Raw genomic sequence first — 72,089 nt, 5'->3', positions numbered from 1 at the left:
CATGCTAAGGATAATATGCATTTTACTTTAGAAACCAACGACTACGCTTCTCACTTTACTTATGTCTAAGCAAGTTCAAAGTCCTAAGACATTCCCTAATATGTCTATTATGAGATATATCTTAGTTTTAGGATGGAAATAGTCGCAACCTCGGGTTAAGGTCCTATGTCTAGGCTACTTGAGCGGAACCCTTATGTCTAAGGCGCTCCTCTCCTCGGTTTAACCACTCAACAATGCAAATAAGCAACCTTTTCAGTATTGACTTGTTAAGACTTACAGTGGCCTTCTCTAAATCCTAACTTTTTGGGAAAACATGTTGAGCAATGAATGGAAAGGAAAAACACTACTTCTTAGCAACCCTTTTTAGACATAAAAGGCTAACTATCCATAACCCGGCTAGAGACGGGAATTTAGAAAGACATATTGAAGAAAATACAGCAAGTAAAATGGTTGAATGTGGAATGCATGTGTGAAAAACAAAAGTTAACTAACGGAGAGTTTTTATCGGGATTGAGAGCTTCGCCCTTCTCTTTCAAGCAAGGGGGAGTGTCACGTGCTCTTTCCTCCAAAAACACAACTCTCTTAACTAAAAATAAAGTAAAGGCAAAGAGAATAAGCAAAGTGCTAGATTTTTATATATTTGAATAAGTAGAAAATAACTAAGTACAAATGGAAACAAAACAAAGCTCAATAAAAGAATGTAAAGTACTCGGGATTTAAAAACCAAAAGCAACTAATGAAAGCAACTCAAAAGTACTTAGAAAGCAACAAAGAAACACTAAAAATGATCAAGAGAAGGAAGCAAGGCTTGATGAATTTGGTGGAGAAGTTGCTGGAATTTATAGCTGTGCAGAATTGGTTAGGTAGGTCCTAAAACGATGGTGAATCACCCATTTCCAACTCTTTTGACTGACCAAATCGTGCTCAAACTGATAGTGGAACACTTCTTCTACACGTATGCATCGGTTGGAACCACCAAAATGCATTGGAAGACGCGTTTCATTAAGGGCAAAGTTGGAAGAAAACCAGTTTTTCTGCAGGCTTCCCAGGCGCCTGGCGCCTCCCATGATACTTTTTCGTCTTTTTGCTTCTTTTGATTAATTTGCACTCCCAAATGGTCCTAAAATGTCATAAATACAATATAAGCCATCCACAAACCATAGTATATGAATTTTGCATGAATTGGAACTCAAACGATCGAGAAAAATCCGAAACAAAGCTGAAACATAGTAAAAACAGCATCTAAAACCTTCTTTTTACGCATGTAAACAAGCGTAATCAGCTCACTCTGAGGTGGACATTTTGAAGGCCGAGCTGCTGAAGAAGGAAGAGGACAGACGCAAGGCCCAGTTTCGAGCTGCCCATGCTATCACCAAGGGCTTGGAGAAGGAGAAGTTCCAACTCCTCAAGGAGAAGGACGACATGCTCCAGAAGTTTGAAGCGAAGGATGAGGAGCTGAAGCATGCAATTGCCGAGCTGGAGACTGCGAAGGAGCGTCTCAGCAATGGAGCCCTATTGGAGGAATCGTTCAGGCAACATCCTGACTTCGATGGATTTGCCAAAGACTTCTCTGACGCGGGCTTCAAGTTTTTCATGAAGAGCATTGCTTCCGACATGCCTGACCTTCAGATCGATCTCGGTGGTCTGAAGAAGAGGTATGTCGAGCAGTGGGCGTCTGGGCCTAGCGGCACCCCTGGCCCCCAAGCGTTGGTGGATAAGTATGTCAGAGATCTGGACTCTAACTACTCTGATCTTGAAGAGGACCAGGTCGGCACCACTCAGGAGGGCGCTCCTCAAGCAGGCTCTTAGGCGATCATCCTTCATGAGGCCTTTCTCTGTCTTTCTTCTCTTCTCCTTTGTTTGTAAGTGTCAGGGCAGAGCTGCAAGGTCTATAAGCTTTGGCTCTGCTCTCCATTCAATAAAGAAGCTCTCATTTGTTTTTACTTTGTTGCCTTCCTTTCTTTGCTTTTTCGTTAAGCTAAAGCCAATGTCACCTCGCACCTCGTACTTTCGAGGTCGCGCCTTCAATTAAAATACTTGAAATTTTGAATTCGAATCTCTGTCTAGTATTCAATGCATTGCACCAACTCTGGATTTTTGACATCGCACCCTTCGTTTTTAAGGCTAAACTCCTAAGTCCGTAGCTGTTCTTCATATCGCAGTTCGTACCCTCAGGTTCAGAGCCTTGATCATTTTGAACTTTTCACATCGCCCCTTTACCTTGAAGGTTTTGAATTTTAAGTTCATCAGTGGTTTTGGCATCGCACCTCGTACCCTTAGGTTTTGCAGGATTGAATTTTAACTGACTACTGGAATGTGATCGTGTGGGAGTCTGTGCCCCCATTTAATTTCTGGTCGAACTCGGAATCATGAAATTAAATCATCACATTTATTCCGATAATAATCCTATTGAAACAGTTTTTACAGATCCATTGAAAACCATTTTGGCATTTCAAGGATAATAACGCTTCAGGTGCTCCGCGTTCAATGGGTGCGCGAGGACGTCTCCTTTTAGATCGGCCAATATGTACGTCCCAGGTCGGACTATTCCCTTGACTTCAAACGGCCCCTCCCAGGTCGGGTCAAGGGCACCCACATGGGTTTGGACCTTCCTGAAGACCAGATGTCCGACTTGGAAGGTTCGAGGTCGAACGCGGGCGGTTTAGTGTCTGGCCATTCTGCCTTGATATTCCGCCAGACGTAGCTGGGTCATTGCTCTTCTTTCCTCCAATAAGTCGAGGTTGAGGAGCAGCTCTTCCCCATTTGCTGTGGGCTCGTAATGCTCTACTCTGTCAGATGGCATGTCGATCTCAACCGGGACTACAGCTTCGGAGCCGAAGGCCAAGGAGAACGGGGTCTCACCCGTCGATTCTCTTTGGGTGGTCCGGTATGACCATAGAACCTCTGGTAGCGCTTCGGCCCACCTGCCTTTCTTGGAGTCCAGTCTAAGCTCGCTTGATGATCTTGTTGACCGCCTCCACTTGCCCATTTGCTTGCGGATGTGCGGGGGACGAGCTAAGGTGACTTATGCCAAGCTTGCTGCAAAAGTCTTTGAACTTTGCGTTGTCAAACTGCTTCCCATTGTCTGTCACAATGGCCTTCGGTATACCAAAGCGACATATGATACTTATCCATACGAAGGACGTGAGTCTGGATTCCATTATGTGGGAGAGCGCCTCGGCCTCGGCCCACTTTGTGAAGTAATCCACAGCAACTACAGCGAACTTTGTCTGGCCTTTGCCCAAAGGGAAATGACCAATAATATCTACCCCCCACTGTGCGAATGGCCACGGGGCCGAGATGTGGATTACGTTTCCGTAGCGTTGGCAATTGTCGCAAGTTCTAACAAACTTCTTGGCGTCCTGGCTGAGGGTCGGCCAATAGTATCCGTGTCGGATCACCTTGGCTGACAGCGACCGGGCGCCTGAGTGATTGCCGCATACTCCTTCGTGGATTTCTCTGAGGACGTATAGGCCCTCTTCAGGGGTTAAACATCTTAGTAGAGGCAGGGAAAAGCCGCGCCGGTACAACATTCCTCGTCGGACCACGAACTGAGCTGCCTGCCTTGCCAACTTTCTACACTCCTTGGGGTCTTGTGGTGAATTGCCCCTAATGAAGTCCACAATCGGGTCCACCTATGAGGGCTCTGGAGCGCCAATCACCATCAGATCTGGCTCCAAGAACGAGGGATTATCCAAGATCTCAACGGGGACCGACCTGGCCAAGTCGGTCTCGTATACTGATGCTAACTTGGCCAAGGCGTCAGCGTTAGAGTTTTCTGCTCGGGGAACCCGGCTTACTTCGTAAGTTCGAAACTGGGCGAGGTACGACCTGACCTTGCCCAAATACTTCTCCATTCGGGAGTCTCTGGCTTGGTACTCTTCCTTGATCTGGCTCACAACCAGCTGGGAGTCGCTGAAGACCTTAACATAAGAGGCCCCCAATGCTCTAGCGATTCGCAGACCGACAATAAATGCTTCATACTCAGCCTCGTTGTTAGAAGTTCAGAAGCCGAACCGCAAGGCATACTAAAATCGCTCACCTCCTGGTCCGAGCAAGAGGACCCCGACCCCGCACCCCTTTTCATTGGAGGATCCGTCGACATAGATTGTCCACGGTAGGTCGGACTCGCTCAGCTCGAAAGGTGATGTGAGCTCGGCTATGAAATCTGCCACTGCTTGTCCTTTCAACGCAATTCTGGGTTCGAACTGGATGTCGTACTCACTAAGCTCCATTGCCCACTTCATCAGGCGTCCAGAAGCTTCTGGCTTATGGAAGATGTTTTTTAGAGGCAAGTTAGTGAGCACTACCACAGTATGGGCTTGGAAGTATGGTCTAAGCCGTCGGGCCGAGGTGATTAAAGCGAGAGCCAACTTTTCCATTTGAGGGTATCTGGTATCGGCTTCAGTCATAGCCTTGCTTGTGTAGTAGACCGAATTTTGTCGTGCTTCCTCTTGCCTGATTAGAGCCGAGCTGACTGCACTGTCAGACACTGCAAAGTACAACTGGAGCTTGTCCCCTGGCAGGGGCTTGGCGAGCAAAGGTGCCGAGCAGAGGTAGCTCTTCAACTGCTGAAATGCTTGTTCGCTCTCCGCTGTCCATTCAAACGGCCCTTTCTTTCGAAGGACTTTGAAGAAAGGAAGGCACTTATCTGTCCATCGTGAAACAAACCGATTCAGGGCTGCAATCCTGCCATTGAGGCACTGAAGCTGTTTCAGCGTCTTGGGTGCCTCCATCTCGAGCACGGCTTTAATCTTTTCGGGGTTGGCCTCGATCCCCCGGTGGTTCACCATGAAGCCAAGGAATTTTCCCGAAGAGACTCCAAAGGCACATTTAGCTGGGTTGAGCTTCATTTGATATGTCCTTAGAACCACGAAGGCTTCGGTCAGATCGGACAGATGCGACTTAGACTGCTTGCTCTTGACAAGCATGTAGTCCACATACACTTCCATATTTCGGCCGATCTGCTTGGCGAACATTTTGTTCACCATTCTCTGGTATGTCGCTCCTACGTTCTTTAAACCGAAGGGCATGACGTTGTAACAAAACAGACCTTGGTCTGTTATGAATGCGGTAGGATCTTAATCTGAGACATGCATCTTGATTTGGTTGTACCCAGAGTAGGCATCCATGAAGGTGAGCAGTTTGTGCCCGGCTGTGGGGTCCACGAGCTGATCGATCCTCGGCAGTGGGAAGCAATCTTTCGGGCATGCCTTATTTAGGTTCGTAAAGTCTACGCACATTCTCCACTTTCTGTTAGATTTTTTAACTAATACAACATTGGAGAGCCACTCGGGATACGAAATTTCTTTTATGTATTCAGCTTTCAAAAGTTTGTTAACTTCCTCAATAATTACATCACTCATCTCCTTGTTTATAGGTCTTCTTTTTTGTTTTATAGGTGGGAATGACGGCTCTATGCTGAGGCGATGCGTCATAATCTTCGGGTTAATACCGGACATGTCCTCATGAGACCACGCAAAGACGTCCGAGTTGGATCTGAGGAAGTGGATTAGCTCCTCTCTGTCGGTGGCCCCCAGCTTAGTTCCTATGCTTACCTGCTTCTCAGGACTAAGCAGAGGAACAAGCTCGAGCTCCTCAGTGGGCGCGGAAAACTCCCTTCTCGGCAGGTCGGCCTCGGACTCGAGCGTCCCATCCCCACTGGCGTGAGTTTCGAGGGCGCATACCGATGACCCTTTGAGTGCGGAGGCATAGCACTCCCTCGAAGCAGTATGTTCTCCTCGGACTGTGCCCACGCCATTGGGGGTGGAATACTTCAAAATTTGATGAAGTGTTAAGGGAACGGCCCGGAATGAGTGGATGATGGGTCTCCCAAAGATGGCGTTATAGGCTGATCTACCGTCAATCACCACGAACTCGGCCATTTGGGTGACCTGAGTTTTGTCTTGCCCAAATGTGACCGGCAAGTCGATGCAACCTCTGGGATGACCGATTCTCCAGAGAACCCAACTAGCGGTGTTGGGCTTTTCTTCAACTGCGACCTGGTCCATCCCAGGGCGTGGTAGGTCGGTAGGGACAAGATATTAGCAGATGCGCCCCCGTCTACTAGCACCCTTCTGACCACCACATGATCAATCAAGGGAGCGATCACAAGTGCATCATTGTGGGGCAGGTGGACCTTCTCCAATTCTGCGCTGTCGAAGGTGATTGGGCAGGTCGGCCTCTGCTCCCTGATGATGCACACCTCGCGCCTGGCTGCACGAGCTAACTCCTTTCTTTTATGTCCGGACTGGCCCTCGCTTGGCCCTCCGAAAATGGTGTTGATGACCGCAGGTCGGTCAGTGCGCCGGGGCGGCGTCCGCGAACGCTTCCTCTCTTCCTTTTTTCTGCCGAGCTGGTCCCGGGCTTCCCCACAAATTTCTTGAAGTAGCCATCTTGAATTAGATCCTCAATTTGGCGCTTCAATTCCCAGCAATCCGACGTGTTATGGCCGTGCTCCCGATGGAAGCGGCAATACTTGTCCTTGCTGCGCCTCTCCGGGGCTCCCTGAAGCTTCTCAGGGCGTTTGAGGAGTTTTTCCATTCCGGACTCCTCGATGTTCGTTAGGATCTCGGAAATTGGAATCGTGGTCGGGGTGAAGCGTTCGTAAGGTCGGCTCCTGGTAGGTCCGTTCTCCGCCCTTCGATACTCAGCTCGGCCACTAGAGAAGGATCCCTTGTCCTTGGACTTGGGATCCGCCTTTTCTATATCTTTTCCACTTTTGCCCCGGCCGATCTTTCGTTCTGGTCGGCCGGTTTTGGTTTGGAGGAGCTTCTGTCCATCGATGACTTTCTTTGCCTTCTGTAGCACTTCGGCGAAGGTGGCCGGGGCCTCCTCTCCAAGCTTCACCGTGAGGGCTTCGTCGGCTAGACCGGTGAGAAAGTAGCACATGGCCGAGTCATCGGACCAGTGTGCGACCTTCAATTGTTCCTCCTGGAACTTGGTGACATATTCTCGCAGCGTCTCACCTTCCTTTTGCCTGATGGTGGCGAGATAAGTCGCTGTCTTTTTGTCATAGTGCTGAGAAGAGAACTGGGCAAGGAACTCCCTTCTCAACTGAGAGTAGGTCGAGATCGACCTGGCTGGCAGTCTCCGATACCACAAACGCGCGCTGCCAGTAAGCGCGATCTGAAAGGCGCGGCATTTGATTGCGTCTGATCTTGCTTGAAAATCCATGAGGCCCTCAAAGACCTCAACATAATCCTTAGGGTCCTTCGACCCATCATAAGGTTTCACGGTAGGAGCTTTGAACTTCGGAGGGATCGGTGCTTCCAAAACGTCTGAGGTGAATGACGATTCTCCCAGGTCGCCATCGTTCAGTGGACCTTCTTTTTGCTCACATTTGGCCTTTAAGGCCTCAACCTGAGCGTCGAGCTTGCCCTTCAGTTGGTCGAACTCCTCCCTTGTGATCATCCTTGCGGGAGTTGCTGGGTTGTGAGAGGATTCAACGTGCTGGTTGGAGCTCCTGTGTGAGCGGGATGGTGACTGTCCTTTTCGGAGGGATGAGCCTCTCTTTCTGTTGAGATGCTCACGGAGGTCTCCCCTCTGGCGAGTGTGTCCCTCACTCTCGTTGTCTTCGGGATGTTCCTCGTCGACTGGGCCAAGGTGGGAACCCCATTGCTCGCGTATGTCAACGCGCGTCACTTAGTTTTCAGATCAGGACCCTACACGTGCAGCTAGTATCATTTCGTTATACATTTCCTCCATGGACCGCATTTGCGTGCGCATTGCCTCCATTTCTCTCTGGAGTGCGTCAAAGTTCTCACTTGTTGGAGCTGGGACGGGACCCTGGGCGCCCTTCTTAGAGGTCCCACCTCGGCCACGGGTGGCCTTGGATGTCCTTGGGTGCGCAGGTCGTAGAACAGGCGCGGTGATTCGTGCCGACCTGCGGAGGGGTTCTGTTGCTAGGCCGTCGTGACCTTGCCTCTCTACCACTGCTGCTCCGACCTCCCTCTGGTGGGTATCGCTGGCAGCTAGAGTCCTTCGATTTGTCGTATTGGTCGAGTTTGCTGGTTGAACCATTTTCGCTCGCGTGTTGGTTTAAAAGAATTGGGATAACTTAGATTGTCGAAATAATCCCACAGACGGCGCCAAAAGTTTATGCAAGGATATGCACAACAGTGTATTTCTGATCGCAGCTCGAACTCGGTCTCCGGACCGATCTGAACACCTAGGCGGACCTGCACAAAAAGGTGAGCACTTCGACGATCAAGTCAGTATAGGTCGGATTCCCGGTTTAGTTCGAGGTCAAAAATCATCGTACCTGATCGTGGAGTGAGGTCCTCTACTTATGGGTGGTAGTCCCGTTAATCTCGCGACGGTTACACCCGGTGATCTCGGGACCGCCGGTTACACCCGATAATCTCGAGACCGACGGTTACACCTGATAATCACGTTGCTGACAGTTGCTCACATCGGCCCCCACCGAGCTTCCCGGTAGATCGGACCTTGGCCAGGTCGCACCTCAGCCCTCATACTTAGCACCTGTCAACGCTAGTGATGGTAATCTCGGCGGTTCGAGCTGGGCATGACTTTTGAGTCATCTTGGAACACCAATAGCTGTCCTCCACGTGTCCAGGGTATTCTCTCCCCCAAACGTACGATCAACTTTAACAAATGTATTCATAAATATCCTAAGTGGATTACAATCCCGTAGTTCAAGAGGATAACAAAATTAATGCTCTAAAAGAACAATGAATCGGCAACCTTACGACATCCTTTAGACAATAAAACTAAACAAAACCAACCACTACCAACTCAACTACAACATTAAATGGCCACAACTATCCTAACTAAAAGAAATTAATTGCACACAACATAGCTAATGGTCTTCCCGATCAAGCCTCATTCTCGCCATCACCATCCTAAAAGCTAGCTCGATACCTGCGAACTGGAGGGGAAAAAGAGGGATGAGTACAACCACAGTACTCAGTAAGCAGCCCTTATTTGAAGGGTCACGCACAAACAGCATACTTATCAAGGAACAACGTGTCATGCTTATTAAAGAATCAACAAACACACATCATGCTCAACCAAATCATGAAACATTCACAGTCATGCTTTTCATCACAATATGCATTCAAACATAGACACATTCTATAAACTTCGGTGACAACCACAACCAGTAACACATTAACTACCAACCTCTAGTCTCCCTAACATCTCAAGTACCTCTACGCTTATCACAGCTTCTCTAGCCTTCCACAGTTAACTCCTTCGAGTAGAGTCGGCCCCTAACAATTTATACCCAGAGCCCCGACCCTGTAGCATCGGCCCTCGACCATTTATACCCGAGGCCTCGATGTCTTACAATCTATTGGCCCTTGACCATTTATACCCAAGGCCCCAATAGTTCTCCTTTCGAAAGACTCCTCGCATCGACCCCCGACCATTTATACCCGAGGCCTCGACGCTCATCTTTATCCAATATTGGCGTATCGACCCCGACCATTTATACCCGAGGCCTCGATACCCAATTAGTGACGTATCAGCCCTCGACCATTTATACCCGAGGCCCTGACACTCACTCATTCACTTCGTAACTTTCATAACTCCACATATCATTTCTAGCCTCCAACCAGGATTTCAGTACTACTTCCCTAATAACACCAGCCACCACAACGCCAATCACGACACAACCACTAGTATGATTTCAATGCATCACAGATCTTAAAAACACAAAGTTTGACAACAACCAACCTGCTCACAGCATAGCGCACACAAAGCTTCAACAAACAACCCTATGACATTCTTCACATAACATGCTTTTCACAACATAACAAATCCCAATCACTTCCAACCATACAATATCAGTAAGTTCCTAAAGTTGCAGACAACAAACATGAACACCAGTCATATACATATCCAATATATAAAATAACTGCAAGTTACAATAACAACATCGACCTCACAAACCTGTCCAACAATTAAAATAATAATAGAAACATGTTTATAAAGTAAAATCAGCAAGAACAATTTCTATTAACACACATCAACGCACACACCCGCCCCCGTGCTACTTACTTTGTTATGTCCCAAAATTCTCACAAGAGTCCTACTTGCTACTACGCCATGCCTCATGCATCAACAATCTCATAACAGTCCAATATGCGATACACCAAAATGATCATATGTAAAAAGCCAATCAATCTAAAATAGTCCAACATGATCCAACAGCTCCAACAGGCATTGTTCACAGAAAAAGCACAATCAACCACTTAACCAAAATATAATTGATAAATACCCAGAATACATCAAACACAACCAATTTCCCATAAATATTTAATACGCTTTCGAAACAACAAATTACCGGTATACAAATTTCATCATGAAAACCAATTAGAATATAATAGCAATTCAATCATAGTCATCCAGAATTACCTGGCTACAATTTATTCACACAACCACATACTTTTCCCAAGATATATCAACAGTTTTATCAACAATGACGTTTACTAAATGATAACAACGACAAGCGACATGCAAGTATCACACATGGGCACACGAGCAAACAACCATATCATATCAGCACACAACAACCAATCCCTCCAGTAAGAAACTACTTACAACAAAGTTCTAATGCGTTACCAAGTTCACCGAAGGGTTCCTAAATCCAAAAGCAACCCAAACTCGATTAGAATTCATGTTAGAAACACTTAGTTTGCATCGAAAGTGAGTTTAGATGATCCGTTACCTACTATCTCACCATAAAACCTCTTGGGTAAGGAGTGGGTCGACGCCGAGGAGGCTTGAGCTTTCAAATTCGACTTCGAATGGCTTTAGGCTTGCTGTCCGATGTCAAAAACTGATGGGTAACATAGATTTGGGTCCGATTGAAGGTGGGTCAATGCCGAACCGATGCCGTAAGGAGTGGGTAACACTAACCAAGCTCCGTTTGGGTGTGGGTCAACGTCGAACGTCATTGAAGGGCCGGAAAACGTCACCAAATCTGCTGGTCCTTGCAAAAACGGGTGCGGGGTCACCGAATTCGGTTTGCTACGAGTCACAGTGGTTGTCGAAGTTCGTGGTTTACTGCAGCCACCGAAGGTAACGCGCCACTGCTCGTGGAACTCGTGCGCCTCTCATCGGACTTACCGTTCGCGGTGGACCGTCGCGGCTTCGCATGCAAAACGCCGGATTTACTCACTGTAGGAAGGATCGCCGGAGGTTCCGTGAGTCTACTGCAGACGAGTCGTCGGCCGGAGGATGAAGCTGCTGTCGTGGATGCCGTCGAAGAAGGAGAAGAACGAGAGTGGGTGGGGGTGGCTGGTTTACCGAAGAAGAAGAAGAAATTAGGGGGGGGCTGGTGGCTCAACAAGGAGAGGAAGAAGAAGAAGAAAGGAAAAATAAAAAGAAAAAAGAAGAAGAAAAAAAACAAAATAGATTTAGGGTTTTTTTTTCTTTATTTTGTTTTAAAACCTATAGCCCAATTCCCAAATCTTAAATGAGGCCCAAATAAGTAACACAAAGTCCCAAAACAACAAGCCCAAAATTTCACTTTAGAAATAAAATAAACCCACAACAATCCGAAATTAAACAGTTAACTTAAACTCTAAAAGCCAAGAATAATAATCCAAAGAAAAGTAGAATTTACGAAGGAAAATCCTAAAACCCCCCCTGAATTTAAGATTTAACAGAAAATCTCTTACACAGTTCGAGAACTTAAATTATCTTAATCCAATGAAATTAAGCTTAATTCTAATTTAGCCAAAAATTAAAATTTCAAAGTTAGAAGATCCAAGAATTAAAGTTGTCAACTTAGGGAAAAAATCCAAGGACACCATTTATCCAAAAATAAACGAGTCCGAGAACACGGGGCGTTACAACCTAGCTTGCCCTTTTAGAGTTACAGAGAAGGCCCTGGATTTTATTTCGTCCACGGCTGCACTGAGCTCCATCAAGCCCTCGTATAGTTCTATATGGTCGACCGAGTCGGTTGATCCGTCGTACGGTTTCTGACTGGGCGTTTATGCTGAACGCACGCACTAAGCGTGGTAACAATTATATAGATGCAAGCGCACACCTGTCAGAGTAATATAAAATGGATGGAGTATCCAAGTATCGATCCTCAAGGACTTCTAAACAATTTCCAAACTCTAAAGTTTTAAAGAATAGTGAATGTTGGAATGAGTGATTCTTGTAAAATGGGAAGTGGTCACAAATAATGGTTTGGATTTGAGATTTGGACTTATAATGATAAAACCTAGCCCGAACTACTTCAAGTTAGCCAACAAAGAATCAAGGACATGCTAAGGACAATATGTTTTTTACTTTAGAAACCAACGACTACGCTTCTCACTTGACTTATGTCTAAGCAAGTTCAAAGTCCTAAGACATTCCCTAATATGTCTATTATGAGATATATCTTAGTTTTAAGATGGAAATAGTCGCAACCTCGGGTTAAGGTCCTATGTCTAGGCTACTTAAGCGGAACCCTTATGTCTAAGGCGCTCCTCTCCTCGGTTTAACCACTCAACAATGCAAATAAGCAACCTTTTCAGTATTGACTTGTTAAGACTTACAGTGGCCTTCTCTAAATCCTAACTTTTTGGGAAAACATGTTGAGCAATGAATGGAAAGCAAAAACACTACTTCTTAACAACCTTTTTTAGACATAAAAGGCTAACTATCCATAACCGGGCTAGAGACGGGAATTTAGGAAGACATATTGAAGAAAATACAGCAAGTAAAACGGTTGAATGTGGAATGCATGTGTGAAAAACAAAAGTTAACTAACGGAGAGTTTTTATCGGGACTGAGAGCTTCGCCCTTCTCTTTCAAGCAAGGGAGAGTGTCACGTGCTCTTTTCTCCAAAAACACAACTCTCTTAACTAAAAATAAAGTAAAGGCAAAGGGAAGATAAGCAAAGTGCTAGATTTTTATATATTTGAATAAGTAGAAAATAACTAAGTACAAATGGAAACAAAACAAAGCTCAATAAAAGAATGTAAAGTGCTCGGGATTTAAAAACGAAAAGCAACTAATGAAAGCAACTCAAAAGTACTTAGAAAGCAACAAAGAAACACTAAAAATGATCAAGAGAAGGAAGCAAGGCTTGATGAATTTGGTGGAGAAGTTGCTGGAATTTATAGCTGTGCAGAATTGGTTAGGTAGGTCCTAAAACGATGGTGAATCACCCATTTCCAACTCTTTTGACTGACCAAATCGTGCTCAAACTGATAGTGGAACACTTTTTCTACACGTATGCATCGGTTGGAACCACCAAAACGCATTGGAAGACGCGTTTCATTAAGGGCAAAGTTGGAAGAAAAACAGTTTTTCTGCAGGCTTCCCAGGCGCCTGGCGCCTCCCATGATGGTTTTTCCGTCTTTTTGCTTCTTTTGATTAATTTGCACTCCCAAATGGTCCTAAAATGTCATAAATACAATATAAGCCAACCACAAACCATAATATATGAATTTTGCATGAATTGGAACTCAAACGATCGAGAAAAATCCGAAACAAAGCTGAAACATTGTAAAAACAGCATCTAAAACCTTCTTTTTACGCATGTAAACACGCGTAATCAGTTTCATATCTGGCTTTTTCATTTTAGGGGGTAGCAAGTACGTCATGATCGCTGTTGTGAAGGGCGGCGGCCTCTCATTCTCGCCAAGCCCAACCCACGTTGTTTCATTCAGATTGCAACTCTGTCTGAGGGGTTCAAAATCTCTCTGGAGTTTGCTTACCACCTCTCATCGGGTCCTCTCCCCCTAATGAGGGAGGGCTGCCACAGGTGGGGCGGATGTAGCCATATACACGACAGTTGCTGGCCCTAATACGCGGGCGTTGAGCTGCACTATCGCTGTGAGGGGCGACGGTCCTAAGACAGGGGTCTGCAGCCCTTGCTGAGTTGTCTGTTGCCCCTGGTTTTGCCCTGAAAGGGTGTGTCGTGAACTTGGAGCTTCTGAGGTGACATGGAGACGCATTCCCTCTCGTGCAGTTCACCGAGGTCCTAAATTGAGCCGTTCTCGTGCAGGTACCCGTGCCTGTGGTCCTCGGGTACTGTCTTCCTCCGGGTGCATTAGAGCTTTTCTACGGAGAAGGTCTGTCGGCACAGGTGAGTCGGCGGTGGCTTCTTCCCTGTTGTTTCTCTCTCGTACTCGAGCGGAGAGACCGGAAGCTTCCTCTAAAACTTGACTCTGGCGTAATGTCGCCGTCAACTCTGCTATTTCTGCCCGCAGTTGGGCGACTACTCTGAGTTCGAAGTGTACTTCGTTCAGCTCTGATCGCAGGCCGACTAACTCTTTCTCCATCCGCCTTACACTGGCGGACGTTCCAAACCACTGTGCATTCCTCCTGGAGCTACCGCCGCGCACCAAGGGAGGTCTTCCTCGCCTCCGTGGAGAGGCACGAATGGAATTCCTGGATCGGTCGCCCGTGACCGATCGTTGCGACGCGTTGTCATCAGCCATGATATAAGGTCAAAATAGGTTTTTGTTTGGAAAGTTGTCGGTCCCACAGACTGCGCCAATTTTTCTTACTGAAAAAGTCTGATAATCGCAATAATTCCCTGGGACGCACAACAACGCTGAAACTACAAGAAAGGAGTTAGCACTCCAAAGATTTTGTCAGTAATAGTCAGAAAAAGTGATTCCCTCTATCCCCTTTACCGTTTTCCTCCTAGGCTCTTATAGCGGTGGTCCTCACTAACTGTCCCTTGAAATTCTCGTAATCTCCGTATCCAGAATTTCTATCCCTAGATATCGGAAGTGGTGCACACGCTGGTTGACTCCTCGTCCATTTTGGACCGGTTCACCTTACCGAGCTCGCGCCTGTGCTGGCTTCTACTTACCCTAGCATATCTCCACCGTCGCCCGAGCTGGGTATCCAGTTCCTCAATTTGGGTCTCGTAGACCACATTGCTCCCAGCCACGTGGCTTTCTTGTTTAAAACGAAAATCCGTCGTTCAATACTATGTATTCAACTTTATGGTTTTAGAATTTTGTATATATTCAAGGTTTGAACGAATTGAATATGACATGCTATTACAAAGTGGGGTATGATTTGATTAGAAAATGCGGTGTTGATTCTAGTTTGATTGTGTAAAACTAAAATCAAGTTATAGTTATAAAGTTATATAATTTGATTCTAGTTTAGTTATAATTATTATTTAATTGTTTTGTTTGGTAAGTATTAATTATTTGGTTTGGAGTATGCTAGTTATTGTGAACTCTTTAATTTAGTTATGAGCATGTTGACATGTTGTTTTGTTTAATTTAATTTATTGGTTTTGTAAGTATGAACTATTTTGGTTATGAGCATGTTGGTTTAATAGTTACCTAAGCAAATTTAATTTTCAAAATTTAGTTTAGATTTTAAAAAAACTTTTAAAATGATATGCAAAACAAAAAAAAAATACGAGCCCTAAGTATATCTTAGTTTAGTAATTGCTATATCTGAGGGATATTATCCAAGCTCTCGAGAATACTCCAAACTCTACTAACTTTGACTACACCATTCATCCTCCACAATGCCACTCCTATCCTCATCTCAATTTGAATGCACATTTGAGATATTTACATTTTCAAAATATCCTTATGTTGATGACAAAACGAATCTAATTTTTTGTCGATTCTTTTAGGATTCAACATTGCCCATTTATATTGAATTGGGGGTTGTTTGAACATTATAATTGAAAATGAATAAGGATTGGATTAATGTTAGAGATATATTCTCACCAGAGTTTGTAGGAGTAAAACAATTCATAGAACTGGCAAAACTCCACGTCAACGATACGGGAAAAACAAGATGTCCATGTAGATATTGTATGAATGTAAGGTGACATTCAGTTGATGGAATAGAAAGACATTTGTTCATAAATGGAATATCACATTCATATACTCAATAGATATATGGAGAAGAACCAACCCTTTCAAGTTGTTATACAAGACATGAAACTTCTTTGCATAATTAAGTAGAGAATCCAATGTTACAAATAATGAGGATGGTTTGATGTTTTGTATTCCTAATGATGTACAATGCTTAGTTGTAGAAGAAAATGTAGATGGGGAACAATTTTTTTTAGACGCCCCCAAATGAACATGAAAGACATACGTCTAACACTTTCGAGCAATTTTGTTCAATAAAGCACGTAATCAAATGTACCCAGGTTGTACACAATTTTCATCATTGAATTTTGTAGTCAAGCTGATGCATATCAAGGTCACCAACAGTCAGAGTACTAAATCCTTGGATATGTTACTTGAGTTGTTAAAGGAAGCATTTCCAACTGGTGCATCTATACCTATTACATCCTACGAGGCTAAGAGGATGTTTATGCAAGGATATGCACAACAGTGTGTTTCAGATTGCAGCTCGAACTCGGCCTCCGGACCGATCTGAATACTTGGGCGGACCTGCACAGAAAGGTGAGCACTCCGACGATCAAGTCAGTACAGGCCGGATTTCCAGTTTTAGTTCGAGGTCAGAAAGCATCGTACCTGATCATGGAGTGAAGTCCTCTACTTATGGGTGGTAGTCCCGCTAATCTCGCGACAGTTACACCCGGTAATCTCAGGACCATCGGTTACACCCGTTAATCTCGGGACCGACGGTTATACCCGATAATCACGCCGCTGATAGTAGCTCACATTGGCCCCCACCGAGCTTCCCGGTAGGTCGGACCTCGGCGAGGTTCACCTCGGCCCTCGTACTTAGCATCTGTCAACGCTAGTGGTGGTGATCTCGACCGTCCGAGCTGGGCATGACTCATGAGTCATCTTGGAGCACCAATAGGGGTCCTCCACGTGTCCAGGGTATTCTCTTCCCCAAACATTGGCCCCGTCTCTGTCCGGTCCGATCTCGACCTGGCAGAGAAGTTCATTCGATTCGCTTTGGACGCGTGGCGACTTCCTATTCGTGGGAAAATATAACCGTTGCGGTAGATCTATCGTCGGAATATTCAAATATTCCGACGCTTCGGATCTTAGGGAGGATCCTAGCCGCTCGTTGATTACACGTGTACGGTGGGGAAATTTTTCCGACAGGCTATAAATGTCCCCAATCCTTCAGGTCATACCTTACGTTCCCTGAATTCTTGGAGTTCGATCTGAAGGCAGCTCGAACCCTTGGTAGGTCGGTCTCTTCCCTCACTTTCTCTTTCGAACGTAGTTGCCATGTCGTCCTCTTTTAGCAGCAACTTAGGATCCGATGAGGATTTAGCTCGTAGGTTAGAGTCCGAGCTCAATGAGATAGAAAACTTTAGATTCTCCGATGACGGGGAGGATAGTGACGCCTCCACCTCGGGTCAGGGTTTAGAATACCCTTCTAGGATACCTGAGCACTACCTCGGATCCCTTCGTAGGGGGTTCGTTATCCCTGAGAACATCCTCCTCAGGCTTCCGGAGGAGGGGGAGAGAGCTGACAATCCTCCAGAGGGATGGGTCACTCTCTACTTCAAAATGTTTGAGTACGACCTCAGACTTCCCCTTCACCCTTTTGTCCAAGAATTTCTCTTCCGGACTGGGTTGGCTACGGCTCAAGTGGCCCCCAATGGGTGGGGCGTCATTTTCGCCTTGGCCATCCTTTTTTGGCTACGAGCTCGGGATAGTGAGAAGGCCGAGCTGTTGGACGTAGACCAGCTCCTCACGTGCTTCGAAGCGAAAAGGATAGCTAAGAAGCCTGGTCGGTTCTATATGTGCGCAAGGAAAGGCGCAGGCGGTATAGTTAAAGGGCCGACCTCCATCAAGGGATGGGTGAGGAAGTGGTTCTACGCTTCTGGGGAATGGCTTGCAAAGGACGAGTCAGGTCGTTCCTTCTTTGACGTCCCCACTAGGTTTGGGAACCTAGGTACGGAGTAGTTCTTGCTTTTTGTGATTTTTCTTTTGTCATTCAGGTCTAACTCGAATTTTGTCTTGGTGCAGTTTCAATCCGACCAGTCCCTGAGCTTACGCAAGCCTCCTTCGACACGTTGAAATATTACAAGGAGCGTTTTCCTAGGGGTAGGAAGGTCGGAACCCTGGTGACCGACGAGCTGCTGCTTGAGTCCGGGCTGCTAGATTATAACCCCGCAGTTCGTCCCATTGAATCCTCAAGGCTGAACTCCGAACTTGGTATGCCGAGCTTGCTTCCCCCCCTTTTTCCTCTAACCTTGTGTTGACCCCTGTTTTTATTTTGCAGCTATGGTTTGCGGATTTGCAAGCAACGTGAAGCGCAAGTCCAAGGGCCGAGCCCATGCTCTTGAGGCCGCCCAGAGTTCGAAACTTGCCACCCCTGTCGTGGCAGGGCCTGCCTCGGAAGATCCAACCCCAGTGATCGAGCTGGAGTCTTCTGGGGGTCCTTCGAGGGAGAAGCGCCCCAGGGATCAGACCGAGGCGGTGGACGCCTTGCCCTTGGGCAAGGAGGTGAGGGAGGAAGTCCCTCTGAAGCGAAGGAGGAAGAAAAAGAAGACGACTCCCCCTTGGAGGTCGGAGCTTGTGGGGTCTTGCCTGCGAGCTTCCCAGATTGGGTGGACGATCCTGAGGCCAGGATGGGCGGGACGTCCGATGTGACAGCACGGTTCAGAGTTGAGCCGTCAAGTTCCGGGGTGAGGGACCAGGTGTCCCGCATCTCAGCTCCAAATTTGTGAGCGACCCAGGGTCCGTTCTGCAGAGGACCATCGACTACGCCGCTGAGGTAAGACTTGTGTCTCCATTTTTGCTTAATTTACCTAACAGGTAGCTCGGTCTAACTTTCTTCTTTGTACCTTTTCTCAGGCGTTTGTTGCTTCCATTCAATCGGCTCTGGCTGTAAAGGCCGAGCTGGATGGGAGGGAAGTTATAGCAGCGAGGGAGAAAGAGGAGTTGTTCTCTGCTGCCTTGGAGGCTGCTTCCTCCACCATGAAGGATGAGCTACTGAAGGCTCACTCTGAGGTGGAAATTTTGAAGGCCGAGGTGGAGACCAAGGCCGAGCTGCTGAAGAAGGAAGAGGACAGACGCAAGGTCTAGCTCCGAGTTGCCCATGCTATCACCAGGGGCTTGGAGAAGGAGAAGTTCCAACTACTGAAGGAGAAGGACGACATGCTCCTGGCGCTTCAAGCGAAGGATGAGGAGCTGAAGCACGCGACTGCCGAGTTGGAGACGGCGAAGGAGCGTTTCAGCAATGGAGTCCTATTGGAGGAATCGTTTAGGCAACATCCCGACTTCGATGGATTTGCCAAAGACTTCTCTGATGCGGGCTTCAAGTTCCTTATGAAGGGCATTGCTTCCGGCATGCCTAACCTTCAGATCGATCTCAGTGGTCTGAAAAAGACGTATGCCGAGTAGTGGGCGTCTGGGCCTGGCGGCACCCCTGGTCCCCAAGCGTTGGTGGATAAGTATGTCAGAGATCTGGACTCTGACTACTCCGATCTCGAAGAGGACCAGGTCGGCACCACTCAGGAGAGCGCTCCCCAGGCAGGCTCTTAGGCGATCATCCTTCATGAGGCCTGTCTCTGTCTTTCTTCTCTTCTCCTTTATTTGTAAATGTCAGGGCAGAGCTGCAAGGTCTATAAGCCTTGGCTCTGCTCTCCATTCAATAAAGAAGCTCCCATTTGTTTTTACTTTGTTGCCTTCCTTTCTTTGCTTTGTCTTAAAGCCAATGTCACCTCGCACCTCTTGCTTTTGAGGTCACGCCTTCAATTAAAATAATTGAAAGTTTGAATTTGAATCTCTGTCTAGTGTTCAATGCATTGCACCAACTCTGGATTTTTTAACATCGCACCCTTAACTTAACAACGTTAAAAGGCTAAAATCCCCAGTCCGTAGCTATTCTTCACATCGCTCCTCGTACCCTCAAGTTCGGAGGCTTGACCATTTTGAACCTTTCACATCGTCCCTTTACCTTGAAGGTTTGAATTTTAAGTTCATCAGTGGTTTTGGCATCGCACCTCGTACCCTTAGGTTTTAGAGGATTGAATTTTAACCGACTGCTAGAATGTGATCGCGTGGGAGTCCGTGGCCCCCATTTAATTTCTGGTCGAACTCGGAATCATGAAATTAAATCATCACATTTATTCCGATCATAATTCGTTTGAAACAGTGTTCACAGATCCATTGAAAACCCTTCTGGCATTTCAAGGATAATAACACTTCAGGTGCTCCGCGTTCCACGGGTGCGCGAGGACGTCTCCTTTCAGATCGGCCAATACGTACGTCCCAGGTCGGACTATGCCCTTGACCTCAAACGGGCCCTCCCAGGCCAGATCAAGGGCACCCACATGGGTTTGGACCCTCCTTAAGACCAGATGTCCGACCTGAAAGGTCCGAGGTCGAACGCGGGCGTTGTAATGTCTGGCCATTCTGCCCTGATATTCCGCCAGGCGTAGCTGGGCCATTGCTCTTCTTTCTTCCAACAAGTCAGGGTTGAGGAGCAGCTCTTCCTCATTTGCCGCAGGCTCGTAATGCTCTACTCTGTCAGATGGCATGCCGATCTCAACCGAGACTACAGCTTCAGAGCTGAAGGCCAGGGAGAACGGGGTCTCACTCGTCGATTCTCTTTAGGTGGTCCGGTACGACCATAGAACCTCTGGTAGCTCCTCGGCCCACCTGCCTTTCTTGGAGTCCAGTCTAAGCTTGATGCCTCGCTTGATGATCTTGTTGACTGCCTCCACCTGCCCATTCGCTTGCGGATGGGCGGGGGACGAGCTAAGGTGACTTATGCCAAGCTTGCTGCAAAAGTCTTTGAACTTGGCGTTGTCAAACTGCTTCCCATTGTCTGTCACAATGGCCTGCGGTATACCAAAGCGACATATGATATTTGTCCATACGAAGGACGTGACTCTGGATTCCGTTATGTGGGAGAGCGCCTCGGCCTCGGCCCACTTTGTGAAGTAATCCACAGCAACCACAGCAAACTTGGTCTGGCCCTTGCCCAAAGGGAAAGGACCAATGATATCTACCCCCCACTGCGCGAATGGCCACGAGGTCGAGATGGGGGTGAGCAGCTCGGGAGGTTGGTGGATTATGGTTCCGTAGCGTTGGCAATTGTCGCAAGTTCTAACGAACTTCTTGGCGTCCTGGCTGAGGGTCGGCCAATAGTATCCTTGTCGGATCACTTTGGCTGACAGCGACCGGGCGCCTGAGTGATTGCCGCACACTCCTTCGTGGATTTCTCTGAGGACGTACAGGCCCTCTTCAGGGGTTAGGCATCTCAATAGAGGCAGGGAAAAGCCGCGTCGGTACAATGCTCCACCTCGGACCACGAACCGAGCTGCTCGCCTTGCCAACTTTCTGCGCTCCTTGGGGTCTTGTGGTGAGTTGCCCCTAATGAAGTCCGCAATCGGGTCCATCCATGAGGATTCCGGAGCGCCGATCTCCATCAGATCTGGCTTTGAGATCGAGGGGTTATCTAAGACCTCGACGGGGACCGACTTGGCCAGGTCGGTCTCGTACGCCGATGCTAACTTGGCCAAGGCGTCAGCATTAGAATTTTCTGCTCGGGGAACCCGGCTTACTTCGTAAGTTCGAAACTGGGCGAGGTACGATCTGACCTTGCCCAAATACTTCTCCATTCGGGAGTCTTTGGCTTGGTATTCTTCTTTGATCTGGCTCACAACCAGCTGGGAGTCGCTGAAGACCTTAACAGAAGAGGCCCCCAATGCTCTAGCGATTCGCAGGCCGGCAATAAATGCTTCATACTCAGCCTCGTTGTTAGAAGTCCGGAAGCCGAACCGCAAGGCATACTCAAATCGCTCGCCTCCTGGTCCGAGCAAGAGGACCCCGGCCCCGCACCCCTTCTCATTGGAGGATCCGTCAACATAGATTGTCCACGGTAGGTCGGACTCGCTCAGCTTGGAAGTTGGTGTGAGCTCGGCTATGAAATCCGCCGCCGCTTGTCCTTTCAACGCAGTTCTGGGTTCGAACTGGATGTCGTACTCACTTAACTCCATTGCCCACTTCATCAGGCGTCCAGAAGTTTCTGGCTTATGGAAGATGCTTTTTAGGGGCAAGTTAGTGAGCACCACCACCGTATGGGCTTGGAAGTATGGTCTAAGCCGTCGGGCCGAGGTGACTAAAGCAAGAGCCAACTTCTCCATCTGAGGGTATCTAGCCTCGGCTTCGGTCATAGCCTTGCTTGTGTAGTAGACCGGGTTTTGCCGCGCTTCCTCTTGCCTGATTAGGGCCGAGCTGACGGCACTGTCAGACACTGCTAAGTACAATTGGAGCTTGTCCCCCGGCATGGGCTTGGCGAGCAAAGGTGCCGAACAGAGGTAGCTCTTCAATTGCTGAAATGCTTGTTCGCACTCCGCTGTCCATTCAAATGGCCCTTTCTTTCGTAGGACTTTGAAGAAAGGAAGGCACTTATCTGTCGATCTTGAAACAAACCGGTTCAGGGCCGCAATCCTGCCATTGAGGCACTGAAGCTGCTTCAGCGTCTTAGGTGCCTCCATCTCGATCACGGCTTTAATCTTTTCGGGATTAGCCTCGATTCCCCGGTTGTTCACCATGAAGCCAAGGAATTTTCCCGAAGAGACTCCGAAGGCACATTTAGCTGGGTTGAGCTTCATTTGATATGCCCTCAAAACCTCGAAGGCTTCGGTCAGATAGGAGAGATGCGACTTAGACTGCTTGCTCTTGACAAGCATGTCGTCCACATACACTTCCATATTCCAGCCGATCTGCTTGGCGAACATTTTGTTCACCATTCTCTGGTAGGTCGCTCCTGCGTTCTTTAACCCGAAGGGCATGACCTTGTAACAGTACAGACCTTGGTCTGTTATGAAAGCGGTATGACCTTGATCTGGGACATGCATTTTGATTTGGTTGTATCTAGAGTAGGCGTCCATGAAGGTGAGCAGTTCGTGCCCGGCTGTGGCGTCCACGAGCTGATCAATCCTCGACAGTGGGAATCAATCTTTCGGGCATGCCTTATTTAAGTTCGTAAAATCTACGCACATTCTCCACTTTCCGTTAGATTTTTTAACTAATACAACATTGGAGAGCCACTCGGGATACAAAATTTCTCTTATGTATTCAGCTTTCAAAAGTTTGCTAACTTCCTCAACAATTACATCACTCCTCTCCTTGTTTACAGGTCTTCGTTTTTGTTTCACAGGTCGGAATGATGGATCTATGCTGAGGCGATGCGTCATAATTCGCAGGTCAATGCCAGGCATGTCCCATGGGACCACACAAAGACGTCCGAGTTGGATCTGAGGAAGTAGATTAGCTCCTCTCTATCGGTGGCCCCCAGCTTGGTTCCTATGCTTACCTACTTCTCGGGACTAAGCAGAGGAACAAGCTCGAGCTCCTCAGTGGGTGCGGCAAACTCCTTCCTCGGCAGGTCGGCCTCGAACCCGAGCGTCCCATCCCTACCGGCGAGAGTTTCGAGGGCGCAGACCGATGAGCCTTTGAGTGTGGAGGCATAACACTCCCTCGAAGCGGTCTGTTCTCCTCGGACCGTGCCCACGCCATTGGGGGTAGGATACTTCAAAAACTGATGAAGTGTCGAGAGAATGGCCCGAAATGAGTGGATGATGGGCCTCCCAAAGATGGCGTTATAGGCCGATCTACCGTCAATTACCACGAACTCGGCCATTTGAGTGACCCGAGTTTGGTTCTGCCCCAGCGTGACCGGCAAGTCGATGCAACCTTCTGTGATGACCGATTCTCCAGAGAACCCAACTAGCGGTGTTGGGCTTTTCTTCAACTGCGACCTGGTCCATCCCAGGGCGTGGTAGGTCGGTAGGGACAGGATATTAGCAGATGCGCCCCCGTCTACTAGCACCCTTCTGACCACCACATGATCAATCAAGGGAGCGATCACAAGTGCATCATTGTGGGGCAGGTGGACCCCCTCCACGTCTGCACCGTCGAAGGTGATTGGGCAGGTCGACCCCTGCTCTCTGATGATGCACACCTCGCGCCTGGCTGCACGAGCTAACTCCTTTCTTTTATGTCCGGACTGACCCCCGCTTGGCCCTCCGAAAATGGTATTGATGACCGCAGGTCGGTCAGTGCGCCGGGGTGGCGTCCTTGAACGCTTTCGCTCTTCCTTTTTCTCTGTCGAGCTGGTCCTGGGCTTCCCCACAAATTTCTTGAAGTAGCCATCTTGAATTAGATCCTCAATTTGGCGCTTCAACTCCCAGCAGTCCGACGTGTTATGGTCGTGCTCCTGATGGAAGCGGCAATACTTGTCCTTGCTGCGCCTCTCTGGGGCTCCCCGAAGCTTCTCTGGACGCTTGAGTAGCTTTTCCATTCCAGACTCTTCGATGTTCGTCAGGATCTCGGAAATTGGAATCGTGGTGAAGCGTTCGTAAGGTCGGCTCCTGGTAGGTCCGTCTTCCGCCCTTCGATACTCAGCTCGGCCGCTGGAAAAGGATCCCTTGTCCTTGGACTTGGGATCTGCCCTTTCTATATCTTTTCCACTTCTGCCCCGGCCGATCTTTCGTTCCGGTCGGCCGGTTTTGGTTCGGAGGAGCTCCTGTCCATTGATGACTTTCTTCGCCTTCTGAAGCACCTCGGCGAAGGCGGTCGGGGCTTCCTCTCCAAGTTTCACCGTAAGGGCTTCGTCGGCTAGACCGGTGAGGAAATAGCACATGGCCGAGTCATCCGAGCAGTGTGCGACCTTCAACTGCTCCTCTTGGAATCTGGTGACATATTCCCGCAGCGTCTCACCCTCCTTCTGTCTGATGGTGGCGAGATGGGTCGCTGTCTTTTTGTCATAATGCCGAGAAGAGACTGGGCGAGGAACTGCCTTCACAGCTGAGAGTAGGTCGAGATCGACCTGGCTGGCAGTCTCCGATACCACAATCGCGCGCTGCCAGTAAGCGCGATCTGAAAGGCGCGGCATTTGATTGCGTCTGATGCCGCTTGGAAGTCCACGATTATACTAAAATGCAGCAATAAACCATTCCAATAACACACTGACTGGGATGTTATGCTGAACGCACGCACTAAGCGTGGTAACAATTATATAGATGCAAGCGCACACCTGTCAGAGTAATATAAAATGGATGGAGTATCCAAGTATCGATCCTTAAGGACTTCTAAACAATTTCCAAACTCTGAAGTTTTAAAGAATAGTGAATGTTGAAATGAGTGATTCTTGTAAATGGGAAGTGGTCACAAATAATGGTTTGGATTTGGGATTTGGACTTATAATAATAAAACCTAGCCCGAATTACTTCAAGTTAGCCAACAAAGAATCAAGGACATGCTAAGGATAATATGCATTTTACTTTAGAAACTAACGACTACGCTTCTCACTTTACTTATGTCTAAGCAAGTTCAAAGTCCTAAGACATTCCCTAATATGTCTATTATGAGATATATCTTAGTTTTAGGATGGAAATAGTCGCAACCTCGGGTTAAGGTCCTATGTCTAGGCTACTTAAGCGGAACCCTTATGTCTAAGGCGCTCCTCTCCTCGGTTTAACCACTCAACAATGCAAATAAGCAACCTTTTCAGTATTGACTTGTTAAGACTTACAGTGGCCTTCTCTAAATCCTAACTTTTTGGGAAAACATGTTGAGCAATGAATGGAAAGTAAAAACACTACTTCTTAGCAACCCTTTTTAGACATAAAAGGCTAACTATCCATAACCGGGCTAGAGACGGGAATTTAGAAAGACATATTGAAGAAAATACAGCAAGTAAAATGGTTGAATGTGGAATGCATGTGTGAAAAACAAAAGTTAACTAACGGAGAGTTTTTATCGGGATTGAGAGCTTCGCCCTTCTCTTTCAAGCAAGGGGGAGTGTCACGTGCTCTTTCCTCCAAAAACACAACTCTCTTAACTAAAAATAAAGTAAAGACAAAGAGAAGATAAGCAAAGTGCCAGATTTTTATATATTTGAATAAGTAGAAAATAACTAAGTACAAATGGAAACAAAACAAAGCTCAATAAAAGAATGTAAAGTGCTCGGAATTTAAAAACCAAAAGCAACTAATGAAAGCAACTCAAAAGTACTTAGAAAGCAACAAAGAAACACTAAAAATGATCAAGAGAAGGAAGCAAGGCTTGATGAATTTGGTGGAGAAGTTGCTGGAATTTATAGCTGTGCAGAATTGGTTAGGTAGGTCCTAAAACGATGGTGAATCACCCATTTCCAACTCCTTTGACTGACCAAATCGTGCTCAAACTGATAGTGGAACACTTCTTCTACACGTATGCATCGGTTGGAACCACCAAAACGGATTGGAAGACGCGTTTCATTAAGGGCAAAGTTGGAAGAAAACCTGTTTTTCTGCAGGCATCCCAGGCGCCTGGCGCCTCCCATGTAACTTTTTCGTCTTTTTGCTTCTTTTGATTAATTTGCACTCCCAAATGGTCCTAAAATGTCATAAATACAACATAAGCCATCCACAAACCATAGTATATGAATTTTGCATGAATTGGAACTCAAATGATCGAGAAAAATCCGAAACAAAGCCGAAACATAGTAAAAACAGCATCTAAAACCTTCTTTTTACGCATGTAAACAAGCGTAATCAGCCACGGGTGGCCTTGGATGTCCTCGGGTGCGCGGGCGGTAGAACAGGCGCGGTGATTCGTGCCGACCTGCGGAGGGGTTCTGTTGCTAGGCCGTCGCGACCTTGCCCCTCTACCACTGCTGCTCCGACCTCCCTCTGGTGGGCATCGCTGGCAGCTAGGTCCTTCGATCTGCCGTATTGGTCGAGCTTGCGGGTTGAACCATTTTCGCTTCGCGTATTAGTTTAAAAGGATTGGGATGACTTAGATTGTCGTTTCCCACAGACAGCGCCAAATGTTTATGCAAGGATATGCACAACAGTGTGTTTCAGATTGCAGCTCAAACTCGGCCTCCGGACCGATCTGAATACTTGGGCGGACCTGCACAGAAAGGTGAGCACTCCGACGATCAAGTCAGTACAGGCCGGATTCCCAGTTTTACTTCGAGGTCAGAAAGCATCGTACCTGATCGTGGAGTGAAGTCCTCTACTTATGGGTGGTAGTCCCGCTAATCTCGCGACAGTTACACCCGGTAATCTCGGGACCGTTGGTTACACCCGGTAATCTCGGGACCGACGGTTATACCCGATAATCACGCCGCTGACAGTAGCTCACATCGGCCCCCACCGAGCTTCCCGGTAGGTCGGACCTCGGCCAGGTTCACCTAGGCCCTCGTACTTAGCATCTGTCAACGCTAGTGGTGGTGATCTCGGCCGTCCGAGCTGGGCATGACTCATGAGTCATCTTAGAGCACCAATAGGGGTCCTCCACGTGTCCAGGGTATTCTCTTCCCCAAACAGAGGAGACTACGTAATTTAGAATTTTCATATGAGTCTATACATGCCTGTAAGTATGACTGCATATTATTCTAGAAAGAATTTCTGGAATGTCAAAGTTGTTTATTATGTGGTGACTCTTATTATGGAAGTACTTTCAACTACACGCAGCTCTTTGTGGACTATTAATGATTTTCCAGCATATGTCGACTTGTCTGGATGAAGTACCAAGGGATACCAAGCATGTCTCATATGTAAAGAGGATAATTTATCGTTTCGGATAAGGAACAAAACCCGTTTCATGGGACATCAACGTTATCTTCTAGAAAATCATGGTTGGTGTGGGAGTAGACTACATGATGGAAAATTATAACGATGACCTCCACCAATAGTAATGGATGGAAATGCAATTCTTCAACAAGTAAATACGTTGAAATTTTCAACTTTTGGTAAGAATCCATCCAACCAAACTAGGAAAAGAAAGTGAAATCTAAATTTGACAGAAAAAAAATATATTCTTTGAACTTCCCGATTGGTCAAAACTTATGTTAAGGCATAAGCTAGACATGATACACATCGAAAAGAACGTATGTGACATTCTAGTAGGAACTTTGTTAAATATTAAGGGGAAAACAAAAGACACAATCAATGCTCGTTCGGATTTTAAAGATTTAAAGATTCAAAAAAATTTACACTTACAAAGAGGAGGATAGAGTTGTAAAACTACATGCTACATATACATTGATTATTGTTGAGAGGGTGAAGTTTTGCAAATTTTTTAAATCAACTAAGCTTCCAGATGAATTTATGTCAAACATATTGAGATGTGTGAGCGTACACGATGGAAATCTATGGGGTTTGAAAATGTTGAATTGGTGTGAAAACCCTAGAGGGGGTCAATAGAGTTAAACAAAACTTTAATAAACTTTTAAACACAGTAGGCCTAATTTTAACAAATAAATAAACTTTTTACAAATAAATATTTTTATCACAAATTAGTCAATAAATTAAAAATACAAGCCCATAATTAGTTTTACTACCCAAATAATTATCAAGTAATTAAATTAAAAAGTTGCAATTAAAAGTCACAATAAATTTTAACAATTAATTTCGTGCAATTTATGATAATATAAAATTAAATGCAAAAATTAAACAATAGAGGGTTTGAGAAATTGACACCGAGAATTTATAGTGGCTCGGCAACACCGGCTTACTCCACTCCCAAGCTCCTCTTGAGTGTTCAACTAAGAAACCCGACTCTTTCCACCGTAGGAGTCAAACCTGTACAATATTATTTTTTCGGGAGCAAGAACAAACTAGATCCTTTCTACAGTTCATAATCAAACCATTACAAACGCTCTTTTCCAGACTAAGAAGCAACCCTTACAAAAAAAAAAAATAGAAATTTGAAGAAAAAACTTACAACTCACTCAAAGAGTGGATTTACAAATTTTACTCAAAAATTTGTAAGAAAAAATCTTACAAATGAAAGTCCTCAAATGACTGAGAGAAAATAAAAATTGCAAGCTCAAAACTCTCTCCAAATAAAATCTCTCTCAAAAGAAATAAGAATAACATTGGAATTTTGGAAAAAAGAAACATTGAGGAATTGGAAAGAAAATTGGGAGAGAAAATTGATGGGACGTAAATCCTGCAGCGGAAATGAGGATCGTGTTCTTGGATTTAAGGATAAAAATTATCAACACAGTACAAAGAAAAATAGAGAAGTTTTACTTACTTTTGAAGACGTTTTTCAAACCTTTTGCAGTAAATACGTCCACAGATCTTCCTGACTATATCTGGAAACGAGAAATTGCTTGTGGAAGCACCAATTTGGAATTAAAAAAACCTTTATGATTGAGAGAACACACAGAGAAAGGTTAAGAAACAGAGAAAAAAAATATAGAGGAATCTTCCCTCATACTTGATTAGTGACGTGAGAAGTTACCCACGTCATTGTAACCTCCCTACTTCCCTGCAATTTAGAAGGGGAGTGTTTAATTTAATATTAATAATAATATTAATTATATTAAAATTATTAATAATTAATAATAATAATTAACATATATTATTAATTAATCTTATTAGTTAATTAATTATTAATCTAATTAATAATTAATTAATTATATATTAGATAATAAATAATTAACAATTAATTACTTATTATCTAATTAATAATTAATTAATTATATATTAGATAATAAATAATTAACAATTAATTACTTATTACCAAAATAGAATCATATTCTAAAGCATTTCTCTCTTATAACCTATATATGAATCCTATTCATATTAATTTTTCTTTGAATCTCATTCAAATAGTTTGTGTCATAATATATGTTTTATTTTAGAATTAACCATATATTATAATGTATCAACATACATATATATAATCCCTTGAGCGATTTGAACATTTCAAATTCTTCCAAGAAACTTGATTCTCGTTTTACCCGTTGTGAACTAGCAAGGAGATCTAATGGACCTACAGATCAGAAGGTCCAACAATACGAGATTACTCAGTCAAACTCATTAACCGAGTTAATCAACATTCGTTAACTGCGGGTCACTCCACTAAAGACTCATAGCTGCACTCTTCTCACTGCAGAATATTTTTGTGTCCACGGATATACGGCCATCAACGGCAAGTCAATCCTTCACGAATGTTCGTAACTCTAGTTGGATCAAATTACCATTTTACCCGTGAGTTACATCTTGCTCCTTAAATACCACTACTTCTCTAATGAACAACCCGGTTATGGTCCGACCAATAATCGTAACTCTAGTAGAGCTTCTTGTTCAATTCCTGTAGTCAGCACTTAAGGGAACACTCGTTTACTCCCCTAAAGTGGGGAAAGAGTGAATTCTGTCTTATGTAGTTATGTGCCCAACTCCCCACTCGGTCTCATCTCCAAAATGGTAGGAATTTTGAGTCGGCGACTCGAGCCACTCTCACCCATATAGATCAAAGGACGAGTCTTCATGGGCAGGAGTCCATAACTCACTCAGGATTTAGAATGAGTTATCTAGTCATCCTATGAAATATCAAACTATTAGTCAACGACGTTACATCAAAATATTGACTATTCCGCAGTCCGGTCTTATACAAATTCATTGTATAGGATACCCTACTCGTATGTCTCCACACGAACGACCTGGATCGGGTCGGCTGTAACATTTACAAAGCGGGTCGTATTCATAGTGTTGCCAGGATAAGGTACCCAGCTTTATCCATATACCATAGACCCTTTAGGTTATTCCCGCGACATTATCCATCTGTATATTAAGGGTATCTCAAATATATACGCAGGATATATAGTGTTCCAGTTACATGATAATAATCTTGGATGTTTAGTTTATTGGATGTGGACAATGCAATGTTATAAATTCAACAAAATTTGATTGAATAAGAACACATAACTTTATTTAATGCAAATTTGTTTTTACATAATTACAAACTATGAGTTAGGGCAACACACCCAACAAACTTCCACTTCAACTAAACTCTAGTGAGATGTACAAAATCGTAAATCAAAGGAACAAAACAATAAACTAGGGCATACACTATACTATACGCACTACATTTCTCCCACTTACCCTAGACTAATTGTACAATGCTCGTAGACTTAGACTTTCTAGATAGCCCTCAAACTATTTCGCTGTGAGCGCCTTTGTAAAAGGATCAGCAATGTTGTGCTCTGAAGCGATCTTTGTGACAATCACATCCCCTCGTTGGTGCACTATCTCCCGTATGGGGGTACTTTCTTTCGATATGCTTGCGCCTCTTGTGGCTTCGAGGTTCTTTAGAATTTACCACAGCACCACTATTATCACAATAAATTGTGAAGGACAAGTTCATGTTTGGAACGACTTCCAAATCGGTTAAGAACTTCCTAAGCCAAACCGCTTCTTTTGCTGCTTCAAAAGTTGCAACGTATTCAACCTGCATGGTGGAGTCTGCGATGCATCCTTGTTTTGATGCTGACAAACTACTGCTCCTCCGTTAAGAGTGAATACTGACCCTAACGTGGATTTCCTATCATTCTTGTCTGTTTGGAAGTCAGAGTCAGTGTTATCCTATACGGATCAAATCCTTAGAGCCATACACGAGCTTGTAGTCCTTTGTTCTCCTAAGATACTTGAGGATTCCCTTAACAACAGTCCAGTGATCATATCCTAGGTTGGTTTGATACCTACTGACCATTCCTACTGCATAGCAAATGTCAGATCTAGTACACAACATAGCGTATATGAGGCTTCCTGCTGCTGAAGCATAAGGTATGCGTCTCATATCCTCAACTTGTTGAGGTTTCTTAGGACATTTTTCCTTAGACAGATGAATTCCATGCCTGAAAGGCAATAAACCCTTCTTGGAATTCTGTATCAAATATCGAACAAGCATATTGTCGATGTAAGTTGCTTGAGATAGGGCTAGCGTTTTGTTCTTGCGATTCTTTAGAATTTTGATACTAAGAATATATTGAGCTTCTCTCAAATCCTTCATTTGGAACTCAGTAGCTAGCCACTTCTTTGTGTGAGTGAGGTATCTTACATCATTCCCAATAAGTAGAATATCATCCACATACAATACTAAGAAGACTACAATATTATTGACGACCTTCTTGGAAACACAAGACTCATTAACGTTTTGGTCAAAACTATAAGATTTGATCACAGTATCAAACCTTATGTTCCAAGATCGATATGCTTGTTTCAATCCATATATAGACCATTTAAATTTGAAAACTTTTTACTCTTGACCTTGTGCTATGAACCCTTCGAGTTGAGACATATAAATACTTTCTTCAAGATTGTCATTCAAAAAGGTAGTCTTGACGTCCATTTGCCAAATCTCATAGTCATAATATGTGGCAATAGACAATAGTATTCTTATGGACTTGAGCATAGCTACAGGGGAGAACGTTCTTCAGAGTCCATCCCTTCTCTTTGTGTGTAGCCTTTGGCCACAAGCCTCGCCTTGTAGGTTTGTACCTTTCCTTCGGCATCTCATTTTCTCTTATAGATCCATTTGCACCCTATGGGTTTTACCCCCATCGTGTTAATCTACAAGTTCCCAAATGGAATTGAAGTACATAGACTCAATTTCCAAGTTCATGGCTTTGACCTATTTGTCCTTGTCAACATCTTTCATTGTCTGTTTTTTGGTCAATGGATCCTCAACGCCATCATCAGGTGTGACAACTTGGGTTTCAATTAAACCCACGTAATGGTCAGGTTGTCACGCAACCCTCCCACTACGTCGAGGCACCCTGAATTCTTAAGGTGGATGTGACCGACGTGATGTACTAGCTTCATCAACAACTCTTGTTGAAGTGCCAGCTTGATCAACAACTCTTGTTGACGTGTTTGTAGCCTCTTCGAAAATCTCGTTTATCACTACTTTGCTTCGTGGTTTATGATCTTTAACATGGTCTTTATCAAGAAAGTGACGTTTGTCGATACAAACACTCTGTTTTATTGAGGGTCGAAAAAGAGCCCACCTCTCGTCTGTTTAGGGTAACCTACAAATAGGCATACTTTTGAACGAGGCTCCAGTTTCTTTTGGTTGGTCATAAGTAAGTGTGTCGGACATTGACGTAAACTAGCTTTACGACCCTTTCATAGTTTAAAAGGCGTTTCAAAAACACTTTTTGATGGAACTACGTGAATGGATCGAATCCCGCAGCAGAAGCGAGTGAACTTGTGTGCTTCGATCTTGTTTTAGAATTACAACGAAGAAAAGACATAAGCATGAACAAAAGGAAGTTAGTGAAACATACCTTTGAAGACACCTCTTCAAATTAGACACCAACGCCACCAAAAAGTCTTCCTCGCTATCCTCTAGATATTAAGAACTCAATTTGTGGGAACCGTCTTATAATTGAAAGGGAAATCGAGAAATCGAGAGAGAGCTGTTCTCGTTGGAGTTTCAAAAACTCAATTAACCAAGGACCGAGGGAACCAGAGAAAATGGGAGAACCTCCATTTTATAAGGGAGGAAGAGTGGTGGGGAAGTAACTCACTACCTCCCCACTTCCCACCATTTTGCGTCCACAGATTTTGACCATTAATAGCAAGTCAATCCTTCACGAGTGTTCGTAACCACAGTTCGGTCAAATTACTGTTATACCCCTGTGTTACATCTTGGACCTTAAGTACCACTGATACTCTAATAAACAACCTGGTTATGGTCCGACCAATAACCAAAAGTCTCTCTCGGGCAAGTGAGAGGGTGAGGCCCCTTGTTCAAGTCCCAGACACTCATCTACTTACCCTAAAGTCGGGAAGAACTGAATTCCATCTTGTGTAGTTATGTTTCCAGCTCCTCACTCGGTCTTATCCCCAAAATGGTAGGTATATTGAGTCGGCGACTCGGGCCACTCTCACTCATACAAATCAAAGGACAAGCCCTAGTAGGCAGGAGTCCATAACTCACTCAAGATTGAGATCGAGTTACCTGGTCATTCTTTTAAAATATATCTATTAGCTAACGATGTTACAACTAAAGATTAATTATTTTGCGGTCCGGTCTTATACAAACCTATTGTATAGGATACCCCACTTGCATGTCTCCACACAAACGACATGGATCAACTCATTTGTAACTATTATAAAGTACCCAACCTTATCCAAATAGTATAGACCCTTTAGGTTACTACTGGAATACTATCCACATGTATATTGAATATACATGTTGTTTAGAAGGCTATTCTTAACCAATTTCCCAATCCTATTGAGATTAATGTGACTTAATTTTAAGTGCCAAAAATAGGTATTTTCTTTAGGATAAATTTTTTGCCTTTTAATTTGAGTTTTAGCACTTTTAAACAACCCAGTATTTAAAATTGCTTTAGTCATGGTTGGTCTTAGCACATACAAGTTGTTTTCAAGTTTAGCAGAACAAATATTAACACCGTTTCTAGAAATGAACACTTCATTTAATGATAAAGAAATAGAATACAATTGTTCTAATAGACAAGCAATTGAAATCACGTTCCTCTTAATTTTATGAACAACATATACATTATCTATTAAAATATATGATTTCTTATCTCAGAACAACTTAAGTTATCCTACTGCCATAGTTGAGAACACTTCTCCCATTCCGACCTTGAGATTCATCACTTCGGCTTCAAGCTGCCTCTAGGAGCTAATTCCCTGAAATGAATAACAAATTTGGTTAGTGGTTCATGAATCAAGTATCCAGGCAGAATAATCGTTATCCACTAAACATTTCAGGAAACTCTTCGGAAGAGATTCCAAAATGAAGCTGACCTGACTCCGCTCGTCTATTACGGCCTCGTTCGTCTATGCCACATTGAACTGGACCATCAGGTTAAGAACGTGTTCTCGCACTGACGAGCCCTCCTTCATGCGAGAGTTATAGATGAACTTAAGGGCTTCATGTCGGCCTGTGAGGACGGTTGTCCAAACATGCTCTATAGCGAGTCCAGGATATCTTTGGTGGTTACCATGTTCTCGTACTCCTTAGCAAGCACATCAGATATGCTCGCCAAGATGTATATCTTTGCCTTGTCCTTGGCCTGATCCACCGGTCTTAGACTTTACGCATCGCCATAGTGGCGTCAGCGCAGGAGCTTGAGGACATTCCTCTTGCAAGACGAACCTAAGATCATCTCTTACGAGTATAGTGTTTATGTTCGATTTCCATTGTTTTTAATTCTCGCGATTAAGTTTTTTAGCGGCTAAAAGAGCAATAATAAAAGTCGACATGATGAAAATAAAAACAACCCTATATCAGTTTCATACATTATCCTTTTAAACCCAATAATATTTTAGCAAAAGTAATGAAGCACCCTAACAATATTGTTTTGCAACGATGCTTCAGTGATTTTGAGCAACAGCCAACGTAGGGCAAACAACTACTCCTTCACTGAATTAAGACGTTCTCAACTAAATCTTACACCAGAATAACTCTTATTTCTATAATCGTTAGTCACCATTTATTTTATTAGAAAATTGCTAACTAGCTTAACAATTCCACCTAAGTGTGACCCACCATTTTCAAACCCTAGATGTCTACCCCAATAATTCTGTCGTAGGGAAGGAGAATATTGGAGCAAAACCTAAGACCCTTATCCATTTTTGAAGTTTTCCTTGGTTTTGGTTCCATACAATGAACCATCCGTAGGGATGATCGCACCAGAACGACATGCAAGTCATGTATGAATTCTCACGATGCAAACTAATAGTGGAGACCGTAGGATGTGTTATCACACGTCCTTCTCCCACTTACTATGAATACTATCTCCATTCACCTTGATATTGAACCATGCAAACACATTCTGTAGGGAGGTCGTGCCCAGGGTTACACAAGGCTGACCATGGAAGTCACAGTGTGAACTTTAAGGAGAAACGTGAGAAAAAAGATATGTCATATGTCGCAACGTCATCGCGACGCGGAGCGGCCGACGTCATCCTCTGAAGGGTCTCTTTCGAGATAAGGGTTTGGAGTCGCCACCAATCATCTACGAGGTGTGATTGATCACCTATTTAAAAACTTGGTCTGCGAAAACAGATTTTTTGTTCGGGAGTCGACTGAGCGTAGGGAAGGTGTTAGCACCCTACGACACCCATTCGAAAACGGTACCACATTTTATCATAAATTATCCTATTATTTTATTTGGTCCAAAGAAAAAAAAAAGAAATGTTTTTATTTTATTTTAAATGTTTCATATTATATTAATTCACATTTTTAATAAGATATTAATTAATAGGTATGAGTGGCACGAAGGCCATTAGGAAAATTAAGCACCTCGAAAATACTGAAAGGTTTCAATTCCCGTCATTGGAGTTTTTTAAATAATTATTTTAAAAAAATAACAAATAAAAAAAATAATTTTAATTTTAGGGAATTTTGAGACTTGTACTTGCAACATAAGTGTTGACACACAAATATCACACGAATGTGCCAACACTTTAAGATATAAGCTATGATCCCTTTTAAAATACAAATTTAAAATAATTATTTTAAAAAAAATAACAAATAAAAAAATAATTTTAATTTTAGGGAATTTTGAGACTTATACTTACAACATGAGTGTTGACACTCAAACATCACACCAATGTGCCAACACTTAAAGATGTAAATTACGATCCCTTTTAAAATACACATTTTGTATTCTTGAATTTTGTTTTAAAAAAAAAATGAGGCATGCAAAGACTCGAACTTGGGTCATGTACATTAAAAAATCAAACCTTTACCACTATTCTAACATACTAAGATGTAAACATTGTATTCTTTTACAAAAACAAAGGTTGTAATTTATTTTTTTAACTAAAAAAAAACCTACGAATTTTGTTCAATTAAAGCAAAAAATAAATAACTTTTTTTATTTATTTTGAAATTAACAAGATTATTTAAAAGAAAAAAAACTTTTATTTAAAAATAAAGTCAAATTTGCTTTAACGAAACTTATTTGCTAAAACTGATTTTTTGTTAAGATTCTTTTGAAAACAATAACCGCCAAACCATTAAAAGGAATTTTTTTAAAAAAAAAATTATTCTAAAATATTTTGTTTTTATCTCGTCCTTTTTTTCTTAAATCCTGCAACAGAATATTCGTTTTTAATTAAAAAATAAAACAAAGTTGACACAAAAATTAAACCTTGTAAAAAAAAATCATTTTAAATAAAAACTACATTTTAAATAAAAACTATCTCTTAAACTGTGAATCCAAATTTAAAAGAATCCAAAATTTTTTTAAACAAGATTTATTTTATAAAACTCCTATTTTTTCCAACGTATTTTAACCAAAATTTTAAAATAAAATAAAATTTATATTTATTTCATTTAAAAAACTCTACTTTATTAGAAAGATAAAACCTTTTATTTTAAAACAAATTTTAAAATATCAAAATCCTTATTTTATTTTCAAAAACTTATTTAAAATTAATTTAGAAGATTTGTTTTTTATCTTAAAAAAAAGTTTCCTACTAAAAGCATTTTCTTTTAAAAAAAGTAAAAAAAAAACTTTTTCTTAAAAAAAAAACATTTTTTTCTAAAAAAAAATCTTTTGATAGAAACAAAAGAATCTGTTTCAAATTAAAAGCATCATTTCCAAAGCCAATTTTTGGTTATTTAAAAAAAATAATTCTTTCTAACGTATTTGATACTTACGTAAAACGCACTACCGGGAAGGAGATCGTCGGAGTGCCAGCGGGCTTGGAAGAAGCTGTGAAGAAGGTTGTTGCTGCTGTCGTTCGCGTTGTTCCCTTCCGTCGTCGGAGGTCGTGGGTATGCAGGAGAAAAGTGGTGATGGTGGGATAAGAGAGATGGGGAGAAGAAGATACGGTGATGAGTTTCTAACTCTCTGCCCCCCTCCTCTGTGTTCCCCCTATTGCCCCCTTAAATACCAGAAAAACTAACGGTAATACTGTGAGTCAAGTAAAACCAGAGAAAAAGAGGGAAGGGAAAGCATTCGGTTTTGACGAACGAAAAACGGGAGGAGAAACCAAATTTTTATTTTTACCCAAAACAGAATCTAATTTTTTTAATTAAAAAAAATCTTTATTTAAAACAAAATTATTTAATTAAAATCAAATCTTTTATTTCTTTTATTTTAATATTAAATCAAATTCTTTAAAACAAAATCTACTTTTTTTATTTTAATTTAAACCTTAGCTTATAACCAATGATAAAGTAATCTTATAGTATTTTAAACTAAAATAATCAAAATAAAACTTAATAAAATAAGAATTAAATAATTAAAATTAAAACTAAAATGAAGCCGAACCAAATACAGTGTCTACAACTTGCCCTCCTTTCTGTATCATGCAGAACTAAAAGGGTAGAAAAAGTATTGGGAAGGCGAAAATTTTGTTCAAAGAGGTATGATATAGATGAACTCAGCTTGACACTAAGTGAGATCTCGATATGAAGGACCTATACTTGACACAGGCTTCGACCTCGATCTTGGATCGGGTTCGATTTTGAAGGGATGTGAATCCCGAAGCGGAAGCGGAGTTTCGTTGCTGATTTTCGGGATACAAAATCGAATTTTACAGAGGGAAAATACAGGGGAAATACGAACCTTGAAGAACGTTTCTTCAACAAGTTTCCCTCGAACACCACCACTATGTCCTCCTCGCTATCCTCTTGGGTCTCGGGATCGTGCTGGTGGGAGCCACTTGTTTGGAATGTCAGAGAAAGTTAAGGGAGAGCTTGATCGAGAGAAAACTGGGAGAGTTCTTGCTTTGTTCTGTATTCTTGCATTTTTGCAAAACTGCCAAGAAAACAAAACAGTGACGTGGGGTAACTCCCCACGTCACACTAACCTCCCACTCCCCTGCAATTTTGCAGGGGAGTTTAATATTATTAATATTAATAATATATATATATATTTATTTATATAAATAATTAATATATATATATATAATAATTAAAATATAAAATTAATTTATTAATTAATGATATTAATTAATAAATAATTCTTAATTATTAATCCAATTAATAATTAATATATATATATATATAAATCAAATAAATAATTAACACTTAAATATTTATCATAAACTTAGAATCATATTCTATAACATTTCTCTCGTATAACCTATAGTTCTAATGTACATCTTATGCACATTATTTTTAACCTATCGTTTTAACATGAATCTTATTCATATTAATTTTATTTGAATCTCATTCAAGTAATTTCTCTCATAATATATAGTTTTAATTTCTAATTAACTATATATTATAATGTATCAATATATATTAATCTCTTAAGTAATTTGAACATTTCAAATTCTTCCAAAATCTTGATCCTCGTTGTACCCGTTATGAGCTAGCAAGGGGACCTAATGGACCTACAGATCCGAAGCTCCAACGATGCAAGATTAATCGGTCAAACTCATTGATCGAGTTAATCTAGATTCGTTAACTACGGGTCATTCCACTAAAGACCCGCAGTTGCACTCTTCTCATTGCAGAATGTTTTCGTGTCCATAGATATATGACCATTAATGACAAGTCAATCCTTCACGAGTGTTCGTAACTCAAGTTGGGTCAAATTACCGTTTTACCCCTGAGTTACATCTTACTCCTTAAACACCACTGCTCCTCTAATGAACAACCCGGTTATGGTCCAACCAATAACCGGAAGTCCCTCTCGGCCAATGAGAGGGTAGGGCCCCTTGTTCAAGTCCTGGAGTCAGCATTTAAGGGAACACTCATCGACTCCCCTAAAGTCGAGGAGGAGTGAATTCCATCTTGTGAAGTTATGTTCGTAGCTCCCCACTCGGTCTCGTCCTCAAAATGGTAGGAATGTTGAGTCGGCGACTTGGGCCACTCTCACCCATACAGATCAAAGAACGAGCCCTCACGGGCAGGAGTCCATAACTCCCTCAGGATTGAGAATGAGTTGTCTGGTCATCCTAAGAAATGGCAATCTATTAGTTAACGGTGTTACATCTAAAGATTGCCTATTTCGAGGTCCGGTCTTATGCAAACTCATTGTATAGGATACCCCCACTCGCATGTCTCCACACGAACGACCTGGATTGAGTCGTCTATAACCTTTACAGAGCGGGCCGTATCCATAGTGTTGCCAGGATAAGGTACCCAGCCTTATCCATATACTATAGACCCTTTAAGTTATTCACGGGACATTATCCATTCATATATCAGGGGTATATCAAATATATACCCCGTATATCAACTATATACCCAGTATATATACTGTCCCGATTACATCAAAAATAACCTTGGATGTTTAGTTTATTGGATTTTGGACAATGCAAAGCTATGATTCAACAACAAATTTATTGAATAAAACTTTATTAAAAAGATATTTGTTTTTACAAAATACAAATTATGAGTTTAGAGCAACACACCCAACAGATTTAACAAAGATAAGATGCAACGGACCTGGCTATAACACAGGTTTCGACCTCGACTTGGATCGGGTTCGATTTAACCGAAGATAATGTAATGGACTTGGCTATAACACAAGTTTCGACCTCGACTTGGATTGGGTTCGATTTAACCAAAGATAATATAATGGACCTGGCTATAACACAGGCTTCGACCTCGACTTGGATCGGGTTCGATTTAACCGAATGATATAGCCAGGTCCATTGCATTATATTTTCGAAGGCGAGATTTTTATTCAAAGAAGTAAGATAAAGATGGACTTGGCGAGATCTCAACATGCAAAGGACTTGTACTTGATATAAGCCTTAACCTCGATCTTGGATCGGGTTTGATTTAAACAACATGATAAGTGCAATGGACCTGGCTATAACACAGGCTTCGACCTCGACTTGGATCGGGTTCGATTTAACCGAAATATAATGCAATGGACCTGGCTATAACACAGGCTTCGACCTTAACTTGGATCGGGTTCGATTTAACCGAAACAGTGCAATGGACCTGGCTATAACACAGGCTTCGACCTCGACTTTGATCGGGTTCGATTTAACCGAATGATAAAATGCAACGGACCTGGTTTTAACAACAGGCTTCGACCTCGACTTGGATCGGGTTCGATTTAACCATAGATATAATGCAACAGACCTAGCTTTAACAACAGGCTTCGACCTCGATTAGGATGAGGTTCGATTTAACAGAAATATAATGCAATGGACCTGGCTTTAACAACAGGCTTCGACCTCAACTTGGATCGGGTTTGATTTCACTGAATGAGAAAATGCAATGGACCTTGCTATAACACAGGCTTCGACTTTGACTTTAATTGGGTTCGATTTAACCAAATGATAAAATGCAACGGACCTGGCTTTAACAACAGGCTTCTACCTCGACTTGGATCAGGTTCGATTTAACCGAATGGTATAATGCAACGGACCTGGCTTTAACACAGGCTTTGACCTCGACTTGGATCGGGTTCGATTTAACCGAATGATAAAATGCAATGGACTTAGCTTTAACAACAGGCTTCGACCTCGACTTGGATCGGGTTCGATTTAACCATAGATATAATGCAACGGACCTGGCTTTAACAATAGGCTTCGACCTCAATTTGGATCAGGTTCGATTTAACCGAAATATAATGCAATGGACCTGGCTTTAACAACAGGCTTCGACCTCGACTTGGATCGGGTTCGATTTAATCGAATGAGAAAATACAATGGACCTGGCTATAACACAGGCTTCGACCTCGACTTTGATCGGGTTCGATTTAACCAAAGATAAAATGCAACAGACGTGGCTTTAACAACATGCTTTGACCTCAACTTTGATCGGGTTCGATTTAACCGAAATATAAAATGCAATGGACCTGACTTTAACAACAGGCTTCGACCTCGACTTGGATCGGGTTCGATTTAACCGAAGATATTGCAACGGACCTGACTTTAACAACAGGCTTCGACCTCGACTTGGATCGGGTTCGATTTAACTGAAGATAAAATGAAATGGACCGGGCTTTAACAACAGGTTTTGACCTCGACTTGAATCAGGTTCAATTTAACTAAAGATAAATGTTTGATCACAAAAATGACCAAGCTTGCGAGCTTGGCTCGGATGGAAGGATGACCTTGACGATGAGCTGAATTTTGCTGAGCATGAGACTTGCAAGAGAAAACACTCTAATGCCCAAGTTAGGAAGAATCCGAGTTGTATTCGAGGGAAAAAACAGTGTTCGCGTACCTTCGATAAAAGCAAATGATTTCTATATATAGGCACAGACAGGACTCCCGACCAGGCCTCAACGGCTCTTTAAGGTAAGTGTGAATTACGGCGTGTTGTCATGGAGTTTGTTGAAATATGTGGCTAAGCAAGCACAACTAGGTCGGTTCAAACAAAGAATGGGAACGAGACCAAAGGAGATCATTGTTGGCTCAATATAACTATATATATTGGAAGTTATACATTAATGCTTTTGTTTATTAAATGTGATAATAAACTAATGACATTATTGCATGCATATAAAATATTGACTAATTCAATCCTCAGGTCGGTTCTAAGGTTAAGGTGTTCCTTTTCGGTCAGCTTAAATACCTCAACCAAAACAGATCTTTCCTTATACAGGGTTCCCTCATAGGCAATATTTTATAATTAGTCTTTTAATATTTCATTTTAAACCTAGTTAAAACAAAATAAAAGACTATCCCCTAATCATATTAGAAGATAGACTCTTATAAAATTTAAGAAATTAAACCTATAATCATGCATTGACGACATACATTAATATAACAATTATATTAACTAAAGTAGTGTCATGCTCAATGCAATTCAATTTGCATTAAATTAATATAACTCTTATATTAAACATACATGAAAATTAAAACAAGCATCCATATATTATAATAATTATATTTATATGATGCATAAACATACATACATATAATATATCAAATATACATATGATGCATGTAGCCTATGGTGGGATTTTAAAACTATATGGCATACATTATGCAATATACATTTAATTAAAATATACATTCAAAATTCATAAAATAATTAAACAGCAAAGTTGGACCGAATGTTGGCATCCTAAACCTTATATTAAATTAATCTTGCCAAACATATATTAATTTAATATTGGAAAGAAATGTAAAAAATAAGAAAAAAAAACGCCCCTACAGAGGCTCGAACCCAAAACCTTCAGGGGTAGCATCAGGACAGCGTTGAGATGCCCGTGACAGGGTTGAGACGCTACCATGGACAACGTTCAAACGCTTGTGACAGCGTCTCAACGCTACGACGCCCCAATGCCTTTTTCCAGTAATTGAAGAACAGCGTTGAGACGCTATACGCTCAACCTCAGGTCTGGTTCATCTTCTTCGATTCTCTACTGATTTCTTCACCAAATCTGCTACCACAAACAAAATTCGAGCGACACGGACTTACAGACTCGATATTTAATAACAAATGCCCAAAACACGGGCCCTTACAAACACCAAATTAATGGGAAAAAAATCTAAAGTAAATTCAAAACCATCCAACCCACAAACCCACATTCAGAAAATGCAGAAATTACCCACCAAAGTGTGAATTTTAATCGAAAAATTCAAAACATAAACACCGCTCTGATACCAATTGATGAGACGTAAATCCCGCAACGGAAACGAGGATCGTGTTCTTTGATTTACAGAGAAAAATTATCAACAATGTAAATAGAAAAACAGAGAAGTTTTACTTACTTTTGAAGACGTTCTTCAAACCTTTTGTAGTGAATTCGTTCACACAGCCACAAATCTTCCCAACTATTCTTTGGAAATGAGAAATTGCTTGTGGGAGCACCAATTTGGAATTAAAAAAACCTTTAGGACTGAGAGAACACAAAGAGAAAGCTTAAGAAACAAAGAAAAGAATATGTAAGGACCTTCCCTGCATATTTGATCGATTAGTGACGTGGAAAGTTACCCACGTCACTATAACCTTCCCACTCCCCTGCAATTTAGCTCGAGAGTGTTTAATTTAATATTCATTATATTAATATTATTAATAATTAATAATAATAATTAACATATATTAATAATTAATCTTATTAATTAATTAATTATTAATCTAATTAATAATTAATTATATATATATTAAATAAATAAATAATTAACACTTAATTATTTATTACCAAAATAGAATCATATTCTAAAACATTTCTGTTGTATAACCTATAGTTGTAATGTACACCTTATGCACATTATTTTTAACCTATAGTTTTAATATGAATCCTATTCATATTAATTTTTATTTGAATCTCATTCAAATAATTTATCTCATAATATAGGGTTTTATTTTAGAATTAACCATATATTATAATGTATCAACATACATATATATAATCCCTTGAGCGATTTGAATATTTCAAATTCTTTCAAGAAACTTGATTCTAATTTTACCTATTGTGAGTTAGCAAGGTGACCTAATAGACCTACAGATCAGAAGCTCAAACGATACGAGATTAATCGGTCAAACTCATTAACCGAGTTAATCAACATTCGTTAACTACGGGTCACTCCACTAAAGACCAATAGTTGCACTCTTCTCACTGCAGAATATTTTTGTGTCCACGGATATACGACGATCAACGACAAGTCAATCCTTCACGAGTGTTCGTAACTCTAGTTGGGTCAAATTACCGTTTTACCCCTGATTTACATCTTGCTCCTTAAATATCACTGGTCCTTTAATGAACAACTCGATTATGGTCTAATCAATAATCGGAAGTCCTTCTCAGGCCAGTGAGAGGGTGGGACCCCTTGTTCAAGTCCCGGAGTCAACACTTAAGGGAACACTCATCTACTCCCCTAAAGTCGGAGAGTGAATTCCGTCTTGTGTAGTTATGTTCTCAGCTCCCCACTCAGTCTCGTCCCCAAAATTGTAGGAAACTTGAGTCGGCGACTCGGCCACTCTCACCCATACAGATCAAAGGACGATCTCTCATGGACAGGAGTTCATAACTCATTCAGGATTGAGAATAAGTTGTCTGGTCATCCTATGAAATAACAATCTATTAGTCAACGACGTTACGTCTAAAGATTGGCTATTTCACGCTCCGGTCTTATACAAACTCATTGTATAGGATACCTCTACTCGCATGTCTCCACACAAACGACATGAATCGACTCGGTTGTAACATTTACAAAACGGGTCGTATCCATAGTGTTGCCAGGATAAGTTACCAGCCTTACCCATACACCATAGACCCTTTAGATTATTGTCGGGACATTAATATGATGCTACTTTATGGATGCAATTTATCTCTTTTGTTGTTCTCCATAACTCAGATTCGGATGTCCTATTTATGGAGATGGGTGCGTAAATTTTTGGGAATAAATGAGGTTATGGCGTTGTAAAACGAGTATTGTGGTTCCAGTCAGTGGGGATGAGTGGTTTTGGTGAGATTTTTAAAGATGGAGAAAGCCATTAGAGAAGGATTTTGAGTTGAACTGGAAGATGGAGAGTGGAGGTTGTGGTGGTGAGTGTGTTGAGTCCCGCGGCGTTTGTGGGTATGATTTGAAGCTCCACCATGAGATTTGCTTCCACCATGAGATTTACTTCTGTGAGAGTGGGCCTTTCTTCTTCTACAGCGAAAGGTCGTTTTCGGAGTGACGATAGTGTCTACCACCACCAAACGTCTGCATCTAGTTCCACTGCCTCGCAAGGTGTGGCGCCCTTTTTAAAAGCCTTTCCATTTTCTGTGTTGGCTAATTTTGCATGATTTTTTTAGGTGCAACTTCTACCACCAGCACTGTCTATATTTCTTCTTATTATGCACCTCTTTCTGTTTGATCACAAAAATGATCAAGTCTTGCTCATGAAGTTTGGATTAGGCATACAATATACGAAGGACCTTCAAAACAAAGTTAGCACTCAAATACTCTAGTCAGTACTGATTTGATTTATATACTTAAGAGAGAATATAGTTTCACGTACCTTGTATGAGAGGCAGGGATCTCTATTTATAAAGGTGAGTTCTCAACAAGGCTTTCGACAGTGCTCCAGCGACTTTGCGACCATCCGAGAATCGTAGCGCCTTGTTGGAGGGTGTGTTTGGTTCCTTTACGCCTGGAAGTACTCTTCAAGGTCGGCTCATTCCTAATGAAGGTTGGTTGAAATGTGAGATATGACTCGACTCGACTTCTACAGTCGAGCTGCCTGGAGATGTCCAAATGAAAAGATTCAGTTAGTTTTTCTATTCATCATGGTGTTTGATGATCTCCGATGTCGACACGTGGTGTGTGATAATTAGCCTCCAACATCTACTGCTTTGCCGTCGTAAGTATTCTCTATCGTCGAGCTCATTTCTGCCATTGGAGTGACAGACGACTATGCCCCTTCTCTCGTCTTCTCCTTCTAAAACGATCGAAAAGCACCCCCATTTCTCTTCACCTCAAGGACGATTGTCCTCTCCAGCAGAACAGGGCCCTTCTAGCTGGAAGTCTAATTCGAGCACTCTGATTAACAATTTTCCATCGTTGTCGTTGTGTCTGACAGGTGATGCTAGTAAAATATTGAAAATAATCCATAGAATATTTTTGGTATATGTTGCATATACTTTGTAATGTCAAATAATATTTCTAGTCAGTATATTTTGGGTATATGCTACATATACTTTATGTAATGTTAAATAATACTTCAATAGTACTGTTTTGTGGATAACTTATGAATAGTATTGTTTTGTCAACTGCTTATGAATGATATGAAGTTACTTATATGGAGTATACTATTATTATACGTGGCTTTACTTTGTAATGTTAAAATATACTTTGAATGATATGAAGTTATTAATTTTGAATGATATGAAGTTATTAATGTGGAGTACCTTTTGAGTGTATATTGCATATAATTTGTTTTAATATACTAAGTACCACGTGCTGGAAGAAAAAATAAGAACCGCCATTAAGCAGAAGAGACGGAGTTGGAAGTTAGAGAAAATAAGTACACGTCGAAAGTTTGAAAAAAATAAACCCCGTCGGAAGGTGGAAAAAAATAAATCACTGCCGAAGGTACGAAACTACAGAAATTGGAAAAAAAAAAATATAGAAGATTTTGAAATATAATTTTGGTATCCAAAACGTATAAATATAATTAAATTTCAAACTTTTTTTTATTTGTTCAAAACATTATTAAACTATAATGATTCTTTAATAAATGTAAATATATGGCTTAGATGATCATTGATTTATTAGGAAAAAATCAATCGTTTTGTAGTACTGAAATCTGCCCGTGTAAATAATAATAAAGATGAACATTTGTGAAATATTAGTTTTGAAACCTCTAAAGACAATTTCGGTAAGAAGTAGAGAGAAAATCAAAGGAGAAATCAGGCAAATCTTTTCTCTGCATTCTCTCCCTTTCTTTAGTATCTTCTTGTGTTCGTGCACCTATTTTGTTCCTAATTTTACAACCCTCACATTTTATCCTTAATTTCCGCCCTCCCTCTCAATATTTTGTCATCTCTCTTTGATGGTGGGCCCTCCTATTATTGCTCCCTTGGTAGTTGGTAGTTGGCAGTTGGTACTCCCTCCCCCCTCCCCCCTCCCCCCTCCCGGCCTTAATTACTTCCATTTCACATGGATGGGCGAGCATTCTCCTTCCCTCAACAAAACTTGAAATCGTGCGGGCCATTTGGGGTAGGAAGGGACATTGTTGAGATGGTGCATATAGCATCTTAACCATGTTGCAAAATGGGGAGAGGACGCACCCGCTCGTAGCGTTGAGATGTTGAGGATAGCATCTAAACGCTACCGCTATAGCTACGAGAGGAAAAAAAAGGATGCCATGACGTCCTCTTTAAACACCTCTTTTATTGGTAACTTTTTTTGCAGCACAGAAGCTAAAATTTAGCCGACATCTTTGGGAGAGAAAGAGACACGCGGCTGTAGAACAGTTGCTTTCGTGATTATAATGAGGTTTTTTGTTGTATGTTCTTAGGTAGTCATTGTTGTGTTGCTTAGGAAGCTACACGGTTATGGTATCTAGAGAGCATTATGGAGCAAAATGAGATTCATTGCATTCTTCCAATCGTAGTAGAATATGCATTTTGTACAAGATTGGCGTAGTTCCAAGTTTGAGATGAACCAATACATATCACGTGTTAGTTTTTCTATTCCTATCTTGTATTTTATTTATTATTGATTAACGGTACTTTTTGTACTATGGAGAAGAAATTAGTTAGACCCTAATTGGAAGAGCTGCTATTAGAAGATTAGGTTATTTTATTTCTCAACCTCTTTCTCAACCACCATATTTCTCTCTCCCAACCATGTGATCATTTGATTAAAAATATAATATTTTTTGAATTAGCTTCTGAAAATAATTAAAAAGAAATAGTAATGAATGATATTGACATGAGACAAGATCTAATATTTGACCTCAAAGACAATACTTTATTAATGGAGAAAAAACGTGTGATTAATGAGATGCACGTTGTTATTTTAATTTTCTTTTTATTTATTTATTTTTAATTTTACGTAAGAGTTCGATTATACGCTAAAAGTAGTGATGCTTTTGTAAATTTTATAGAAAGGAAAAATTGAAAGAATAACGTGAATGCAAAGAATTAGTCGAATTTCATTGATATAATAAAATATATATTGTAGAGATAAATCTCACATCATAATTCAAATATGAAATGCAAACTATAGAATAATGTAAATATGAATATAACGGTCAAAATCTCAAACCCATCATACTATATTCTCTCAATAGAGCAATGGTTTTACCATATTTTATGATTTTTATGATATTATATATTTCATAATGTAAATAAAAAAACCTACATAGATTAAGATTTGTTGCAATACAAGTGACATAATCCCTCATGGTCTCTTTGTTACAACAAGATTTTTGAAAGATTTCCAAATGTTTATCTACGGAAGATAAATATCGTCATCATATGAAATAGAATGGTTCTTAATTATTCTTGGCAGAATTTCTTTGGATTTCAAAGATAAATGTTTGTGTATGTCAAATGAATGTTGTTGCGTAATTGTTATCATGGAATAGAATGATAAATTATTTTGTAAGATTTTATAGATTCTAAATTTAACTTTATCATACATATTTGAATTTTTAATTAATAATTCTAGATTAAAAGCCTATGTAATAATTTTATTCTCATTTCAATGAAAATTCAAATAATTGTTTTATTACATTCATTTAAGAAAACATGATGAATTTAAAAATGATTTGTTAAAAAACACTTTTTGTCCCAATATTTTCAATAAAGTATAATAATTTAGTCTCTTAATTCTAAATGGTAACAATTTAGTCTCTATACTATTCAAAATGTAAAAATTTAGTCCAGGTAACAATATAGTCAATCAAACTTTAAAATGTAACCATTTAATCCCAGAATTAAAAATTTATTACAATTTATCCATCCATATCTTGAAAAATCTAACGTCAATTTTTATTAAGTTTATAAACACATCAGTCTCTAATAAACCCATTAAATCTCAACAACATTTCCAGGCTAAATCATTACAAATTTAGAATTATATGGATTAATTTACATTATTTTCAACAATATTCAAATTAGGGAGAAAAAAAGTTTCTTTTCTATAACCTATATATATAGTATTGGTGGGGGAGCCGATCGTACAAGTGACCCTCCACATTCCTGGTATTGTTCGTTTTAAACATAATTCTCAACGACCTTCACACTAATGAGATATTCTTGATCCCTCACGTATATATCCATGATACTCTTTGAAATTATTTTTGCACTCCTTACAAATCGAACAAGTGTATAAATGAATGAATGAGATAAACAGACGAATGTTGAGAATATATCGAAGAATATTAAGATGGTAGATAAAGGAATTTGTTGTGGTGAATGCCATCGTCGCATTCTTTTAAACCTTTTTTTAACCATGCTTCCACGGTCTCAAATCCGTCTCATTCGGATGTAGTATCGATTCATTCATGTACCCCTCCCGAACGTCACACATACAAACTAAAAGTATATAAATTAATGAATGAGATAAATAGATGAATGTTGAGAATGGTAGATAAACGGCGGATTCATAGGGGTGAATGCAATCATGGCATTAAAATGAATACATATTATTGGAGTGAAAATCAAGATTAGGGAGACTTAAATTGATTTCTAAGAACAGAGGGATGTTGGACAGGCATTACTTGGATTTCGCCACAAAACTCTGGTTTCTGCTTTCTTTAATTAGGGTACATACAGAGAAGAGAAACGGGTGATTCGGTGTTCGCGGAGAGGAGGAGGCTATAAATATAGATTGTGAGAGCATGGTTCGGTATTTTATGTCTATTGAGGGATAACCCATATTTTCCAAAAGTGGGAATTATGACAGGTTATGGAAAGGATGGAACCCCCAAATCCAAGCTCCAAGACGACAACTTTCACTCAACTTTCTCCATAGCTCGTAAGCACATTCTTTTTCATTTTTGTTTCATTCGTCATTTAATATTGATTTGCTACTTCTCTTGGTCTTGTGCAAATCTGTCTACAAGGGAAGGGAAGTGTTGATTTATGCATGAAAGATTAAATTTACTATAACCCATCAGCAAGTTTTTGAGTTTATTGGTACGTGGTGTCGAGGGAGTGTTAAGGTAACTCGTGTTGTGGCTTGTGTATAATCCCATTAGGGATGTCCACAGGTTAGGTTGGGTTGGGTTGGGTCAGGTTGCGGAGTTTTTTTAGACTAACCCGAAGCTATTTTGAAACTCGGGTTGGGTTGGGTTCAAATTGTGAACCAGTTTGAAATTTCAGTTTTGGAAAAAACACAAACGGACCCAATCGAAAAAAAAATCTAACTCAAGCTCAATCTTTATGGTTTAGGTTGGGTTGTCTGAATTGTTGATGTTATGAAGTTTTAAACATGCCTATTACACATTAGTTTAAGTTTTTAAGCTTTTGAGTTTATTGGTAATTAACATTGTATAGGAGTAGAAAGTGTTGTATTCAAAGTCCTGTAATATCATTTCATCACCATTTAAAAATGTACCGTACCCTTTACTTTTCGAGTTAATGGCGATACAACCTTTTTTTTTTGGAAAATTGTCATTTTTGTACTTATTTTTCTTCTCAGAAGTCTAGGTCGTTTTTTAAAAAAGCTACTTGTTCTAGTTATAAAAAAAAATCCCCCTCGGATCGAAATTTCACATATGAAAATAGCGAGAAAATTGAACGAGAATAAACTTTGATTTGATAGCATCTTACAAATTTAAGCAAAATCCATTTCTTTTCGATCTTGGTTACCAATTGAGATTTATCAATTTTGATTTTATTGCGGACAACTCTAGATAAACAAAAAAAGGAAAAAAAAATTACGACAAATCGCAAATTGAACTTATCAATTTATCAGTAAATTTCAGTTAAAATTCCTGCAAATTTGTGTTTAAATTGATATCACATGAATGAGAGAGAAATTATAAAGATTTAGAAAAGAAAAAATCTCACTGAAACGTAAATGTATTTCAAGAAAAACTGAGTATAAACAATCGGAATTCCTAACAAATACTGTATTTAAAAGGACACCTATCCATTTCGTGATTTAGGATGTGTTTGGAAGTAATAATAGAATGAATGATTTTAAATTAAGAGATTTTAAGAATAATTGATTTTCCAGAATTACCACCAAAATCAATTTTGAGTGATTTTATGTTTTCCTAAAATCAATTTTTAAATTTGTCAAATATGATCAATCGAAATAGAAGTGATTTTAGCAAAGACACTTTTGTCATGCCAAAATCACTCTCAAACACACTCTTAAAAAAAAAAAAAGTGATTCCAATCATGCATGAATTGGCAGCGGAAGGGTGGGGAAGAGACCCGACATGCCGGCCATTAAAAAAAACGATGATTCCGATCAGAATTCTAGTCAATATACCGGCCAAAATCGCTTTTATTTTATTTTTCAACATTAAAAAAAAAGATTTTATTGTTGTGAGACTTTAAAGAAAGAAAGAGCGGATAAAAAAGTAATTTCAAAGTCAATAAAGAGGTTCGAATAACTAACTTTTGAATAGAGACATTAGAATAAGTAACTTGTAAAAAGAGACCTACGAAAACTTTGGGTACAAAAATGACAATGTCTGCTCTTTTTTTTGAATGATTAATTTGGTTCTGATTTTCAGGCGACGTCGATGGGGAAAACGATTGTCCTATCGAGGAAGTCCGGCTGACGGTTCCGATCACCGACGATCCATCGGAGGCGGCATTGACGTTCAGAACATGGGTTTTGGGGCTGCTTTCGTGCGTGCTTCTGGCATTTGTGAACCAGTTCTTCGGCTACCGCCAAAACCAGCTCTACATTTCCTCTGTCTCAGCTCAGATTGTTTCTCTTCCTCTTGGAAGGCTGATGGCTGCAACTCTCCCTAAAAACACAATCTCCATTCCCTTCACAAACTGCGCCTTCTCTTTGAATCCTGGCCCCTTCTCCTTGAAAGAACATGTTCTCATCACCATTTTCGCCAATTGCGGATCCAGCAGTGTTTATGCTGTAAACATTGTCACCATTGTCAAAGCTTTTTACCATAGAAGTCTCCATCCTATTGCTGCTTTGATGCTCTCAATGACTACTCAGGTCTGATCTGTGTTTGGAAGTGATTTTGGCATGTCACAATCAATTTTGTCATTGTCAAAATCACTTAATTGATCGTATCTAGTAAATTAAAAAATTGATTTTAGAAAAACATAAAATCACTTAAAATTGATTTTGAAGGTACGGTAATTTTGGAAAATCAATTATTCTTAAATCTCTTTTTTTCAAAATCGCCTCTTCTACCATCACTCCCAGATATGCTCTAAATCTGCTCACACTTCCATTTCTTTCGGTTTATGTTACCATATAATGTGATGTTGTCTGTATGAATTTTACTTTAACAGATGCTTGGATATGGATGGGCTGGAATATTCAGAAAATTCCTTGTGGATTCTCCATACATGTGGTGGCCTGCAAATTTGGTTCAAGTTTCTCTCTTCAGGTTCTTGATAGAAATTGTAGGGTAATAATGAAAAAACCGTTTGATAACCATTTCGTTTTTAGTCAAAAATCTTTGTTTTTGTATACTTTGATTGTTAAGTTTTTGACCCTTCTTGAAAATACTCTTCTTATTTTCAAAGTTTGGTCCACATTTGGGAGATGTTTATGACAACTATATAACAAAGCAATGAAACTCATGCATGGAAGTAATGTTTCTAGGCTTTTATGTTTTAGAAATATAAAACCAAAAAACAAAATGATTACCGAAGGGGTGGAAATAATATCGACTCCTTTGATAATCATTTTATTTTTAAGTGAAATTCTTTGTTTTTGTATAATTTCATTGGAAAGTTTTTGAGCTTTCTTGAAAACATATTTCTATTCTAAATAAAAAATTACCCCATGTTTGTTTTTAAAACTTGGCCTATGTTCGTATGATGTTTACAAAAACTATATAACAAAATATCGGAACACATGGGTGAAAGTAATGTTTCTAAGCTTAAAAATATTAGATCTAAAAACGAAATGGTTATTAAAACGAAATTGTTGGGTTGGAATTTTTTGATTCCGAGTGAGTGAAAATACAGGGCATTGCATGAGAAAGAGAAGAGGCCAAGGGGCGGACACACGAGGCTGCAATTCTTCCTCCTTATTTTCATCTCAAGCTTTGCTTATTACATTGTTCCCAGCTATCTGTTCCCCTCCATATCTTGTATCTCTATTGCCTGCTTTATTTGGAAGAACTCCATCACTGCCCAACAGATCGGTTCGGGGTTCTATGGGCTCGGCATCGGCTCGTTCGGGTTCGACTGGTCCACAGTTGCTGGGTTCTTGGGCAGTCCACTGGCCACGCCTGGCTTTGCCATTATCAACGTCTTAGTTGGGTTTTTCATCATTGTCTATGTTATGCTCCCCATCACCTACTGGTCTAATGCCTACGAAGCAAAGCGTTTTCCGTTTATCTCGTCGCACACTTTCGACTCCTTAGGCAACACCTACAACATATCCCGAGTCCTTAATAGCAAAACTTTCGATCTCGACCAAGACGGTTACAATAACTATAGCAAACTATACTTGAGTTGCTTCTTTGCCTTTTCTTATGGGCTGAGCTTTGCAACTTTGACAGCAACAATTTCACATGTTGCTCTCTTCCATGGAAAGTAAGCAAGCCTTCTAATTGTTTGAACCAATCTCTCATTTGAACGCAACCGAAACTCGGGAACCTGTCTCAACTGCTTGCTTCTTTTTGCAGAACGATCTCGGACTTGTGGAAGAAGACGACGATGAATCAGCAAGGAGATGTGCATACAAGGATAATGAAGAGGAACTACAAAGAAGTGCCTCAATGGTGGTTCTACTCTATCTTAATTTTAATGGTTGCTCTTGCCTTGTTGGCCTGTGAAGGATTTGGCAAACAGCTTCAGCTGCCTTGGTGGGGAATTTTACTTGCTTGTGCAATTGCACTCTTCTTCACCTTGCCCATTGGAATCATTCAAGCCACAACTAATATGGTACAAAAAGAGACATATTTGAGTGTCATTTTATTTGGAGATTAATTATTCTCATTTAACTTTTTCAATGATTTTGTGGTTGTTTAGCAACCAGGATTGAATGTTATAACAGAGTTGATTATAGGGTATATTTACCCAGGGAGGCCCCTTGCAAATGTGGCTTTCAAGACTTATGGTTATATCAGCATGGCACAAGCACTCAGCTTTGTTGGTGATTTCAAACTAGGACACTACATGAAGATCCCACCCAGAGCCATGTTCACAGTCCAAGTAAAATCACTGTTTTACACAGGTCTCATTTACTTATCAGGAATCGAAATGAAGACTAACTAGAATATCGAATACGAACCTTGCAGCTCGTAGGAACGGTGGTAGCTTCGAGTGTATACTTCAGCACTGCGTGGTGGTTGCTAACAACCGTACCAAACATCTGCGACACGACTCTGTTGCCAGAAGGAAGTCCGTGGACATGTCCCGGCGACGACGTGTTCTACAATGCATCGATCATATGGGGAGTGATTGGGCCGATGCGAATGTTCACCAAGTACGGAATCTACCCAGAAATGAACTGGTTTTTCCTCATTGGGCTGCTCGCTCCGGTGCCGGGGTGGCTTCTATCCCTCAAGTTCCCTGACAAGGAGTGGCCCAAGTTGATAAACATGCCCATCATAATAGGAGCAACATCAGGGATGCCACCAGCAAGATCAGTGAACTACATAACATGGGGAGTAGTGGGGATCTTCTTCAACTTCTATGTGTACAAGAGGTTCAAGGGATGGTGGGCAAGGCACAACTACATTTTATCAGCTGCTTTGGATGCTGGTGTTGCATTTTTGGGAATTGTAATCTATTTCACATTGCAATCAAGGGACATATTTGGGCCAGAATGGTGGGGTTTGCCCAATGATGACCATTGCAAATTGGCCAAGTGCCCTACAGCTCCAGGGGTGGTGGCCAAGGGATGCCCACTTCTCTAGCCCTTCCCTTCCATCATCAACCTTAAAAGCTTCAAAGTAACATCAAAACTTGTTTGTACAGTTTGATCTGGATTTAATTTCTCTATTTGTTTTCATGGCAAATAAGGTTCTTTTGTTGATTAACCTTCAAACTTCTGACTTTCCTTTGTATGGACAATAGGCTTTCAACACTAGTTTAAGTTGTATTTCTTTTACTTTATTTTATATTATAATAATACAATTAGTTTGTGCTTTAAATTTATCGGAAGTTTATAAGTTATTTTTTTTTTCAAATATTACACTTTCAAAAAAAAAAAACGGAGGTCCAATTTTAAAATGACAACTTTACCCAAATGATATACGTATGTAATATATCTATAATATATCTGACTATTGATATATATGTATGTCATATACATTCGATATACTATTGATATGAAGTGTCTCGTATATGAGTGTCTAATATACTAATGATATGAGTATCTGATATACTACTAATATAAGTGAAAATTTGTGCTGTATTTGAAAATTTTAGAAAACAGGTGATATATTTTGAAATACATAAAACATTTGTGCTACCCACTGCAATTCCTTACTTTTATGGTGTAAATTCGTAAATTTGTTTTATTATTTATAATTTGTGTAATTGTAAACAATGTAGTATTATGGATAGGAAAAAGTCATATTTTCTACCTTCTCAATTCCCTTTATTTATGGAATTTGAAAGGGAAAGATATTGGCCTTAGGATTTTCGATTAAGATTGGCCCTAGGTTTTTGATCTATAAATAGAAGGAAAATACTTAATTGTACGCTACAAAACTCTACTCTTTGCTACACTTCACATGAAAACTTCAATTCTGACTTAAGCATTGAAGGGTGTATGGCTAACATCACACAGATGCGTAATCTTTGTATTTTGCACATCTGTCGAATCCCTTTTTATTCTTGGAGATTGGTGTAAATTTGTTAAATTCCGATTGGACCAATTTCTACATCAACAATTGGCACCGCCAATAGAAAATGATAGAAACAATGCTCAAATGTAGTTTTCAAGGGACAAAAGTGAAAGAAACAGTGCTCGAGCAGGAGTACTCAAACAACAAAATTAGCGGTGAAGCGACAAAAACAACAGAAGCGGTGATGACATGCTTATATGATTCGACATGAACCATGGTATAAAAAGAAACAAGAAGAAAAATATGTGCCATGAAATAGAGACTGAAACTTTGGTGAATAATATTCACCAAACAAAAAGTGTTTTTACCAAACTCACTTTCTCTCTCTTCATTTAATAAAAAAAAAAAAAGAAAAGGAGCCAAAAGAAAAATTCTTGGTGACATCATTTCTTCCCCTAAAGAAACCCTAGTTAACTTTCCTTTCCCTACCCCAAGCAGCCGCTGCACCGAGCTTCTTCCTCTCTAGAGACATCCAATAATGGTCGGCGACCTTTTTCCTCCACAAACAGTGACACGACCCAGTTCAAATGTGAACGACAACGACCCTTGGATCAAACCACGACTAGCAGCACGTCTTTGAGCAATGTGATCCACGCACGAAGAACCAACGCCAGTGACAACACGCAGTGGTGTGTTTCTGGTAGTAGGCCCATGCATGACTTGTAGTGGTGCAACACAAACCTAGATCTAAAGTTAGGTTATTCGCAACGACCTTTCCTCGGGCATGTGCATGAGCGACTCGAATGGTGGCGAAGGGAACGACCTTTCCTTGGACGATAGCAGGCCGAAGCCCCTATGGCAGCACGTTATTGGCAAAATCAAGTAGCAACCTGCAATCCAACACCTAAACCTCTCTTCTGCATCCTCAAAATATTACCACCAATCAACCATGAAAATTCTCTAACTTTTTCCTCTCTCGTTGTCGCAGTTTCCTTTGATATTATTAACATTTTCACATTCAACCCAATTGTTGCTATCAACAATGACCTAACCATGGTCACAATGATCAACTACTACTGCAATTCGCCTAAGCCCTCGTTTCATTAAATGCCTCATCAAATGTTAAGTTTCATGCTCTTATCTTTCTCAAATGTAGCATCTTTTCATGTATATGTTGTGTAAAAAATTTAAGGAGAGTAATGTAAAATAAATTGGTAGTTGGCTCTACTGCTAGATATTGCTTCATGGAGAAATTGAGGTAAAAAAAAATAAAATAAAAATCTCACAGATAATTTTTCTTTTCAACCATGGTTTATGAAAAAAGAAAAATAGAGACATATTATGATTGTTTTGTATGGGTATTATTGTCTATTGAAAATGAGGGAAAGAAAGGAGAAGTTTTTTCTCCTTATTTTGCTATTTTATCTAAATTTTTTAACTATCAACTTTGATGACAATTTTGTCATTCAAATATAAATTTCTCTCTCATCCCTATTCTCTATCTTGAAATGCTCCTTCTTTTTCATCAACATTTTACTCCAACTAACACATTCTCTCCGCTGTATATTTTTTGTATTAATGTTCTCCCAAATTAAATTCTAATGAGTTATTGGATCATAAAAAGAATGAGTTAATTATTGAGTAACACTAAACGATTAATTATTTTTATTATTTAATAATGCCAAAAGTGAGAATACATGAATTTTGTCTTTATTTCTATAAATTAATTCAAAAAATTTAAAGTTATTTTTAACTATTTTTATTATTTAATAATGCGAAGAGTTATAATATATAATTTTCTTTGTTGGTACCAATAAATTTTAAAAGTCAAAGTGAGCTTAGCTCATGTTGTACTAAAACAAAAAAAAATTATTTAAAAAAAATTATGCCTTATTTTTAATTATAATTAAATAAAGAAATTTAACTCTATTACCTACAAATAACTTGTCTCACTCTTTCTCTCAACTTTATCCTCACCAAATAAAACAATTTTAGAAATTTAATTTTTTTATTAATTTAGTTTTTAACTATTTAATTAATTTTTTATGTTTTTTAAAATTTAAAATAAAACTATGAAATCCAAGTGCATCGCATGTGTTTCTTACTGATCTATATAAAAGTCGCTATTAGGAGAAACTTTTATGTCATTTTTGTCGTTTTATTTCATTAGGAAAAACTTTTGACGTCACTATTACTTTGCTGGCCATTTTGTCTTTCAATAATACATAATTTCTCTAAATTTTCTCTCTTCCACCAGCCTTTTAAATTTTCTCTATTGATGCAAATCCAATAACCGATCTAACGGAGCAATTACAAGAAGCAAAGTAAAGAAGATTGAAAAGGCTTTCACACTACATGTACTTAAGTTAGAATTAAGTTTATTTTTTTGGATTAAGATAAATTAAATTTTTGAAGTTTGGAGAGAAAATTTTATTGAAATCTGAATTCAAAGTTTTGGAAATTAAATTTATCCCTTTTAGATTTTATTCTCGGATTTTAAAAATTAAGTTAATATCTTAAATAAATTTCTCGAACCATTTTAAAATGAGTTTTCTTTTTGAAAAGAATAATGAAAATCCCCCCTTTACTTTAGCCTATTTTTGGATTATTTTTATTTGAAAAAAAAAAGAAAGGAAAACAAATAAAAACTCTAGCCTCCATCTTCTCCTTCTTCCCCAACACTCCCCAATCGCCCCTCACCCCTCCACCTTGTTTTTCCGGCAGCCGGCACTCCTCCAGCAGCAACCGAACGACAACATGAAGCTCCAGATCTGCGACGGGATCCTTCGATCTACAACAACTCACGAGCCCGAGCGTCTGCAGCAATTGTTGTGGATCCCTCCGGTGAAATCTGCAACACTGACGCCCAATACCCATCGGCAATGAAGCAGACCATGCCGATGTTCCTCGAATAACAGTAGTGTCGATCTTCGGTGGCGTCGCAACCTCGTTCAAGCGTAATTTCTAGCGTCAATTGTAGAAGTCCACGACGACAACCATAGACATGACGGTGTTGCGGCTTCAACCGCATCTTATTAGTGGCGTCTTAGATAGATTTGTCGAACCTAGGGCGGCCAAAACTCAGTTCGACGAGCAGCAGCGCTCAGAAACCCGCGACAACCCTCCCTCATGAACAATAGTGGATTCGCGAAGATTTCTTCATTTCGACGACTTTTGTCGGTGACCCACACTTGGATGAAGTTGATTTCATGGTGCCCACCTCCTTCGGCATCTATTCGGCGCTTACCCACACCTTGTTGGCATTAGATTTACAAGCCCCAGTGCGTTCGCCATCTTTCATCGAGGTTCAGTGGGTTTCGAGCCAACACAAAGGCTAGGAGCTTGTAGGGGTGTGTAAGTAGTACCAGGAGTGGGTGTGTGCGTTGTGGTGTGTGATTACGCTTGTTTACATGCGTAAAAAGAAGGTTTTAGATGCTGTTTTTACTATGTTTCGGCTTTGTTTCGGATTTTTCTCGATCATTTGAGTTCCAATTCATGCAAAATTCATATACTATGGTTTGTGGATGGCTTATGTTGTATTTATGACATTTTAGGACCATTTGGGAGTGCAAATTAATCAAAAGAAGCAAAAAGACGAAAAAGTTACATGGGAGGCGCCAGGCGCCTGGGATGCCTGCAGAAAAACAGGTTTTCTTCCAACTTTGCCCTTAATGAAATGCGTCTTCCAATGCGTTTTGGTGGTTCCAACCGATGCATACGTGTAGAAGAAGTGTTCCACTATCAGTTTGAGCACGATTTGGTCAGTCAAAGGAGTTGGAAATGGGTGATTCACCATCGTTTTAGGACCTACCTAACCAATTCTGCACAGCTATAAATTCCAGCAACTTCTCCACCAAATTCATCAAGCCTTGCTTCCTTCTCTTGATCATTTTTAGTGTTTCTTTGTTGCTTTCTAAGTACTTTTGAGTTGCTTTCATTAGTTGCTTTTGGTTTTTAAATTCCGAGCACTTTACATTCTTTTATTGAGCTTTGTTTTGTTTCCATTTGTACTTAGTTATTTTCTACTTATTCAAATATATAAAAATCTGGCACTTTGCTTATCTTCTCTTTGTCTTTACTTTATTTTTAGTTAAGAGAGTTGTGTTTTGGAGGAAAGAGCACGTGACACTCCCCCTTGCTTGAAAGAGAAGGGCGAAGCTCTCAATCCCGATAAAAACTCTCCGTTAGTTAACTTTTGTTTTTCACACATGCATTCCACATTCAACCATTTTACTTGCTGTATTTTCTTCAATATGTCTTTCTAAATTCCCGTCTCTAGCCCGGTTATGGATAGTTAGCCTTTTATGTCTAAAAAGGGTTGCTAAGAAGTAGTGTTTTTACTTTCCATTCATTGCTCAACATGTTTTCCCAAAAAGTTAGGATTTAGAGAAGGCCACTGTAAGTCTTAACAAGTCAATACTGAAAAGGTTGCTTATTTGCATTGTTGAGTGGTTAAACCGAGGAGAGGAGCGCCTTAGACATAAGGGTTCCGCTTAAGTAGCCTAGACATAGGACCTTAACCCGAGGTTGCGACTATTTCCATCCTAAAACTAAGATATATCTCATAATAGACATATTAGGGAATGTCTTAGGACTTTGAACTTGCTTAGACATAAGTAAAGTGAGAAGCGTAGTCGTTAGTTTCTAAAGTAAAATGCATATTATCCTTAGCATGTCCTTGATTCTTTGTTGGCTAACTTGAAGTAATTCGGGCTAGGTTTTATTATTATAAGTCCAAATCCCAAATCCAAACCATTATTTGTGACCACTTCCCATTTACAAGAATCACTCATTTCAACATTCACTATTCTTTAAAACTTCAGAGTTTGGAAATTGTTTAGAAGTCCTTGAGGATCGATACTTGGATACTCCATCCATTTTATATTACTCTGACAGGTGTGCGCTTGCATCTATATAATTGTTACCACGCTTAGTGCGTGCGTTCAGCATAACATCCCAGTCAGTGTGTTATTGGAATGGTTTATTGCTGCATTTTAGTATAATCGTGTATTGTTTGTATTTATAACTGTTGGTCATGGTTTGAGAATTTCTGATTAATACTGTTGGATTTCCATCTTGCTATGCTCCTAGTATGTTAGGTAAATTTTTGTGTCATGATCCTCCTTGGATGTAGTTGGAAGCTTCTTATTAATATGGTTGGAAGTGGTTAATCGTGGGTGATTGAAAGCATGTACTGATATTAGATGCATGTGCTCGCTTGATGCTTACTAGGACATGACAATTGTTGAGTAAGGAGATGCGTACTTATTGGGTTGAGAACTGTGAGTTTATTTTTCTCCATGTATGAATGAAAAGCATGCTGAAAAATTGTGTAGCGAATAGATGTAAATGGCTTGTCGATGCCCTGAAGAGATTAGTCATGAATTGTCTGAAGTGATAAAACAGACTAGTCGTTTTGTTATTCGGAGACAATATGGTGAGTGACTTAGAAGTCATGGGATGAAATATTAGCAGGAGACGAAGAGTTGAATGTATGGTCTATCCTGATATGGAAGGTGAATGGAGAAGTACATAGCCCCTATGGCAAACAGTCGGGGCTGATACGTCACTACTTGATGTCTATGCTCTAGGAACAAAGGGTCGGGGGTCGATATGCCAGTCTTGGTAAAGATGAGTTTCGAGGCTCCGAGTATAAAAGGTCGGAGGTCGGTGTGATGAATCTTATGGTTGGATGAGTATTGGACTTTGATGTGGCAGCGGTCAAGGACTAATACGGTAAGTAGTCTTTGAGGCCTTGAGTATATAAGGCAAAGGGTTGATGCATACTTCGAGGCCTTGGGTATACAAGGTCAAGGGTCAAACGCCAAGCTTTCGTAGAGGAGTGTGGGGCCTTGAGTGTAAAAGGTCAAGGGCCGATACAATTCGAAATAGTTAAACTTGGAGATTTGAAACAATTGAGGTGAGTATTGGGCCTTGACGTGGAGGAGGTTGGGGGCCAATACGCTGAGTAGTCGTCGAGGCCTTGGGTACAAAAGGTCAAGGGTCGATGCATAGTTCAAGGCCTTGGGGATAAATGTCAAGGGTCGAATGCCAAGCTTCTGTAGAGGAGTGTCGAGGCCTTGGGTACAAAGGTTAAGGGCCGATACGATTCTAAGAGTTAGACTTGGAGGACTAACATAGTGTGATGGGTTTGATGGAGCTTGGAGGAACTAGAGACTAGTGGGCCTTGTGGTCGGGGTTACTATGGATTGCTTGTGTGTGTTTTATTATTTATTGATGCATAAATGCTAGTTTAATATTTTGTAACAAATGTTGTGTGCTTAGTATATTGTTTGCATGTGGTTAGAGAGGGCTACTTACGGAGTATTCTTAATACATGTTAGAAGCTTCCTTCATTTTAGTTATGTCCTCTGTTTTGAGTATTGACTTGTGTAAAGTTTAGGGAGTTATTAAAATGTTTTAGATGACTCTTTTTAAAGTTTGGACTCCTGTAAAGATTAGGTCTTTGGTTTCATTGAGAAGCTTAGGGAGTATGTTTAATGTTATTGGATTTGTTAACTTAGAAAGGTTGAAGCATAGATTAACTATTTTGGTTTTGGTGTTATTATCAGAGTGGCGCAGTGGAAGTGTCGTTGTTTTATTTGTTTAGTTGATTTGTTATTATCTTGTAAGGTTATGCTTGTATCGAGTAGGTTGTTTGTATATCATTGTTTACTTGATTTAGCTTTGCTTGGCTTAAACAGGAGAGTTATGTGTTGCATGTCTACGGAGGACAAGTTGTTTCGTCCATTTGATAAGTGAAGTGTTTACAGGTTTAAGTTGAGCAAATAAAAAGCTGAATTATCTAGGTTCGTTTAATGGCCTTTATGCCTTGGGAGGAGGATCAGAGCACGCAGGTTTAGTAATGTTCCTCGTGTAAGTTATCAAAATTCAGAGGCGTTAGAGTCATGTGACGCCCGACTAGAGTGGAGGGGTACATGAATGAACCGATACCACATCCAAATGAGAGGGATCTTGAGACCATAGAAGTATGGTTAAGAAAATACTTAAAATGATTGATAGTTAATTACTACCTATACCAACAAGGTGCACCTTCCTTTTTGGTGGCTTAATCGTAAGAACTTCAAGTTAAGCGTGCTTGGCTTGGAGCAATCTTAGGTTGGGTGACCTGCTAGTTGCTTTACTAGAAAGCATGTGAGTGAGGACAAAGCATGCTAAAAGGACACGTGTTGATCTGTAGGGATAGTCTACACTCTTCTAAGTAGCTCAGAACAAGACGGTGGCGCAGCCAGGTCACAGGGGAATGCTGGGATAAAGAGGTGTCGAATCCGGATTTCGAATCCTTGGTTAGGGGTGTTACACTACATCTTCAAAAGCTGGTTCATACACAAGAACCAACAAAGAGTTTTGAGCCCAAATTTATTTACAATGTTACTTCAATGAGTCAATAAGAGGATTGACCAAAGATGGCACGAGAAAAATTCTCTATTTTGAGAGATGGCATGGAGGACAAACAAAGTGTGCAAAATTGTGAACAAGTGTCTTGGTAGATTGCAGCTCTTAGGAATTTGCACCTCTTGGGAATTTTTTATGTCAAAGCTTATCAAACCTCATCCAAACGTGAAGTGCCTCCTACATTGTTGGGTGTGTTGCCCTAGGCTCGTAGTTTATATTTATGTAAAAACAAATTTATGGGAATAACCTAAAGGGTCTATAGTATATGGATAAGGCTGGATACCTTATCCTGGCAACACTATGGTTACGACTTGGTTTGTAAATGTTACAGACAACCCAATCCAGGTCGTTCGTGTCAAGACATGCAAGTGAAGGTATCCTATACAATGAGTTTGTATAAGACCAGACCGTGAAATAGTCAATCTCTAGATGTCGGTTGACTAACAGATTGCTATTTCATAGGATGAGCACACAACTAATTCTCAATCCTGAGTGAGTTATGGACTTCTGCCCGTGAGGGCTTGTCCTTTGATATGTGGTGGTGAGAGTGGCCCAAGTTGCCGACTCAACATTCCTACCATTTTGGGGACGAGACCAAGTGAGAAGCTAGGAACATAACTTGGCAAGATGGAATTCACTCCTCCCCGACTTTAGGGGAGTAGATGAGTGTTCTGGACTTGGACAATGGGCCTCACCTTCTTACTACCCCGAGAGGGACTTCCGGTTATTGGTTGGACCATAACCAGATTGTTCATTAGAGGAGCAGTGGTATTTAAGGAGTAAGAAGTAACTCAAAGGTAAAATAGTAATTTGATCAAGCTAGAGTTACGAGCACTCGTGAATGATTGACTTGCCATTAATGGTCGTATATCCGTGGACATGAAAATATTGTGTAGTGAGAAGAGTGAACTGCCTGTTTTGGTGGAGTGACCCGTAGTTAATGAATGTTGATTAACTCGGTCAATGAGTTTGTCCGATTAATCTTGCATCGTAAGAGCTTATGATATGTAGGTCCATTAGGTTCCCTTGTTAGCTCACAACGGGTAAACCGAGGATCTAGTTTTCGGAAGAATTTGAAATTATTCAAATTGGTCAAGAGATTATTGTATGTATATATATATATATATTTTTTGAAATGGAAGTAGTTGTATTAAATTACGCCACAGGGGCAGAATTTGAAGGGGAGTCCTCTTGTACAATATGAAGAAGCCAAAGAGGAAAATATTTTTGCCAGCGCCACGTGCCTACTGGAGATGAAATTACCCATTTTGCAATACTGTGGGCTGAGAAATTACATTGACGAGAGGCATGATGGAAAGAGATGAAATCGAAATTGGGAAGCAGGACTTGTATCTCCATCAACTAGATACCCTCTTCCCCCATGGTTCGTAAATCCCCTTGGATTAGACGGATTGTCGTCAGAGAATCTGACTCCACTTCAATGCGAGGGTAAGCCGATGAAACCGCAAATTTCACACCTTCCAATATTCCACAAATTTCAGCAAATAGAGGTGACAACTTGTACGAGAGACGCATAGATTTTGCGGCAACGAGAGCACCTGAAGAATCTCGGGTGATACATCTCTCTAAATTCCCTTTTTGTTTCCAAATCAAAGCTCCCACAAGCAAGTTCTCATTTCCAGAGGATAGTCGGGAAGATTGGTGGAGGTGTTGAACGGATTCATTGGAGAATATTTGAAGAAGGTCTTCAAATGTGAGTTCTTTTTTTTTTCCTGTATTTTCCTTCAATGTGTGGTTTTTGTTTCCTAAAATTCAAGAACACGTTCGTCATTTCCACTATGGGATTAACGTCTCATCACACATTAGATTTTCATGACAATTTAAAGCTATTATATGTTTTCTGCTATAAATTTAAGTGTCTAGATTGACGTGCAATCAAGTTTTAATTTGCATGTCTTATTTTCTTCAATTTGCATTAAGTAGGATTTTGAAAGACTTTTGTTATTCCCTTGTGAAACGACCCATTGGCCTATTTAAAGGCTTGTAATCACCTTGTTATGGCAGATTCATTCATATTGAAATCAAGAACTTTTGTTCCTTAACACATTTGGTGTTAGTCTCTTTCAAATCTTGCTTTAGGTTTGATGTTAAACCGATTCATTGGATTAGTCTCGATCAAGCTAATTCTGGAGTGATTCGTCTTAGGATCTAGGAGTGACCATCATAGATTCTAGGTTTCATCTTAGAGTGATTCATCTTCTAACCCTACTCTTGGTTGGAATCATTTCGAAAGTTAGTCATTTTTGTGAGTGTTTGCAAGGTTCCTAGAAGGACATCTAGCTTCGAAACCCGAGCAACCTTGGTGCTTATCATTTGATATTAGAGAATTGGTCGACATCCTTTGGCCGACTCTAGATGTGAAATATCTTTACTTTGTGATTTTATTTTCTGTCATTTTCTCTTCCGGAAGTAATTTCTTATAAAGTTTAACAAGGCATACTACAACTTGTTTTGAATTTTTTTAATCTTTGCTCTCAGATCGTCATAAAAAAAAAGAAAAAAATCAGAAGCAAAAAAAAAAAAGCAAAAGAAACAAAATTCAGTAGCAAAAGAAAGAAAACAGTAGCAAAAAAAAGCATTCGAAGATCCGAGGCACATGAAAAGCTTTCATCATTGTTAGTATTTCATTCAAATTATCGAGTTGTTGATTCTAAGATTGAGTCACTCTAGTCTTAGTTTGTGAGAGTTGACCGTTGAATTAGTTATATCAAGCTTTAAGCAATATTGCACCAAAATTTAAGTCAGCCCTTACATCTTTGACCTAGTAACAGAAGCCTACCCTTGAGTGAAATCTTGGTGAGAAGAGTGGAAAGGTCATTATTATTATTATTTGTTCTTTTTAACAAAATGACAAATGATGGAGTACCAAAAGTGCTGCAAGATCCTAATATGGCTATTCCTCAAGCAATTCAATGTATGATGGAAATGATAATGAAAGAGAGGCAAGAAATGAGAGCGCAACTACAAAGAGAAGAACGAGCCTTACAAGAAGACGATGTGTTTGACTTTGCTGAAAAAGAAAGACAAGTTGGAGGAAGAAAAAATGCGAGAGGAAGAGGATGAAATAACTTTTGCCAACGTTATGCAACCTAGAAGATTGGAAAGATTAAATGAAAATAGAGATGATAGAGTTAAACTCAAAATTTCATCCTTTAATGGAACGACAGACCCTGAGGCTTACTTGCAATGGGAAAGGAAGATAGAACATGTGTTTGATTACAATACATATAGTAAAAATACGAATATGAGACTCGTCACTGCCGAATTCACTAATCATGCTGATGGATGGTATCAAAATCTAAAATTAGAAAGAAGAAGGAATGAGGAGGATCCAATAGACACTTGGGAAGAACTCAAAGAAGCCATGAGAAGAAGATACGTTCCAAAACACTATGAAAGAGATTTGAAAACTAAACTGCAAGCTTTAAGGCAGGGGACGAAAAGTATTGCTGAGTATTATCAAGATATGGAGACCTTAATGCTAAGAGCATAAATTTGAGAAGAAGAGGAAGACACCATGTTTACATTGCTTGGACGTTTGAATCAGGAAATTACTCATGCTGTTGATAGAAATCCACCACCTTACCTAGAAGACACGTACCATTATGCTGTCAAAATTGAAGATCAATTGAGGGAATAAAAGAGCATTAAAAAAAGTACACATCTAAAGCTAACACATATTCCAATTCTAATGCTTGGAACAAGGCTGGTTTTGTGAATAGGAATGACTCAATGTAACCAAAAGGGAAGTTCGGGCTTGCCAAAAAAGTAGAGGGAGAGAGTTCCAATACTAAAAAGAATGAAGCTCCAAAGGAGGTAAAGGAAAAGACTAGTTCTATTCAATGTTGGAAGTGCAAAGGGTTTGGACACATGAGCAAATATTGTGACAATAAAAGAGACATGGTGATAAGAAATGGCATATTTGACTCGGTTGATGATTATGATGTACATGATGTACAATTTGAGGAAGGATCTGAAGCACATGATGAGGAGTATATTCAAGAAGGTAACTTCATATCATTGATAACAAAAAGGGTACTAAATGTGCAAATCAAGGAAGAGAAAGTTGAAGAGCAAAGGGAAAACTTGTTTCACACACGGTGCATAATTGAAGGAAACCCATGCAGCTTGGTGATTGATAATGGAAGTTACACAAATGTAGTAAGTAGTCTACTTATTAAGAGACTTCAACTTCCTACACGTCCTCATCCAAAACCATACAAACTTCAATTGTTGACAAACAAATGAGAGCTAAAGGTAAACTCCCGAGCTCTCATTCCTTTTACCTTGGGGAGATACAAAGATAAAGTCATTTGTGATGTAGTCCATATGCATGCCGGGGATATATTTGTTGGGTCGACCTTGGCAATATGATAGATGAATGACTGTCGAACAGGTATAGTTTTACTCTGAACAGGAAGAAATTTACAGTACTTTAGTTGTCTTCATTCAAAGTACATTGTGACAATTGAAATTAGAAAAGAAAAGAAAAGAAATTGAATAAAAGGAGAAGAGCGAAGAGAGCAAAAGTGAGAATAATGAAAAAAAAAGAGAAGAGTGAAAGGCAAAATGAGAGTGAAAACCAAGAAGAAAAAAAAAAGATGGGTTGATAAGAAATAATGTAAGTTTGATTGTAAGAAAGAGTGAAGTGAGAAATGTGTTGTTAACACAAAAGCCACATTTTGTGCTTATGTGAAAAGGTATGTGTTTAGCAATTGAACCAAAATCTCATGATGTTTTGCCAAGTTCTTTTAAGTCTCTTTTCCAGGAATTTAACGACATGTTTCCCCATGAAGATGCACTTACAGGTGGGATTGAACATCAAATCGACTTCATATCCAGTGCAACTCTCCCAAATATGGCTGCCTATAAGACCAATGCCACCAAAACCAAGGAGATTCAAAGGCAATTGGAAGAAGTCATGGGAAAGGTTATGTTAGAGAAAGTATGATGCAACAAAAACGAAGAAGAACAATAGAAAGGAAAAGATAGAACTTTTACAAAGGAATGATTTGATTCATCAAAATGAGAAATTGTTACACGTATTTATAGGAACTAAGAAAACCGACCACTAAGCCATTACTCTTGAATTTCTCTCCCATCAAGCCACAATGCCACTAAACCTTAAACTTCTCTTCCACTAACACCGTTATGTCAGTAACCCAAGAATGACTCCTCAAGTTACATATTCACTCACCACTACTTCCTATGAAATTAACTACCCACTATTCCATTAACTCCTAAAAAATTTCAAGCACTAACATTATAATTAAATACAAATTTGCACTAATTTTAAACACTTCCCTTTAGTGCAAACGTACAGTTAACAACACCAAGTGCAATTCTGAGTTTTTCAAACTCGTGTTTACCAAGCGCCTTAATAAATATATCTGCAACCTGTTCCTTGGAATGTATCTTCTGCAGCTGAATGTTTTGTGTCAAAACTCTCTCTAACAAAGTGAAAATGTGTTTCAATATGCTTTGTACAAGCATGAAACACTGGATTCCCTGTAAGCTTGATTGCACTTTCATTGTCACAAAAAATGGACACTGGATAGTCCAAAATAGAGAATATTTCTCCCATAAACCTTTTTAACCAAATACACTATTGAGTACTCATAGTAATGGCTACATATTCTACTTCACAGCTTGAAAGAGCAACAAAGGTTTGCTTTTTACTACACCATGATATAGTCCCTGAACCTGTATTAAAACAGTACTCGATCGTGGAACATCTGTCATTGCCATTACCAGCCCAATCAGCATCAACAAAACCACTCAACACAAAAGATGTAACTTGTTTATACAACAAGCCGAAACTTAAATATGTGCTCTTCACATATCGAAGAATTCTCTTTGTTGTGATCAAATGAGCTTCACATGGTTTCTCCAAAAACTGAGCAATGACACCTACAAAGTAAGATATGCCAAGCCATGTGATAGTCAACTAAATTAAACTACCAATAAGATGCTGAAAAGTTGTTGCATCTACCAATAGGTTTCCTTATTCCTTAATCAACTTCAAGGATGGTTTAATATGAGTAGTCATTGGCTTTGACTCTTTCATACCAAAATGATTCAATAAACTTGCTGCATATACTTTCCGTGAGATGAAATATCCACTTGACTTTTCAACCTCAAAACCAAGAAAACACTTAGCTTCGCCCAAACTCTTCATTTCAAAACAAATAGATAAAGCATCAATAAGATTGTTAATTTTAATATCATCATCACCAGTTATGATCATATCATCAACATAAAGTAGAAGCATTGTACGTACCGAGGTTGTCTTCTTAACGAACAGACTTGAAGCTGCATTTGAAGAATTGAACCCACAAAACTCAAGATATTAAGCAATTTTACCATACCAAGCATGTGGAGCTTGCTTAATGCCATATAAAGTCTTCCTTAGCCGACACACCTAATTGGAAACTCTTTAGAAACAAAACCATGAGGTTGCTCAATAAAAATATCTCGATCCACCTCTCCATAAAGGAAAGCATTCTTCACATCCAATTGCTATAATTTCCAATCCTTGGAAGCAGCTAATGAAATAATAGTTCAGATGGTTACCATTTTAGCAACATGACTGAATGTCTCTCCGTAGTCTAGACCATATTGTTGTGAAGAGTCACGAGTAACCAGACAAGCATTATATCAATCAATAGTACCATCAGGCCTTTTCTTCAACTTGTAACCCATTTACAAGTAACTAATTCTACATTCTTTAGCTTCGGAACAAGTTCCCATTTGTCGTTCTTGTTTAGAGCCGAAATTTCATCCTGCATTGCCTCTTCCCATTCAAGAACACCTTTGGCTTCATTGTAAGATCAAGGTTTTACTTCACAAACATCACCCATTAAAAAGAAGATACAAACGATTAGCTATTTAACTATACCTCATAAGCAGATAAATAACTGGGTCGAGCTCTTTCTCTAGAAGACCTTCGAACTACGCTCTCTGTAGCTGTTGGGTACCTTATCCTGGTAACACTATGGATACAGCCCGCTCTATAAAGGTTACAGACGACTCGATCCAGGTCATTCGTGTGGAGACATGCGAGTGGGGGTATCCTATACAATGAGTTTGTATAAGACCGTAGATGTAACACCGTTAACTAACATATTGTCATTTCTTAGGATGACCAGACAACTCATTCTCAAACCTGATTGAGTTATGGACTCCTGCCCGTGAGGGCTCGTTCTTTGATCTGTATGGGTGAGAGTGGCCCGAGTCGCCGACTTAACATTCGTACCATTTTGGGGACGAGACCGAGTGGGGAGCTGGGAACATAACTTCACAAGATGGAATTCACTCCTCCCCGACTTTAGGGAAGTAGATGAGTGTTCCCTTAAATGCTGACTCCGGGACTTGAACAAGGGGCCCCACCCTCTCACTGGCCGAGAGGGACTTCCGGTTATTGGTTGGACCATAACCGAGTTGTTCATTAGAGGAGCAGTGATGTTTAAGGAGTAAGAAGTAACTCAGGCGTAAAACGGTAATTTCACCCAACATGAGTTACGAACACTCATGAAGGATTGACTCGTCATTAATGGTCGTATATCCATGGACACGAAAATATTCTGCAGTGAGAAGAGTGCAACTGCGGGTTTTTAGTGGAATGACCCGTAGTTAATGAATCTAGATTAACTCGGTCAATGAGTTTGACCGATTAATCTTGCATCGTTGGAGCTTCTGATTTGTAGGTCCATTAGGTCCCTTGCTAGCTCATAACGGGTAAAACGAGGATCAAATTTTTGAAGAAGAATTGAATTGTTCAAATTACTTAAGGGATTATATGTATATTGATACATTATAATATATAGTTAATTGTAAATTAAAACTATATATTATGAGAGATATTATTTGAATGAGATTCAAATAAAATTAATATGAATGAGATTCATATTAAAACTATAGGTTAAAAATAATGTGCATAAGATGTACATTAAAACTATAGGTTATACGAAAGAAATGTTTTAGAATATGATTCTAATTTTATAATAAATAATTAAGTGTTAATTATTTATGTTTATATATATTTATTAATTATTATTGGATTAATAATTAATTATATTAATTAATTTGATTAATTAATTATATATATATATATTATTATATATATATTTTAATTATTAGTATATATTATATAAATATAAATATATATATATATATATATTATTAATATTATTAATATTAATAATATTAAACTCCCCTGCAAAATTGCAGGGGAGTGGGAGGTTAGTGTGACGTGGGAGTTACACCACGTCACTGCTTCTGTTTTGTTTTTGCAGTTCTGCAAAACACAGAACAAAGAAGAAGAACGTCCAACCATTTTCTCTCAATCAAGAAGATCTCTCTCAAGCTCTTACTCTCGTTCCAAAGGATTGCTCCCACCAGCACGATCCCGAGACCCAAGAGGATAGCGGGAAGATCCGGTGGTGGTGTTCGAGGGGAGTTCACTGAAGAAACGTTCTTCAAAGGTTTGGAATTTCCCCTGTATTTTCTTCTTTCAAATTCGATTTTGTATCCCAAAAATTAGCAACGAAAATCCGCTTCCGCTCCGGGATTCACATCCCTTCAATTGGTATCAGAGCCAGGTTGCAGTTCTGATTTTTTTGGGATGAAAATCGTTAAGTTTGGTGGGTGATTTCATTATTTTCAAAATATGGGTTTGCGGGTTGGAAAATTTCCGTTTTTTGGCACCTAGATAGTGTTTTACTTCGTGATTTGATCATGTAAGGGCCCGGTGTT

At 40.3% G+C, this 72,089-nt stretch overlaps 1 protein-coding gene across 1 annotated transcript; it reads left to right on the top strand.

Moving 5' to 3' along the window:
- The first annotated feature begins 49,816 nt into the window (after positions 1 to 49,816).
- Positions 49,817 to 55,190, top strand: LOC111023675 (oligopeptide transporter 1-like). The gene is made up of 7 exons (XM_022301150.2): positions 49,817 to 49,972; positions 51,687 to 52,135; positions 52,438 to 52,535; positions 53,122 to 53,694; positions 53,787 to 54,045; positions 54,133 to 54,315; positions 54,402 to 55,190. Exons 1-7 carry the CDS (start codon positions 49,894 to 49,896, stop codon positions 55,020 to 55,022), a joined length of 2,262 nt encoding a protein of 753 aa, XP_022156842.1. The 5' UTR covers positions 49,817 to 49,893; the 3' UTR covers positions 55,023 to 55,190.
- Positions 55,191 to 72,089: the final 16,899 nt, after the last annotated feature.

Source organism: Momordica charantia, assembly GCF_013281855.1.
Source record: "Momordica charantia cultivar OHB3-1 chromosome 10 unlocalized genomic scaffold, Mcharantia_2.0 BLBB01000010.1, whole genome shotgun sequence".
NCBI classification, from domain to species: Eukaryota; Viridiplantae; Streptophyta; class Magnoliopsida; order Cucurbitales; family Cucurbitaceae; genus Momordica; species Momordica charantia.
This window is presented reverse-complemented; position numbering and strand designations above follow the sequence as displayed.

Coding starts and splice junctions, on each gene's coding strand:
- LOC111023675 (XM_022301150.2), top strand. CDS start 49,894: ATGACAGGTTATGGAAAGGATGGAACCCCCAAATCCAAGCTCCAAGAC. Junction 49,973..51,686: donor CTCAACTTTCTCCATAGCTC/GTAAGCACATTC, acceptor TCTGATTTTCAG/GCGACGTCGATGGGGAAAAC. Junction 52,536..53,121: donor GTTCAAGTTTCTCTCTTCAG/GTTCTTGATAGA, acceptor GTGAAAATACAG/GGCATTGCATGAGAAAGAGA.